At 45.9% G+C, this 58,318-nt stretch overlaps 3 protein-coding genes across 5 annotated transcripts; 2 read left to right on the plus strand and 1 right to left on the minus strand.

Annotated features, from left to right (window-relative positions):
- Window positions 1-4,466: 4,466 nt before the first annotated feature.
- LOC122372187 (alpha-(1,3)-fucosyltransferase C-like) lies at window positions 4,467-31,463 on the plus strand. Of its 2 annotated transcripts, none has more exons than XM_043349091.1 (6): window positions 4,467-5,221; window positions 24,584-24,751; window positions 26,008-26,130; window positions 28,419-28,630; window positions 28,961-29,153; window positions 29,549-31,463. In XM_043349091.1, the coding sequence occupies exons 2-6, from the start codon at window positions 24,596-24,598 to the stop codon at window positions 30,050-30,052; spliced, it is 1,188 nt and encodes a 395-aa protein (XP_043205026.1). In that variant the 5' UTR covers window positions 4,467-5,221; window positions 24,584-24,595; the 3' UTR covers window positions 30,053-31,463. The 2 variants fall into 2 exon arrangements, with proteins under 2 accessions (XP_043205026.1, XP_043205025.1); XM_043349090.1 differs by lacking the exon at window positions 4,467-5,221 and adding an exon at window positions 22,857-23,069.
- Window positions 31,464-41,036: 9,573 nt separating this feature from the next.
- On the plus strand, window positions 41,037-42,359 carry LOC122372185 (cubilin-like). The gene is made up of 2 exons (XM_043349088.1): window positions 41,037-41,284; window positions 41,560-42,359. The coding sequence occupies exons 1-2, from the start codon at window positions 41,218-41,220 to the stop codon at window positions 42,336-42,338; spliced, it is 846 nt and encodes a 281-aa protein (XP_043205023.1). The 5' UTR covers window positions 41,037-41,217; the 3' UTR covers window positions 42,339-42,359.
- A 4,705-nt stretch (window positions 42,360-47,064) lies between these two features.
- LOC122372189 (nucleoporin NUP145-like) lies at window positions 47,065-52,379 on the minus strand. Of its 2 annotated transcripts, none has more exons than XM_043349092.1 (2): window positions 52,244-52,379; window positions 47,065-48,402 (listed from the first exon to the last, which is right to left on the minus strand). In XM_043349092.1, the coding sequence occupies exon 2, from the start codon at window positions 48,398-48,400 to the stop codon at window positions 47,897-47,899; it is 504 nt and encodes a 167-aa protein (XP_043205027.1). In that variant the 5' UTR covers window positions 48,401-48,402; window positions 52,244-52,379; the 3' UTR covers window positions 47,065-47,896. The 2 variants fall into 2 exon arrangements, with proteins under 2 accessions (XP_043205027.1, XP_043205028.1); XM_043349093.1 differs by lacking the exon at window positions 52,244-52,379 and adding an exon at window positions 49,754-49,866.
- Window positions 52,380-58,318: the final 5,939 nt, after the last annotated feature.

The following is a 58,318-nucleotide window of genomic DNA, read 5'->3' on the forward strand; positions in this document are numbered from 1 at the left end:
GTGCTTAATCACATGCTTGATGAGGGTGCTTAACGAGGGTTAGGTACAACTCCCGATCTGTTTTTGACTCGAGTATGAATTGGCGGCGCGAAGCGCCGCGAAAATTGGCAAAATCACTTGGCAAAACAGCTCTAAAACATGACTTTTGCAGCCTGTGTAACAAGTTTGATGCCAGAGCACCTAAGATCTGATCACCAAGTCAAGTGGCCTTGCATATAAAAAACTGAGGCCCTTTCAACCGTATAGCTTATATCCTAGAAGTTTGAGTTTGTTTTAAACTGCTCAGCACTCAGCAGTGCGTAAGGAATCGAAATCCGGCGAGTTTTTGGAAATTGGAGAAACTTTTTATGGATATCCCCAATCTGTAGCGTCCAGGACCGCTTTCTGGATCCGCCACTGGTCAAGAAACATTCAGTCAAAAGAAAAAGGCTCATACCACAATTCAGTTTTACCGTGCTGTGGGTTTTAGGAGCATATCTGTTGTCAATGGCAGGGTTGTACTCGACTCGAAAGAATTTGCCGACTCGACTCATCATTCAACTTCAGAGAGCCCTGACTCAACTCTGACTCAAACAAGGAGCTGATTTTTTCCCTTGACTCGACTCATGACTCAAGCGGCTCAATGAAAATATGAGTTGACTCAAACTTGACTCAACTTTTTGTTAAGTCAGGTGTGTTGGCTCAAAATTGACTCAGATAAAAAGTTGTTGAGCGGGGGGGGGGGGTGAAAAAAAAAAATCCGGCAGCAGGGCCAGGCCTAAGTTGTTAAGCGGGGGAGAATGGAAAGCTTACATATATTGTTTCAAAAAAGATGAGTCAGCTGACTCATGTTCCTTAATGATTTTACTCAACTCAATGTCAAAAGTTATTTTACTGACTCAACTGACTCAACTCAACACCTTAATATTTTTGTCTGACTCAACTCTGACTCAACTCAACAGCTCAACATTTTATCCGACTCGACTCAAACCTGACTCATTTGAGTCAGAGTTGAGTCAAATTTCTGACTCGACTCATGAGTCAAGCACAACCCTGGTCAATGGTACAGAAAGAGTCGATCAATCGACTCTGCAGCACTGCACAGCAATGTAAAGGTAACGGCGCAAGCAATTCGTGTAATTCGGATTTTATATGTGTGATCTTACGAAGGGACAATGGAGAAGTAAGCAGGAAATACAAAAATTGGCCTAGGCATTGTTGGAGGGACCCATTTGTTTGGAGCAGTCGATCGCTTTTTACGAATCTTTTTATCTCAGCCTCTGAAATAATTGGACGCCCTCACGACGGTGAAGATGACTGAAACTCAGAGACCCAGGCGCAGGTTTAACCACCGATCCACATCTACCCAGTAGCGGCGGAACACTTTCATTTAAGGGGGGAGCACTGCCAACTTTTGGTCCCATTCTTTCCATGCAACGCCCATGGGGCTCATGTTAACCCTCGCCCGTATGGGGGGGGGGGTCGACCGGACGAACCGAACCCTTCGTTTTTTTTGCGAATGCTCGCGTAAACAGCGGCAAATCGCGACGAAACTTTCAGTACCCTCGCGTTAATCAATTTTACACCTACCCTGAAAATTTCATGACCCTTGTCCAAATGACCTTTGACCTGTGACCTACTTTTCGAGACCATGTTTGGCCGGAATCGCGATTCGGCGCATGTCGACTCGCATTAGCCGCGCGTTTGCAGTCTTTTCGTGGTTTTAAGCGTTCAACATGGGATATAATGTGGCTCCCATGCATTAGGGTGGATTTCAAGGTCACCGGAAGGTCAAGTCAGGTCATTGACTTTTGATGACCTCGGTTCACTTTTTCGAGTTTTACATGGTTCTAGACTAGATGCATTTAGGCTAGGTCGGGTCGGGTCAGGTCAGGTCAAGTGAAGTCAACCAGTAGGGGTCCTGCCAGGTATTCATAGTATGTGTCAACCACCTCTGACAGCTTCGTAACCTATTAGGAAGGCACCAAAACTACTTCGTAAATGTCCATATGGTTGCCAAATTCCAATTCAGCTCCAAAAACTAGCCTAGAAACATGTAAAACTCGAAAAAGTGAACCGAGGTCATCAAAGGTCAATGACCTGACCTGACCTTCAGGTGACCTTCACACCCACCTTACTGCATTGGGAGCAACATCATATCACATGTTTGAACGCTTGAAACCACGAAAAGACTGCAACCGCGCGGCTAATGCGAGCGGATATACTCGTACGCCGAATCGCGATTCCGAGTTCCGACCAAGCATGGTCTCGAAAAGTAGGTCACAGGTCAAAGGTCATTTGAGTCAGGGTCATGAAATTTTCAGGGTAGGTGTGAAATTGAATAACGCGAGGGTATTCAAAGTTTCGTTGCGATCGGACGCTTTTTACGCGAGTTATTCGCGAAAAACTGAGGGGGGGGGGGTCCGTTCGACCCCCTCCCCCCTATACGGGCGAGGGTGTTTACAAGTCCATGATCATCCCCCAACCTGGAAATTCATGTGTATGGTGGAAAATGGGGAAATTGGATGTTAGTGTCTTGCTGTTTGTGTGTGTTTTGTCAAGAATTAAAAATTAATCAAGGGGGGCTCTAAGCTTCCCAAGGGGGGCTCAGTTCAGCACAGGGGGGGGGGCTCAAGCCCCCCCAAAGAGATATAAAGTTACGCCCCTGGGGCCCATTTTGACTTTGAGGACAATCCCTACGGCAGGTCTATGTAGGCCTGAACACACGGACTCTCGAAGATTTCTGGAAACCTTTTCTGACCTCTTAAAGGCCAGCTGAGCTCTTGAGGCAACACAGCGTTCTTGCAGACTCAAAACCGGCATCTGAGGGGTCACGTGTGCCTCAGGGCAGGGCAGCGGGGTCGGGGGCGGAGTCGGTCGGTGTCGACAGCTTTGACCGGAGTCGGAGTCGATTTTGAAAGCCTGGGTCGAAGTCAAGTCGAAGACAAAGAAAATCCATCACAGAAAATTTGCATGCAAGAATATGCATTTTTAGAAAGGTAAGCCGATTGCCTGGATCATTTTCAACTTCTGAATGAGGATCGGAAGCATGTCTGTCCAGTACACAGGGGTCCGTCTATGGGAGGGGTGTCCTTTTAGACCCACTGTGCCCTCCCCATTGAAATATTCGGCCCTGCTAAAACTGAACTAACGGGTGAAGCAAGTCGTTCCTACTAAAACAAATATTGTTATATCTTTTACATTTCATAACTATAGGAAAAACTCTATCACCACTGCATTCCTCGCGCTATGTCGCGTCGAATGGCGTATAACACGTGTGAGTAAGGACCGTTTAAAGGCATGATTTAATAACAAATTGGATTTTGCTCTCTACCCCCCTTCCGAAAATCTCTGGCGACACATATGCATTGGGGAGAGGGAGCCGGACAGCAGGCATGCCGTGACAAAAGCAATATTGAGGGGAACGCCGGGGAAGCCGGAAGACCGAGACAACTGCGGACGGGCCGGCGTCATTTGCGACGAAACTTACGTCAAAGTGGTGAAATGCAAACACAATAAGCAGGCAATCTGTCCCCGTGTTAGAATTGACGGGTTGAGCCAATACTTCGTTGATGTCGGTTTAACTGTTGCCTGCGAGTTACGATCTCAAGTGAAAGACATTTCTGTAGGTATTTTTTACCTGTTCGACTGCCGCGCGTCGGTGCGTGAGGTTTTACTGTCCACCCTGCTCGTAGGTAGGTATAGGATGCTTAGAGCATATTCTGCTTTGGGTATGCGATTTCTTTTTATATGTGTGGCTTTGACGGGCTTTGCAGGCATTATTCTCTTCAAGATAGTGTCAAAGAACATGACATCCCAGTCCTGGAAACCTGCTCGGATCCATCCCATGTCTAGCGATCTTGGCAATGCCTCGAATTAGGTACTACCGTCCTCTTTCCCGCTCATCGTTATTGCTAGATTGGTTGAGCTTCGAACCAACAGCTTTATCTCATCTTATAGGTATATAACCTATCCCCTAAGACATCACAATTATGCATAGGCACGCCTCACTTAGGGTATACTTCATACCTAAATGAAATATGAATACCCCATGGACGGCTTAATTAGGTCGTCCTATCTTCTCTCTCTCTCTCTCTCTCTCTCTCTCTCTCTCTCTCTCTCTCTCTCTCTCTCTCTCTCTCTCTCTCTCTCTCTCTCTCTCTCTCTCTCTCTCTCTCTCTCTCTCTCTCTCTCTCTCTCTCTCTCTCTCTCTCTCTCTCTCTCTCTCTCTCTCTCTCTCTCTCTCTCTCTCTCTCTCTCTCTCTCTCTCTCTCTCTCTCTCTCTCTCTCTCTCTCTCTCTCTCTCTCTCTCTCTCTCTCTCTCTCTCCGCCCAATAAGCCCTCCCCTGCCCTCACTGACCCACTCTGAACTAGTTCCGCTCTCCACGGCCGACCGACCCTTGGTCACACACGGCGCGCTCACCGACCCGCACACACACATACACACACAGACACACACTCGAGGCAGCCATCGCCGCCGGCGCACCGTTCCGATAACGGTGACGACGGGCGGCAGCGGCGGCGGCGGCAGCGGCGGGCGGCGGAGGTAGTGGCGGCGGTGGCGGTGGCGGCAACAGTGCCGGTACATTTGCCGTTGCCGGTGAACAGCGGCAAATCAGAGGTGTTGAAGGCTGGGTGGCTGTGGTGAGCGGTGTGTGCGGCGAAAATTTAGTCAGACCTCGCTGATAATACGAAGCCGATGAAGCCAGGTGTGAGTTTGTGACTGTGACAGGCAGATGTGACAGGAGACGATCTCGTGATCTGTCGAGACCAACGCACCGTGATAGATTCGTGAGCACAGTACGGAAGCGTATGACCCGTGATATGATATATTCGCGGGACTGAACTTTGAACACCAGCTAATCAGAATGTGTGTTCAGCTAATCAAGTGAAACGGTATTCTAGTTAGACAGCTCTGCTACAGAAGCGCTCGTGATTTTTAGTGTCAAGGTGCTTGTGTTTGAGCTTTAAAGTAGTTCAAATGTGACCTAGCCTTTGTTGTGTGGGATCTGGGTGGTGCGTTAATCCACCTCGCTTCCTTTCCTTGGACGAAGTACCAGACCCATTCGGGCAGCGTAACGGACAACAAGCTGCCTCGTTGTGTGTCTGAGAACCCACGAGTGGAGTGAGCGTCATATGCGGGCGATGCGGGCTGTGCTGCCGTCTGCTCTCATGTAACGGTGTCGGGATCCGGCCAGCCAGGAAGCACTTTGGAAGCTGAGGGTTCCGCTGCGTTCGGCAGGTAAGTCATATGACAGAGACTATTGTGAGTGACGAGGAATAAAGCCAACCGCAGGGATGCTTTAAGTCCTCAGCAGGTTATCGAATAGGGTGCTTATGTACCGATAAAAAAAGGAGATTTAAGAACGAGTGTCCGCGAAAGGTGAACCATTCAGAAAACAGAAAACACCATACCTAGCCAAAGCAAATATCTACCAAAAACATTTGAAAACGACAAAGCGAACTGAAATGTGGGTAGCGTTAAGAAAAAGCTGAATACCCGACGAACAGTACAAAAGGAATGGAATTTTTGTAATTTTTTTGTAACACCAGTGCTGTTTTCGAACAGCACTGGTGTTACAAAAATGTTGATATTCGAATGATATCCATCGTCTCTGCACGTTCTGTCAGGCATCCTTCTCACAGAAACGCTTGGTACTGCCACGCCACGGAAGATAGGTATAGTCTACGACGAATATATAGTCTGTCGTAGACTATAATATTCCGTGGTACTGCCTTAGAAGTTAGAACTATGCGCACGACGGAAACATATTCAGATGCGTGTGTTGTATACGAGTGCGTCGTTTTATTAGACAAAGCAGTAGGTACTCGTACTAAACTGCACTAACTAGTACCTTATCTACATGAATTTATAATGCATCTGACTACATGTAACTATTTGTAACGTCCACCAACGGAAGATATCCATGAATGCATGATCACTGCACGGCCCACCGATCTAGGCCTATCTTTTTTTCCGGTTTATACCTTATCTGTGATGATTACGAGCGAGCGAGCGCAGCGAGCGAGTTTCCAAGTCTTTTCAATATGTTATGAGGTTATCGGTGGAGCCAACAAATAACTAAATGTACTTACTTTTATTATTATTACTTACTTTTATTTGTTGGCTCCACCGATAACCTCATAACATATTGAAAAGACACCGATTGTATGTCCCTAAATAATCAGCATCTTTTCAATATAACGGAAAAATCTCAGTATGAGCGGCCCGGCCCGGCCCGGCCCGGCCTGTAACGCTTTTGAGAGGCTTATATCTCACCAACCGCTGGACCGAATGGCCTGCGGTCTTTTTTGCTGGGTAGCCCCATCCCTTCTACCCCGTAATTGACTACTTTTGATACATCTCAGTGACCGCCATGGCACGTGCCACGTGAAAAGTCAAGGGTGTTCAAGCAGTTTTGCAAAAGTAGTGATTTTGAGAGGCCCATATCTCAGCAGCCGCTTGGGCGATTGTCTTGCGGTCATTTTTATAGGGTAGCTGCATCCCTTCTACCAAAGTTCGGATACTCTTCATCTATGTGAATGACCCCCACTGCACGTGCAAAATACAACAATAAGAGGTGCCAAATTTGTTCCCATTTCAGTAACTCGGTAATTACTGGGCGATTTCGCTGAAACTTGGCATACAGGTAGGCACCCACCAGGCAATGCATTCCCATGTGTTGCGGTTAGGGTGCTACTGCACGTGCGCACGTGCAGGGGGCGTTTCCAGATCTCGAGAACGGCTGGGCCGATTGCGCTGAAATTTGGTACACAGTTGGGGACCGGTTAGTAGGGTGCCGTGCAAAAGTCATTTTGGACCCCGTTTGCATGTGCGCACGTTCAGAATGCCACTTTCAGATCTCAGGAACGGCTGGGCCGATTGCGTTCAAATTTGGTACACCGCTAGCGACCGGTTAGAAGGGTGCTTTGCACAAGCCCGTTGGAAGTACCCTCTCGCCCTTCTGCACGTGCAGGGCTCACTATCTCGCTCGCTCGTTCTTCGCCCAAAAGGCGTTTTACTGGTATTATGTACATTTAACCCTCGCCGACCGAGGGGGGGGGGGGGCGGGTGCCGCCCCCATACGGTTTTTTCGCGATAGCTCCGAACACGCTGGAGATAGAGAGCTGAAACTTGGCATACCTGACCTTTGATTCAAGCCGGATCTTTTGACACCAACCGCATTTTTGGGTCAGGTCAGGTCACTGACCTATGACGTCATAAGTGAGCCTCTGCACGGTCTTCAGGTGTCGCAACTTCGCAACGCCCTCACTGCCAGTGGAGATGTCATATGGAAATGAAACTTGCAGGATCTAGTATCCATTATGAGTCTAACAGCTTGCATATCTCGGATTTTTCCTAAAGGTCATATGAGGTCAGGTCATTTTCGTGACCTCACCATTATAAGTCAATGGGGAAAAATGAAAACTGCTTTTCTGGCGCCGGGAACGGTCTCCAACTATCTCAGGCACACAGAATCGTGATTTAATGCACTCTTTGTAAGGTTAGATGCGTCACTTTTGCAATGTTGGCCTTACATGACTTCATTTATGACGTCATCAAGGTCATATTAGTTTTTCGTCAATAACTCCCGATCAAATTAGGCTAGCGAGTCTGGAAAGCCACCAATGGACTCAGGAAGACCTGCCGAATCGAATGATATGCGACATGACCTCTTTCGACCAACTTCGTGACCTGGGGGTGCTGACCTGACCGTGACCTGAGGTCAACACCCTAAGTTGATCTGACCCAAACAATAAGTATATCATTCGACGCGCCTGAGCAAGGTGAACACGATGCTGCCAAAATTGCGGCTCTGCGGCCGTTTTTTGCGAAGTAATTAACCAAAAACCGAACCGTACCTTGGAGCACTTGACCTGACCTCAGAGGTCACCGGTTGACCTAGGACCTTAAAATCGGGTACCAATCTCTGCGTCTAGTAACGGCGCACACGCTCGTTTTTTCCGCGACGCGCTAGCTCTACCAGGGGCGAAACGGCGAGGGGGGTCGTACCCGCCCCCCCCCCCCCCCCCCGGCCGGCGCGTATGTAGAAAACCAATAGGTCCGGCGAGGGTTAACTTGTTTGCCTGAAGAGAGTTGGAGCGGTGAACCTGAAGATCCATTGAGTTTCGCTTTGAATAAATCACGTTTTCCAGCCCCACAAATACCTTCGAAAGATGAAAATATGACCGTGCTACTGACATAGAAGCAATCGTTTTAAATGGGCTTCCTTGAAGATTGAACCCGAAATACATCCGAGTATCCCTGGAATAAGAAATGATGCCATATGCTATTCATTATGCATTGTACAAAGTATTTCCAACCTTTTATCGCATTTTATCTCTCGCCGAAACATTACGATCCATACGATTATTTATACGTTACATATCCATATGTACATATCCATACGTTTTTTTTTCGCGACAGCGCCAAGCACGCCAGCGATAGAGAGAGCTGAAATTCAGCATACCTGACACTTGATTCAAACCAGTTTTTTTACACCAACCGCATTTTCAGGTCAGGTCAGGTCACTGACCTAGCACGTCTAAGCTAAGTAAGTCTCTGTGCGGTCCTGAAATGTCACAACCTCGCAACGCCCTCGGTGCCAGCGGAGCTTTCGCAGGGAGATGCAACTTCCAGGCCCTGTTATATCCTCGGGAGGCCTAACAATTCGTATATATGTTACAGGCAATGTGTGGAATCAGGCATTCTATAGAATGCCTAGGCATTCTATAGAATGCCTGACCGACCAGGCATTCTATAGAATCCCTAGGTATTCTATAGAATCCCTGACTGCTTAGGCATTCTATAGAATGCCTGGCTTAAGCTCCCAGGCATTCTATAGAATGCCTAAGCATTTTGATTGTCCGAAACACACTTCGAAAATTAGGGGTCAGTGGCAGTAATGCTATTTGTTTACCTAATTTTCATTGTTGGCCTAGGCCGGTCGTCACCTCACACCATTTCAGGGCAATGAGCTGAGAGGAAGCGAGGGAGGTATTGGGCTATGCCGACCACCAAATGGTGCGCCGCAAGCAGCAGCTGATCCAATTCCGTTGGCACGGGAGAGCCACGGCGCAAGGCACGCGGGAGAGTCACAGGCCAACCAGTCGCTTAAACTGTTACCCTCGGAGGATTATGCTGCTACAGATACGAAGCTGCATTAGAAGAGTGTTGGCTGGGAGGGTGGACCGTAGGCTTGAATCGAAAGTGATTGCGAATGACGATGGTTTTGTTCTGATGTTAGAAATGAAGGTGAAAAATACACCAAAGGTCACATTTTATGTCGTCATAAGCACTTCGTGTAACGACTCTCAATATACATACATGGACAGCTCAACCTACACCGTAATGTCAGGGAATAACCTGAATAAATGGCTCATTATTCCACGTCTGGGCGGTGGCCCGGCCGTAACAAGAGCCGGATTAGGTGTTGTTCGATCTCCCCTTCCAGCTTGACTTCTGGGCCATGCGGTATTCGAAAGGTCGTCAAAGACTCAAAATTATGAAATTTTACTTCAGTTCTTCTTTGGCAATGTTCGAAAGGGTGCCATTTCTAAAACAAATAGCTAAGCCATTTTTTAGGTCAGCCCAATTTTTGTCCATTTGTAGCCGTTTTCTTCAGTTTGACCTTAAATCAATTCCTTAGAAGGCAAACACCTCCAAAAATGGACGATTTGTCAATTTTTTTTCTGTGTAATTTTTTTTTACCAAAGGCGTTTCCGATATTGACATTACCACCATCGTCTTTCTAGCGTTAAGATAAATACTCTGTACTCTCAGAATGAAATCCTGATACAATTTGACCTAATAAGGTCAGATTGAATACCTGACCGGAAAATTTGACTGAATGAACATTTGACTGAATGAACATAAATAGCTGAACGCAAGGTAGCCTGGCAGAAAATAATAATGTTACATGTCGGTCTGTGCTCATAATCTTATACAACATAGTAACATACACTTATATGTTGGAAAGATTCGTGTATTTCCTAGGCATTCTATAGAATGCCTGAAAATCAGGCATTCTTAAGAATGCCTAGGGATTCTGTAGAATCCCTGGTGGGTCAGGCATTCTATAGAATACCTAGGGATTCTATAGAATGCCTGGTCGGTCAGGCATTCTATAGAAAGCCTAGGCATTCTATAGAATGCCTGATTCCACACATTGCCTGTAACATATATATCTCGGATTCATTCTAAAGGTCACATAAGGTCAGGTCGGTCACGTGACCTCACCATCATAAGTCAATGGGGAAATATGGAAACTGCTATTTTTGTAACACGGCGGTTTCTCGTGCCCAGGGCGGGGCGCGTCGTAATTGTTGTCAGCCCTTGCCAGAAGAGATGCTCTGCCGGTCCAGGTGTATTGTCTCACGAGCACCACACAGCGAGATGGTCAGCTACGGTGTCGGTCGAGACCGATGCAGAAACACGTCCGGCGTGGTCAGAGGCTGGGGGTCTTCCCCTCTCACCCTCTGCAGGGTGGTCAGAGCTCCACTGCGCTCGACCCAGTTCCTACCACATACCCAGGCTTCTCAAAAAAGTTAGACGATTTTATAACTAATATATTTAAGGGTGTATAAGTGTAACAAAAAATGATGGGGTATTACCTGAAAGCCTCATCAAAAACATTTCGTTTGAGGGGATTTCGACCCTCGGCAGTCCCCTTTCTGGGCCGCGCCGAGGTCATGTTCGAGATGACTCTCTTTTCGCTCGATGCACAGTTGAGCCCGGCGCAGCGCGACCTCTGCTGCAGCACAACACACGGAAAGCTGCAGACGGCGCACCGCTGACTTCATTGAATCCTTATGATCTTCGGAACTTTTTGAGTGGTTTCGGTACACCTGGGACTTGAGGTGGTCGTATAGGAAAAAGTCCGGTGGGGTTACGTTTGGGGAATTCGCCGACCACGGGCGTGTCTCGAACCTCGAAATCACGCGCTGCCCGAAGCGCTCCCACAGCCCCTCCCGGTTTTCTTTAGCGGTATTGGCGTGGCACCGTCTTGCTGGAACCATTGGATCCTAAGCGTTTCCGATCGTGATATCTCAATAACAAAGCAAGCTATTGCAAGCTGTAAACGGCATGGGATACAGGCTACCATTGTTACAAAGATCATTTTCAGGTCAGGTCAAAAATGACGTCACAGGGGTTTAACATAGTCAAAATAGCGGGCGGTGATAAGAGGTTGAGAGTTCCTCACAAACAGCTTTTGATGTTATCAAGCTAAGCGAAAACTAACAGTATCATCATATTCCTCTCGTCGATCCGCATCGAAACATATACGTGTTGACCTGACTAAAGGTCAAGCTTAAGGGCTGACCTCAGGTTACGTGATCTCAATGTCATCATGCATATCACTCGATGCGCCTTGAGGAGCCGAACACAATGAGACCATTCGCGCCGCTGCATCTCTTTTCTGTAAGGAGTTATTAGAAAAAAAAAACGTTTGGTGTCCGTTGATGACGTCACATGACCTTACAGTTGTCCAAGAGCAAACAAGACATCAAAGGCAAGATGGATGTCATTTTTGGTATGATTGGTCATTACGACGCGTTTCAGTGAAAAATAAGGCAGTTACTTTCCCCCCCCCCCGTTAACTTATAATGTGGAAGTCAAGAAATCATAATGGGGAAGCCATCGATATCAAATTTCGAAGATATGTAGGTATACAAATTGTAGAAAACAGTGGTCTTATTACATCCTGAAGCTTTCAAAGGACTCGGTCATCTACTGTAGCTCTAACACGGCAATTAAGTTGCAAAAAAGTGATTTGAGGTCAGAAGATTCAAAGTGGCCTTGTGTCCCGACCTTGAAATGTAGGAGGTTGAAAGTTGTACACCCTGTGCAAAATTGATGTGGCAATAGTCATACCATACCAAATTTCGTGGCGCTATGGGCCGCGGCTTTCCCGCTAATTACGAAAAACCTCAGGGAGGGGCGGGGCGGACAACTGCCGGGGGAACTTGTGGCATAATTGACAAAATATGGCCTTTTCAACATGGACTCAGGCGTGAGAGGTGACGGGTATGACAAAAAGTTGGTGAGCGGGTTAATTAGGGGCAACGCGGTGAGGGGGTTACACCAATTCCCCCTCAGTGCGTGCGTAGAAAACCAATAGGTCCGGGGCGGTTTATGACTATTGTCAGTTGTCACTACCTTATTTCCACAGCGACCATGACAATCAACATGTTGTAAGCACCTAAGTCCAATCTTGATGTAGCCGACATATCCTTATATTGCCCTTATCATGCACCATACACAACCCCAATTGTTGACTAATAATCACAGTACGTACAGCCTAACCGCTTAAAAGCAATGTGCCGTTTTACCAATCTCAACAGATGGCTTAATCTGTCGATTTTTAAATACAGAGTGATCCAGGAGTAAACGGCAACAGATTAACTTGTAGCTGCAAGGATGACGGCACATGTAGGCTACATTCCAAGTTTAATTGATAGTCTGGCAAATCGTTTCTAAGAGACAGAAGCAAAGCATTAACCATGACTGAAACCGCACGTTACAGGCTGAAACAGACTGTTTCCGCATTCAGGAAATCGCATGCGAAAGCCTATTCAAATACATTAAAATTCTTCCCGCATCAACCGCATCCAAGAGGTGCGTGCGATTGATGCGAGCGTGCTTCCATGTATTTGAATAGGCTCTCGCATGCGATTTCCTGACTGCGGAAAGAGTCTGTTTCAGTCTTTATGCTTGAAACAGACTCTTTCCGCAGTCAGGAAATCGCATGCGAGAGCCTATTCAAATACATGGAAGCACGCTCGCATCAATCGCACGCACCTCCCGCAAGCGATTGATGCGGGAAGAAGTATGATGTATTTGAATAGGCTCTCGCATGCGATTTCCTGAACCCGGAAAGAGTCTGTTTCAGCCTTTACGGTGGACTGTACGTACAAAGGCAAGCTATTCACATTTCGTCCATTGTAGTAAGAAGCTACATTTTCGCACGACCAAATAATGTTGTATTAGTTTGTATGTACAGCGGCTATACTCCTTACATTCTACATGTTCACTGTTGACACAGGATAAGATAATTAAACCAATTACTTAAGACATTAGAAATAAGAAAAAAGCATTGAACAGCTAACGGTTAATCAAGACATTTTTATATTCCTTATTCAATAAAGCACTTCAATACAAATTATGGACTGTATTTTTGGGGGGAATGCTTAAAAAACATCCATTATTCACACCTATAAAAGCTACCTAACCTAAATGATAGCTGAAACTTAGTTCTGCTTCAGCAAAGAAACGGGGCGCTTTATGTACATGCATAAATATTTATTTAGGTACTGAGTCTGAATGCTCCTTCAAAACGCAACCATCTGTGTAAACGACAATGCGCAGCCGACATCATCCATGCCTAGTCCTGTTTTAGGTATTAAGTATAATGATTTTGAAAATTCTGCTTAAAGAAATTCATTTTCTTTGGTAAACATGAAATTAATCAAATTATTAATTAATTAAATAATTGAATTAAATAAAAACGAAATGAATAAAATCTAATCACTTTCAATGTCAAGGTGTCCACGAGTGACGACTGATATGAAAAGCTTGTGCTCCAGACTCGATTAAGCAGCATTTGCTCAATTTGGCAAGTGACCAGCCACGTATGTAGCAACCGGCGCATGTCTCCCGTCAGCATGTCGACCCGTCAGAGGAATCCGCATCCAGCTCTGCTCTTAGAACGGGATCTGGCCGGCGCCCAATCGCGCCGGCCTCCATCTGTGCAAATCACTCCATCCCCCTCCCCCCGAGACAAATCAGGGGGGAGGTCTCTCTCTCGCATTGGTGGATACATCTATATTGTCTGAGCCACTACGGGGAGGGTTGTTTCCTTTTTCCGAAAAACGTTCCGAATGTCGCTTTCTTTGTGCGTTGCTAGACAATTTCAGTCAATTTTTTTAGGTATAAGTTGTTTACTTCGTTTTCTTTGCAAGGAAAACGACCAAATGCTGTCAACACTCAACTTAGAAGCTCCCAAAGGGACAAAACTCCCCAATGTCCCTTCTCTGGATCCGCCACATGGAGTCTCGTTATATGCGGCTACCGCGCCTGGAACAGACCCAACAAACTGACCACTGTCCGGCGGTTGCCATAGCAACCATGGCGATGTCCGGCGCCTCATCGAACACGATGGCCGCGTTGTTGCGTCAGCTGCTTAGTGGGTTAGAACGGGGTACTTGTATGCCCACATTACCCTGGTCAGAACAGCCGTCGTGGTGGGAACTTCAGCACATATTTACGTCCCTATTAGGTATCGCCTCAGCATGGTTGGGGGGGGGGGGAGGTCAGGATAGTTTTGATTGCGTATTCTGCAATACCTACACACTGTGCGCTGCAACAAGCTTATTGTACCTACCAGCGATCACATGTGCGTTAAAGATGTGCGTTCTTGGGTCATGCATCACCACTCACCACGCAGAGAGGTTATCTGGGTAATCTTCGCTGAAGGTGCACAGTACACACACAGCAGACCGCTGTGGGCCTGCGCTAAAATACCATGAACGGGTAGGTATTTATGGCCAATTTTATTTACTCATTGGTCGGAACAGGCCGGCCAGTTAATTGTGCTTTTATACTTCTTTGTATGTTTATTAGTTCGTAAGATTGCCCATTAGCCATTGGGTAGGTGACTATAACGAAAGTGTTAACATTTAACCGCATTGTATAAACATTTAACTGTGTTTATGCAAATTATTCAACGGTGTCAATAGAAAACGTATCCTGTAGAACCGAGCCCTTGCCGATGACCCGCGGCGCACTGGTGCGGCCGACTGCTGACCTACCGGGCTGCTGGCTGGGTCATTGCCAGCTGACTCAGGATACCGTCGACTATTGCTGGCTGGCCATTGGCATCACGATCGAACGACCATTGGCTCCTGTCTCACCAACAGGAGACAGGTCCTGTCTCCGTGACTGGGCTGCGGTGCCAGTCACGCAATTCGGTGGCATCTATATGATGATATCGACGGTCATGATAACGTTATGGAAATGTCTCCATAACGACATAAAGTAGGGGAGATCCGTGTAAGACGCCCAGGGTCGGTAAGAGGCCCCATCGCTTTTTTACCAAACCAATAATGTTATTTATTTTTTAATGTTCTGGTAAAGCAGAAGCCCTCTTGAAACAACAACTCACGAAACCTGAGGTATCAGGTGCGTCGCAGCGACTTTTGGTAAGCCTGTTTCTGTTTTTGCCCCTTTACTTGCTAGATATATGCATCTTTATCACCCTTATATATCTGAAAAAACAATGGCTATCAAATGCAGTCTTATCTCATCGAACTTGTCACAATGTTAGCTTCAGAATAGACCATGTTCTGGTGCGCTGCAAATGTCTCATAAACCATAAATATTGTGGACGTTAAAACACTGCATTTTTTTAAGAGGCCCTCCCTTCGAGGATGATAAAACGCCCCCCGATAAAAAACGCCCCCGATGCTAAAACGCCTGCACCTGCGGCAGGCGTGGCATTCTTTTTTCAAGGAGTTTGTTTTTGTTTCTTTTTTATGTTTCTTTTCTTAGAGGTAATAGGTACAATTTTCGTTGGTGATCAGCGTTTGGTTGTGCTAGTTTTCGCAATGTTCGAGCGCTTTGGAAGTGTTATTGGTTTCGATAACACCGTATTTGCTTAGCTTTTCGAAATAAAAGGCCTTGCAGCTGTGTTCGCGAAGCGTCTTTTACAAGTCGACTTGACTTGTAAAACGCCCGAGGGGGGGGGGGGCGTCTTACCATACCCATAGTGTAAGAGGCCCTTTTGCAACTTTTTCCAAAATGTTAAAGTTTACGGTTTGTGTCCCCCCTAGATTCATTTTGAATGCAAATATGTATGGGAAAATGATGCATGCTCACAGCGCATGCACACGTTAGCTCTTAAATATTATCAGTTGTCTAAAAATAGCAACTGAGCTTAAGGGGGGGCTCCTGCACCACTCTCCCCTATATAAAAATAACAACGGATATCTCAGGCAGCTTTTGCCAAATTGTCAGGGAACTCAGATTTGTTTTTCAATAGAAAAACACAATTCTAAAGAATAGTGTTTTTACTATTGACAACAAACCTTCGGTTATCATGTAGGGATGTCGAATGCGAAATGTTTTTTCCTCATTTACTGGCAGTGAAGGATAGACACCAGATAGCCCATGGTGATACGAAACTGAATATAATACTCTACGTAAGATTGTGCCTAGCGCTGATTCGCGACTTAACCACACAAGTCGCTTTTATGATTGGACGCAAATTAAAACAGCGTGGCCGAATGAGTTTCTTTTAAAATTTCTTTTTTTGCCAATCGTGATATTTGTTTAGATATCCTCAGGGATAGACGGCGCCAAGTATGAATGCCACACTCACCTCTAGCTAGTATCTACAAATACGTAGGTATGTCCATACATAACGTGATTTACTTCGAAGTTATATTTTTTCGACACTGATAAACATATGTACTTTCCCTCCTGTCCCGTATGAAACGTAGAGTAATCAGGGTAAAGTGCGTAGCGCTTAAACGCTACGCTCGAGGAAAGATGCTGATATCGGTCACGATATTTTCCTTTATAGTCAAGTGCTGAATGTAGCGTGACAACATGTGATGGCGCACCTGCGACAAATGCCGTTCGACCGGGTTCGGCGTGCCGGGTAATGAGACAATTAATTGGTCTCGGCAGAAGAAGGGACGACTCCTATATTGAACTGTACATGACTGTGTGTGTGTTCATATAGGGAATGTTTCTGCGTATTGCATTAGTAGGTACTAAACACTGGTGAATTCAGGAAAGTGGCTTCAGGCACTGCACTGCTTCCCACAAGGGCACGTAATAAAAAAAACTCGTCGTATGACGATTCCTTATGCATTGTATAATAGTTGTAGGTTTGTTTTATAATAGTTTTAGGTTGTATAATAGTTTTAGGTACACATTTGGTGCGCATTGGGTATAGATTTGGTCAAATTATATGATAGGTTTATATCTAATATATTTGGTCAAATACGGTTCAGTGTGTTTCTTAAAAGTTATCAGTTTGGGTGGCACATATGCTATTTAAATGCTTATATACTTCTTTTTCAAATTATCAGGCATTATTTAAAGTATTTTAGATTGAAACACTGAAATAAATTCATCATATGAAGATATTTATTGTAAAATATATTTGGTGTAGATCTGGTCAAATTAGGTCAGGTAGCCCGTCGTGAAAACGGCTAATGTAGACTTAAACTTAGCCGAAACTGTTCTTTAATGAGGTTAGTGCTTGTGCGAGGAACATGTTCATAAATAGTAGAAAATGTAAAAACATGACCTTATTTCCTCGATAATTGCCAAAACTAATGCTGTACAAATATATACTTTATTTGAAAGAATGTAATATTTCGACCACAGGTCTTTTTCAAACAGTTTTTAATTAGAAAAGATACCATTTCCATTTGCCGCATTTCAAACTGCCTTTCAACAAAAATTTATAGTTGAATCGTGCCCACTAGCTCACTCGCACCACTCATGAAATATTTGGCTAGCAAAAATAGCATCACATAGGGCACCTATTTTTCAAAATACATAGTTTCAGCCGTACGAGATAAGTAAGTATTAACATACCGACTGACCATAACACAAAACATCCTACAGGCCTTCGCCATTATTTCTCACAATTTCGTCCAAAGTCACCCAGCCGTCTACAAGGCATAACAGATGCAGCATGCCAGCAACTATCATATGCTGTCCAGGCTTTTACACATTTACGTGTCTATCCGTCCAGTATTCACATAACACCGTAACACCAGAATGGAATACAAAGAAAGCAAAGATGGGCATAATTGGCATACTCGCATTAACATACCTATAGCGTTCAATGCCATAACATATAGCGTTCGATGCCCATAATCAATAACACACATAGTCCACCCTCCCCCCCCTCCCACACACACACACAAACACTATCTAGCTTTGAACGCGTGAACATACGCAGTACCTAGTGCACAGTAAACATATACAGTACACATTTACACATACATCGGCGTTGTTCCTAGCATTGTTTACCTTACAAAATAGGCCAAGACGATACATTACTGTTGAGTTCCGGACGGTTCTTTCTTATCAGCAGCGATTCAGCTATTTTACGGTCTGGATGGTCTTTAGACTTGTACAATATTTTAATTTTGAGCGGAGCAGACGTCTCATCTACGATACTGTCACCGTGTTTCTCCGTAAAGTGATCACCCAACGGAGTGTCAGGGGTCCTGTTGGTCATGTCGCGCACGTGTTCATTGAACCTGAGGCGCAATGGCCGTTTTTATATATCGGCCGTTTTTATATACCGTTTTTTTTTTATATCGGAGAGACAAAACGGCCATTGCGCCTCAGGTTCAATGAACACGTGCGCGACATGACCAACAGGACCCCTGACACTCCGTTGGGTGATCACTTTACGGAGAAACACGGTGACAGTATCGCAGATGAGACGTCTGCTCCGCTCAAAATTAAAATATTGTACAAGTCTAAAGATCATCCAGACCGTAAAACAGGGGCGGCGGATTCGGGGGGCAGGGGGGGCAGCTGCCCCCCCTGGCAAACTCGTGGGGGGGCAAAAGTATCTTTTTGCCCCCCCATAATTTGTGACAAAGTTTAGACAAGAAACCACATAGCTGATTATTCTGTTCGATCATCTGAAGATGTAACCAGATGCCCATATACTTTATCATACGTTGCCTTTCTTAAATGGCAAACGTTCGCGTTCAACTGAAGTTTCCTCTCTTCAACCTAGTTTTGGAGGCATTATAAGCGTCAACGTGACGCAGCGGCAGCCCAGGCCTTCAGTGACCGCTTACAGGGGCGACGGATACAGGGTGGCAGAGGAGGCACCGTCCCCTAAGAAACTTTTGGAGGAGGGGTAAACGTATATTCTTGCCCCTCCATAATTTGTGCCCTAAACATGAGGAAAATTTTCATAGCCTATTGCATATTTTCTATTGCATGTGGTAATTTTCATAACCATATTGCAGCTTTGCGCTCCTACAGTTTGTCCAACGGTGCCTTTTGAATATGTGTAAATGCTAACCATTTCCGCTTTATATCATTTTTTTGTCTTTTCAGATTCGATTTAAATATATTTTAAGTGTGCGAGAGACGCAACTCATACCTTCAGTGGTCGTTTGCCGCTATTTTGTACCTACATAAATGCCAAATCGCAAGCGAGCGGAGACGGAAGGGCTAGCCATTCGCTTGCGGGTAGTTAGGACTGATGAGCGCGCATAATAAGCCACTCCCCTGATTTTTTCGAGCGCAACAGTTTCCAGCGCATAAAATGGTAAACGCCGAGGTCGTACACATTGACCACATTGACCAATGCACGGTATGGTATGACACCCAAAGGCCAGTCATCAGAGATCTGCTTTGGGCATTCGGAGGCTTGTGTGGGGCCAGTGTAAAAACTGGATGTTCACAGTTCAATATCCGCTTTATTTCAGTTTTCACCATTAAAAAAGTAAAAATTAATGTTGGAAACTTTTGAGGGTTAGGGCACTAATCATTAGTGGGCCCCCCTCTGTCGTAAGGCTGGCTATAGAATAAAGAGCATCAAACACGAACAGTAGCGGCGGAACACCTTCAATTAAGGGGGGGGGGGGCACTGCCGACTTTTGGTCCCATTCTTTCCATGCAACGCCCATAGGGCTAACGTTAAAATGCCAAAATCAAAAGGAGGGTGCACGGTGCCCCGGTGCCCTCCCCGTTCCGCCGCCCATGAACACGAAAGCAAAATCTAAGGCATTTTGGGAAAAAATGAGTATGCCCCGCAGCGTCCGATAACTACCACCTTCCAGTGGGTCAAGCCAACGGGGCCCAAGTCTATAATGGCACTTAACGATAGCACTAACCTTGTCTCACTTTTCCTTGAAGTCTGTTCCGAATGGTTTCGGCCACAGACTTGCTGCACTGAGGTCGTTTGATATGTGCAACTGTAATTAAAGCCACCTGAGGCGCCCTGACACCAGGCTGAAGCTGGGTTGGAAATGCTTCGTCTTTGCAGATATCACTGGCCGCTGATTCTCGAGTGCCTGAACCGGTAGATGTCATGGCAAAATTTGGTGTGATAATTTGGACCTTACCGCAGTCAGCGCACCCTAAAGCCCTAATAAAGAAACGCCCCACCCAGAGCTTCTGGATTCTCGTTCCAGTCCACCGTTCCTTCACCCCAGCCCGCCGCCGCGCTCCCTCACCTCAGCCCTCCGTTCCCAGCTTGACGAGCATTTGGGCCTTAGTTAAGCCTTGCTGTAGGCTTACTGTATAAACCCATCGAGACAGCCCGTCTCGGTGAGCTTAGTTGGCGAACTACTGCCTTGGGGAGGGTTTCTGGCGGATCGCTGTCCCAATAGGTTTAGATGCGACCGACTGTCTCTGAATGTTTGAGCGGTCTCCTCCCGCTGTGAGCTAGTTTCAGTTGATATCTGTCTCAGAAATACTTTTTAAAGAAAGTTAAACGAAAATCCAACGTAAAATGAACAGAGGAAATGGTAACGAGTTACCTCATTGAAGAGCAGCGTTCGCCTACTTCAAAAGGTTTGGCACCGTTCTTCAACATCTGATATGCGATCGGGTTATGGCACAATTTTTTCCCATTGGAGCTTTTTTCTAATACAGCAATACGAAATGCGTTACATCGTCCACTGGCGGATCCAGGGAGCGGGCATTTAAAGCAAATATTTACTCCCCTCCCCCTGCCCCTGCATCGCCCGAAATAGACAAAACGTATGTACCTTATGTTTCCTAATAATTACATTTTTATCAGGATTTTTTTTTTTTATACTGTTCAGCAGTAATCGAAATCGAAATCCGAGGAGTTTTTGGATTTTGGACACTTTGGGGGGGTATGTCCCCTACAGCGTCGAAAACGCCTTTCTGGATCCGCCTATGACATCATCTCGACTGGGATCTTGCCCCCCCTCGCCAAAATCGAATCCGCCGCCACTGCCGTAAAATAGCTGAATCGCTGCTGATAAGAAAGAACCGTCCGGAACTCAACAGTAATGTATCGTCTTGGCCTATTTTGTAAGGTAAACAATGCTAGGAACAACGCCGATGTATGTGTAAATGTGTACTGTATATGTTTACTGTGCACTAGGTACTGCGTATGTTCACGCGTTCAAAGCTAGATAGTGTTTGTGTGTGTGTGTGTGGGAGGGGGGGGGAGGGTGGACTATGTGTGTTATTGATTATGGGCATCGAACGCTATATGTTATGGCATTGAACGCTATAGGTATGTTAATGCGAGTATGCCAATTATGCCCATCTTTGCTTTCTTTGTATTCCATTCTGGTGTTACGGTGTTATGTGAATACTGGACGGATAGACACGTAAATGTGTAAAAGCCTGGACAGCATATGATAGTTGCTGGCATGCTGCATCTGTTATGCCTTGTAGACGGCTGGGTGACTTTGGACGAAATTGTGAGAAATAATGGCGAAGGCCTGTAGGATGTTTTGTGTTATGGTCAGTCGGTATGTTAACCCTAGAACGCCTAGGGGGGGGGGGTTGTATCAACCCCCCCTGAGGTTTTTTCGAAGTGCACGCTAAACGGCTTGTCGTAGCGGGCTGAAATTTTAAATACCCTCTGGGGCAACCTTTGCGCATCTTTTGCCGAAAAAAAATTGATCGGGTCATGTCAGGTCACGGAGTTATGACGTCATAAGAGGTACAGCCTCCGGCCGACAGTTACCAAACGTGTGCGCCGAATCCCTAGGTTTTCTGCCGGTGATACCCACATTGTTTGATGGATCATGATGAAACTTCCCATGCATGTTGGGGCAAGCATTGGCTATTGTGTGGTGCAAGAAAATTGACCGGGTCAGGTCAGGTCACGGAGTTATGACGTCACAAGAGGAACAGCGTCCGGTACTATTTTTGAAAAGCGCCCGAACCACTATTTTGCTAATTCTTGTCACCTCAATGGGAATATGCAGCAATATTAGCTTCTATAGGGAGCAAATGGACCTCCCAAATCCAAAAATACATTCAGATTTCAAAAATTTAAATTTTGATTTTTCGAATTTCTGCCGCCGACTGTGACCTTGCCGACTTCCGGCGCTCCCAACGCGCCATTTTTAGAGCTAGGGAAACGAAATACATACCAAACGATAGAGAATTGATCAAGGAACACGATAGTGAAGGTTTCAAGTCGATATCTCCCACCGTTTTGCCGCAATCGCCACGGAAAGTTGAAAAAGTTTGATTTTTTCGGAAAATTTGACCTTTGACCGGTCATAAGTAGGTCAAATGTTGACCTAGGACCAAAAAATATACCACCAATCGCGAGATCTCGTTGAGAGCAATCCGTTGTTTTTTCCGCTAAGCTCTACAACCTTCCGTTTCGAAACGCCAGGGGGGGTCGTAACAACCCCCGTCGTTCGTGTTATGAGAAATGGCCTGGTCGTGCGAGGGTTAATACTTACTTATCTCGTACGGCTGAAATTATGTATTTTGAAAAATAGGTGCCCTATGTGATGCTATTTTTGCTAGCCAAATATTTCATGAGTATTATAGGATTAAATTGGACTTACTCCACAAGAGAATCGTTTTCGGTCGGAGCTTTCGACATGTATTACATGTCCTCTTCAGCGAAGGTCGGTAATCGGGGCGAAAATAAAACGTTCGGGTCGAATCGAATCGCACAAGATGTCGGTGAACGATTGTCGAAAACGATTCTCTTGTGGAGTAAGTCCAATTTAATCCTATAATATCTATTTGCTCTCCACACTAACATGTCTCTAAGTCTATTTCATGAGTGGTGCGAGTGAGCTAGTGGGCACGTTTCAACTATAAATTTTTGTTGAAAGGCAGTTGGAAATGCGGCAAATGGAAATGGTATCTTTTCTAATTTGAAACTGTTTGAAAAAGACCTGTGGTCGAAATATTACATTCTTTCAAATAAAGTACATATTTGTACAGCATTAGTTTTGGCAATTATCGAGGAAATAAGGTCATGTTTTTACATTTTCTACTATTTAGCCGAAACTGAGTGAAGCCGGCGTTTCGTAGTTTCGTAAAATGAATATTCAATCAACAGACATCATTCAAACAACAGGTGTGCCTGTGGGCGACTATTGAAATCTTTATGAGGCAGGACATGATTTCGTGTGGGTGTGTTGAGCAGGAGCTTCTCTCCGTTTAGTCGCCACTAATAGCTTTCTCACAACACAAAAACTTCATTCGGTGGCCGTGATGAAAACCATTAGCGGGTCTGACAGCTCCTACCCGGAAAATATCTATTAGCGCCGTACGTTAACGCCCGTTGAATAACGGCAGAGCCTTCGATTCATTAACTTAACAACACTATGCCACCCATGATGGTGGCAAAACAAAACACCATATTCAAGCGTTTTAGTTGATTAGGTTACATAAAATTGCACTTGACCACACAATTTTGTTAATAATGCTATTAGTTAACCCTCGCCCATGTAGGGGGGGGGTTGGTGCAACCCCCCCCCCCCTGAGGTTTTTCGGAAACAGTGCAAAAACGGCGGCGCGCAGCGCCGCCAAATTTTGGGTACCTTATGGGGCAAACCTTGCGCATCTTTTGATAAAAAAAATTTGACCGGGTCATGTCAGGTCACGGAGTTATGACGTCACAAAGGGAACAGCCTCCGGCCGGATTTTCACAAACTGAGTGCCAACGCCCGAGGTTTCCTGACGGTGGTACGGACATCGGTTGATGGATCGTGATGAAACTTCCCATGCATGTTGGGGCAAGTATTGGCTATCATATGGTATAAGAAACTTGACCGGGTCAGGTCAGGTCACGGAGCTATGACGTCACAAGAGGAACAGCGTCCGGTACTATTTTTGAAAAGCGCCCGAACCACTATTTTGCTAATTCTTGTCACCTCAATGGGAATATGCAGCAATATTAGCTTCTATAGGGAGCAAATGGACATCCCAAATCCAAAAATACAATCAGATTTCAAAAATTTAAATTTTGATTTTTCGAATTTCTGCCGCCGACTGTGACCTTGCCGACTTCCGGCGCTCCCAACGCGCCATTTTTAGAGCTAGGGAAACGAAATACATACCAAACGATAGAGAATTGATCAAGGAACACGATAGTGAAGGTTTCAAGTCGATATCTCCCACCGTTTTGCCGCAAACGCCGCGGAAAATTTGAAAAAGTCTATTTTTCCGAAAATTTGACCTTTGACCGGTCAAAAATAGGTCAAATGTTGACCTAGGACCAAAAAATTTACCACCAATCGCGAGATCTCGGCGAGAGCAATCCGTTGGTCTTTTCCGCTAAGCTCTACGACGCTCCGTTTTCAAACGCCAAGGGGGGGGTCGCACCAACCCCCCCCCCTGCATGGGCGAAGGTGGCAGATCGCCGTTTACGGGCGAGGGTTAATAGCGAAAAATACGAAGTGATAGAGTTTAACTTATAAACATCAAGAGATAATTTTTAGACTGTAGGTATGTAGCTGCATTTTGATGTAACCTTTGCCAAATATCATAACTTCCTTTGTCTTTCACGCACGTTTACCCCAGCACCCGTCACCCGGTCGCTATCCCGAATCGGTTTCAATGACCTGACGTAGTGCTACCCTTTTCCAGGAAAACTTACCAATGTACCGCCTGAGGTGGGCGCAGAAACAGGGGCGTCGCCACCCTTTTCTGGTGGTGATTGTGAGCTGTATAGTGGCCGCCATCTTTCTTGTCGAGGACGTCAAATGGCAAATGCGCTCGGCGACAGTGAGCGTTTGGAACCGATACCATGAAAAGGTGAGTTCAGACCGCCTCGCGGCCAGACAACGGAATTTCTTACTATTCTGGGGCTTAGCTGGACAATCTGGATGCGCATCCTGACCCGTGCTCTGTTATTTTACGGCATAAACATATCTTTACCGTTTTCAGTTTTGAATCTTTTCTTCCAGACATTTTTTGTTTTGCGTTTCGAAAAAAGTTTTGTTTATAATGTTATCTTTAAACACAATTCACATGACCCACGAACAGGGTCATGGCAAATGCCTGCAAATGCTTCAAAATCTGTGGAGACCAATATAGCTACAAATATAGGTAGGGCTCATCAGGTCAGAAAAACCGGTACAAGGTCATGGTCAAATTTCAATTTTCTTTTTGCACCTGTCCAACTCACAGTTTTGGACTGATTTCCTTCAAACTTTCAGGATGTGCTAAGTTCACCGAGTTGTATAACATATAGTTCGGGTTTTTCGAGGTCACTGACCTGAGGTCAGTTAGAGGTCATTACGTCGTAATGTTAAGCCTATGGGAAAATACTAAATTCGGAAAATACTGGAGATATCCGCTTCGTTCTATCACTTTTGTGCTTTGAAACCACAGTACTTAACAGCAGGTCACTTGGTGCTTCTTTGTTTGGTGTACTTATCTATGGGTCAGGTCAAATGAGGTCAACTGAGGTCAAATTACGTTTTTGCCAATAACTTGGCACATAATGACGCTAGAGCTTAAAAATGGTATCATTGTGTTCCTGCTGATCAGCCGAATCGAATGATATGCGATATGATGCAATTTGGTTAACTTGAACTTAATTTATTAATTTAAGTTTACTTATAGTTTAAGAAAAACTTTAAGTACATTTAAGCAAGCTAAAAAGTATATCATTCGACGCGCCTTGACGTTCTGAGCTCACTGGTGCTTTTCTTTTTGCTCGATCTGAATTAGATCAAAAGTTATAAGCGAAAAACTTTTGACCTGTTTTTAGCGAAATGTTTACATTTATACCCCCCCAAAACCCCCTAAATATTGACCTAGAGCAACCAAATTTGCACAGGGGCGAGAACTCCAGGGGGCCCACCTACCTACTAAATTTTGTGTTTCTAGGTGCCATAGGAGCCAATCGCGAGGGGGGGGGGGTCGCATCGACCCCCCCCCCCCCCCCTGCCAGGCCGTGTTATGAAAAATGCCCTGCCAGGGCGAGGGTTAAAATGTCCTGCCCCGTTTCATTGACCTGTCCCATTTCAGTGACCTACTGAGTTCAATAACCTGTCCTGTTTCAGTTCAAGCCGGCGCCGGATGTGAACATCACAGAGAGTGACCGAGTGATCCTGTTCTGGACCCCCTTCTTCGGCAACCTTGAGTTCAACATCGGCTACGGCAGGAGGCCTTTTAGCCCGTGTCCGGTGAGTACCTACTGAGTGCAGAGATGTCAATCGGATACCAACTTTTTGGCACGCACACCGATACGAAACTGATAGCAACTTGGCATTTAGTATTTCAATTCTGATGACTTTGCTATTTTGTTGGTAATGTGAATGTTCACTAATGATAAGATAATCAAAAATTTGTAAAAAATTGTATTTCTATTATTTTCCGAAGTTCGTGTGTTTTGGGTACTCTTCCATGTTTGTAGTTGGTATTTGGTTTGATATCGGTTTCTAAATTATCTGCGACTGACATCGGCAATGTAGTACCTCGCCTGTACGGCGTCAGGTGATGCTCGGTCACACAAACAACTGAGGTTGAAACTGTATGAATGTGGGAAAGGCAGTAGCTAGTTATCTATCAGTTTAAAATTCATGAGTCATTATGGTCTCACGTGATGCAATAGGCTTTATTCTTTCCCCTCTCTATCGTGTTTTCTCTTCTCTCTCTCTCCCTCTCTCACTCTCTCTCTCTCTTTCTCTCTCTTGCTCTCTCTCTCTCTCTCTCTCTCTCTCTCTCTCTCTCTCTCTCTCTCTCTCTCTCTCTCTCTCTATATCTCTCTCTCTCTCTCTCTCTCTCTCTCTCTCTCTCTCTCTCTCTCTCTCTCTCTCTCTCTCTCTCTCTCTCTCTCTCTCTCTCTCTCTCTCTCTCTCTCTCTCTCTCTCTCTCTCTCTATCTATCTATCTCAAACTTACTCACTCACTCACTCACTCACTCACTCACTCACTCACTCACTCACTCACTCACTCACTCACCCATCCTCTGCTTTTGTCGATCCGAATCATAAGCCAAATCATACGCACCACATGTGAGGTACGCGTGGCGTCGATTGCACCCCCTCTGTACCCCCCCCCCCCCCAGCTTGCTCACCCCTCGGGCGGTCACCTGAGCTTGTGTAAACCATTTGATCGGTCGGTTATCGGCTCGGCGCAGCGGCGGATCCAGCGCACCCCACGGATGGAGTTTCTGGTGCTCGCTTTTATCCGCAATGGTGGATCCAGGGGAAGGGGACTTGGTAAATTCCCCCGCAGTGCCCGAAATCGACAGAAGTTTACGGTTTTTCGACAATAAAAAGAATACTTAACAAGTTTTGTTAGTAAAAGTGTGTTTTAAACTGCAAAGCAATGCGTATGGAATCGAAATACGATGAGTTTTTAGAACTTGGAGAAACTTTTTTGGGGGTCGTCCCAGACCACCTTTCTGGATCCGTCAGTGTTCATCCGCCTTTGCACACGAGTATTCGGTGTTTGCTTTTTATCGCCAGTGCACGCATACAGCTGAAATGTCCACTGCAATCGACTGGTGCGTTCTCCACTAAATTTCCCCAGCGTCGATTATCTGACAATAATCACAAACCTATTTTCAAAATTTCCTTAGGTTAAGCAGCACCTTTTAGGATTTAGACTGGCCAATGACCGTGCTTAATTATGATAGAACTGGTACCTAATAGTCAAGTCCAGAAAAAATAATATTTTTCTTTACTAAGCAGCATTAAATGTTCTATTGATACGTAAACAATCAAAGTATTTAAACAGAATTGTTCGCAAACTAATTTTTCAACCAATCGAAGGGAAATCCTCGGCGATGAACGCTTTATTAGAGATTTGACCAAGCATAATAGTATGAGGGCTGTTTTGGACGCCCCCCCCCCCACCACACCACACACACACACACCGACACCAATCTCGAAAGGAGAACTATGTATCCCCCGTATATGGCGGACGATTTGCCGCTCGCACACCTTGTAACCGCCTGGACCAGAAAACCCATCGACCGGCGGTTAGTGCTGCGGATCTGGTGAACAGCGGGTCTCAACTCCATGCTTGACTGCAATGTGCATAGGTCGTCTCATAGCAACGACGTGCCTGCAACGCATGACGTCAGCTTATATCAGAAGTATTTTTATCAATAGCGGGTTTTAAATACCTAATAGATGGAGCAGTAAGCTGATGCAACGGGACATTAGCCGTCAGCATTTGCTTCCCCAGCCTCGTCCTATCCAGGTAATTGCTTCATATCTCTTCATTCATTCCCGAATGAAGAGATATGAAGAGTATGAAGAGATAATCCTCATGTGCATTCATTCCTGCATGCACATTTGCTCCTTCAGAACTAAATTCACTTTACCACTCCCACCTCCCAACAAGTCTCCAAAAAGTCATGGCACTATCTACAAAAATCTTGAGCACACCCATCTGTCCCAAGATGACGTCAGACGCCTACCGCTTAGGTCTCCAATGACGTCATCCCTCGCACCTTCCCACAGGCCTCCAACTGCATCACCACCAACCAGCGTCGCTACCTACAGCGTGCCGACGTGGTGGTCTTTCACCCGGTCGAGTTTAGTGACTTCGACCTGCCGGCGTTCCGGCGTCCAGACCAGCTCTGGGTGTTCTACATGCTGGAGAGCCCGCCGAACACGGGCGGACAGTTCAAGGAGGCGACCAAGGGCCTCTTTAACCTCACCATGACGTACAGGTGCGGTCAGAAGGTCCCCTTATATGTGCTCTAGGGTCAGACCAGGGTTCGATTCTAGGTCCACTTCAGATTTAGGTGACGATTCACGTTTGGATTGGGTCAGACTGAAATTACATCCTGTAATGCTACACAAAGTCATTGACTCCAGACTGTGTGAAGCAGGTGTCAGCGTTACTCATCATCGGCATCACTCGAATTTGGAAAACGTGACTAAATCGTAATTTTGACCAACTTTTTATCAGACCTGATAATGTTTGGTCTGGTATGGCTTGTGTCACCAGAGCCTGGACTGACCTGCGCTTACAGTGGATGTTTTTTTTTTCTGCTCAGACGGGACTCTGATATACACCAGCCATACTTCAAGACGGTGCCTCTATCCGAAGCCGAGCGCCAGAGGTCATCCGGGGTCACCATGGCACCCACACTCTCAGCCACGTGGGCATCACTGACCCAGGTCAGACAGAGACTACCCTGGGTGGTTTCACACTGCAAGACTCCCGGCAAACGCGAACAGTTTGTTGAGGTGAGTAGTTACGCAGAAGGCTCAAAATGACATTTGAAAAGGTTCAAAATGACATTTCAACCTTTTGGCATTTGTCGTTCTAGTCTTCTCTGTGGTTCGTATGCTTGGTGACGTCTTAGAAGATTGAATTCATATTATTGATGTGTTAAGCATACGCTTATTTTACAGGCTTATTTTATGAGGTGCGGCTAAGCCGAAAATCATTAGCTGCGTGCCCGCTAAATGTGCCCAGCTAATAAAGTCGGCTTATTTTCTACAACCGGACATCAACAACTGAATAACGAATGCATTCCGCCTTCGTTAGCCCACATTGCCGTTGTATGCGTGAAGCGAGTGACCGATGCTTTTTTCATACGCCTTCTTTCTTCGTTGACACGTGTGGTCGTGTGCCTCAGGAACTGCGACGATACATCGCCGTGGACATCTACGGACGTTGTGGTCCTCTGCGCTGCTCGGCCCCGGGCGGGGTGCTGTCTCCACCCGACCCCCGAACCTGCTACCGCTACGTGGCCGACAACTACCGCTTCTACCTCTCCTTAGAGAACTCGCGATGTCGAGACTACATCACTGAGAAGTTCTTTCTGGCGCTCAACAGCAGTCTAATCCCGATCGTCTACGGAGCTTCTCGGGCTGACTATGAGGCCGTGGCACCTCCACACTCCTTCCTTCATGTCGATGACTACGCTAACCCTCGTGAGCTGGCGGGTCACGTGAAGTACCTGCTGACCCATGAGGCAGCTCTGGCTGAGTACACGGCCTGGAGGTCAGAGTATAAGATCGAAGGCGCTCACCGCGACGGATGGTGCAAACTCTGCGAGATGTTGAACAAGCGAGAAGTACAGAGGAAAGAGTATGCGGATATTAAAGAGTGGTGGAGTGGACCGGATGTCTGTCACTAGCCGTTAGCTAGAGCTAGCCGCGTAGCTAGTTTGCAAGTCAGTCGCCAGCTATCATTGATGCTATCAATGGCGCTATCAATGATTATCAATGACGCTAGCCAGCATTGTTGAACAGTGTCACAACCAGAATCGCTAGCCGATTGCTAGAGCTAGCTCAGCTAGCCAGTGTCGGACAGCGCACCAAAGCTGTGAAGCAGATATATGGGTAAAAAATCGAGCTCGAGGTCTGGTGACCATATGGCAATGGGTCAATGATCACAGACCCACTGGCTGAAAGAAACGGTCGCTAATTAGGAGCAAAGACAGCACGCTAAGACCTCGGATTGAGATGGATTGGTTCGCGTTTATTAGGATGTTGTTTGGTGTCGTTGTTTTTTTACTCAGGTGACAAGAGTGCCTCTCGATAAATTTCGCCAACCATGGAGTGTGGATGAAAAATGAAAGGTTATTACAAAAAAGACATTTTTTGCTTGGTTTTCTCGGATAAATTGTTAGCATTCGTCGCGTGAGCGTAATATTTCACAAAGTGAAAAGTCCTATGGTTGCGATATTGCTTCAAGACTGACTGTTTTTAGCAATTCTCTATTAACCTATGGTTTTAAGGGTTTAAGGCCCTCAAAATAGTTACATACATACTTCCAAAATAGCTTAATTGCCACCAACACTTACCTATTTATCCCTGCCATCAAGCAACATCTTGTTGCTGCCTTTTCCCATGTAAGGTATAACAATTTATAGTTTTTGATACTCGCAGTTGTGGCCCATGGATGGTCTTGTGTCATCAAATAAATGTCAAGGTGCCGGACTGGTGCCCAATATTTTGGTCGCATATACCTTGCCCCACGGCCGCATGCTGCGCCGTTGTCATTGTTTTTGTCATCGTATAGGGTAGTGTCTGTGTGTATATAACTTGTGTTATGTTGTGTTGATGATTCGTGCCTCGATTCGGTGCATAAGTTTTAGGGGAACGTTTGTGAAGGCACCATTTTGCCAAGCGATTTGTACGATTCAAATGCTGTATGCTCCGCATTAACTAGTCGCATGACCATTATTGAGGGTTAATGTTCCTCAGGCAGTTTCAGGATTCGGAATTTCTCGGTGATTTGTGTAACATTAGTCAGCTGTGTAGTTACTGCGCATTGTTCACCCTTTCGTGAAACTCTAAAGTGCTCTTAATATTTTAATTATTTATTGTACCGATAACATTGCCGCACAACAGGATGGAATGAAAGCCTAGAAACAATGGAATGCCATACATATAGAACACCCAGAATGATAGACGTTGTGGCAGAAATGGTAAATTCTTCCCCCGAAATGTGTGGCTCATCTGTCATTGTTTTGCTTTTAATTGTTTTGTGCAGAACCATTGGCGGGCGTGGAAGTGAATATACGCTGCATTCTGACCAAATAAGACGGTTGTGACTTGAATGGGGTTATTGAGAGCGAGTGCATCCTCCGTAACTGATAGATAGATAGATTCTTTATTCACCACAAATCCATAAAACATGGGGTTTCATTGTCTCACGTCACTTCACTTCACTTCACGCGACCTACGAGTTGCTATTCTGCCCTCGCAGTAGGCATTTCAGCTGAGTTGACGCCTAAAGCTGCGTACGCTGACATCGAGCGGGAGACGGTCGTAGTCCCGCACTCCTTAACGAGTGGTATCGAGTGTTATCATTATTATGCTGCTTTCTTGTGTTATAATCCATTAAAGGGACTATCCCACCTTTAACATGGGGTTTGAGTTGAGATAGCCAAGTGTGCGGCAAGGTTCAGAAACCACTATCTATCTAGGTTGCAACCCCCGCGGCCTCTTGGTGTTGAAGAAATTCGTTCCCTTCATTTGAAAATGGGCCTTGTACAAGGCCCTATCTTCAACATGGAGCGACCGTTATGTGTGACGTCACCTCGTTTAGTCATTCTGATTTAAATGGGTTTGTTCGTTGAAAAATCGCTTTAAACTTGGTCTGAACTTTGTTGTGGTGCCTACAGAGTAAAAAGAATCAGCTTTATGACAGTAATGTGGCCTGGGGAAGGAGGTAATTTTGGGCTGTGACGTCACATATATTTGAAAGTTTGTGTTTGGAATATGGGAAGCCTAAGATGTTTAATGAAAAATAAATGCCAGAACCGTGTTCCTGGTCATCCAATCTATAAAGTCGGGCACAATTTAACTGGTTTTAACAACATTTTAGAAGGTGGGATAGTCCCTTTAAAAGTAATTAAATTGTGTCACATTTCATATTACCAAATAATTCGACCTTGAGTTTAACCCGCGCCCCGTAGGACTATCGGCGGACCCTGCCACCCGTAAGAGGAGGGGGGGGGGTCGTTTAGCCCCCTAAGATCTCGAAAGATTACCGGCCGATTTTCAAAATTACTACGTTGTGACCTAATTTCATTGACCTCGGTCCAACCGATGACGTCACAGGACAGGCTCAAAGGTCGCACTTTCACCGTTTACAGGCATTCCAAGAAATGTGTTGGAAAATCGAGTAAAAGGCGTGTCACTGAAAATCATCGATGGAGAATTATTCGTCAAACACATATTTTGCTATTTGAGGTCACTGATATCAGGTCAGGTCACAGAGATCAGGTCACTGGGGGTCACAATCAAGTGTGGTGTGATACATGTTTTATGGCTCATTTTATACGATAACGACAACCTACGATTATGTTGGTTAGGCAGCCTTTAGGGCCAGTTTAAATTAAGTTCTGGTGAAGGTCAGGTCAAATTAGGTCAAATTTCGAATTTCCTTCTAATAAATTTCGAATTTGTTAGTTTTGCATAAAATGGGTATTGATTCGATACAGCTCGTCACGGGGAGTCTAATAGTGGTCTTTGTTTCGCGCTACGTCGTATATATGTAATTGCTAAAAATGGAGTTTGAAAATTTGACGTCATCAATGTTGAACAGTTTTTTCGCTATACCTTGGCCAAAAAGAGTTATCGATCTCAAATTTGGTATTTAGATAGAAAACGGTAGGGACTAATATATAGTTATTCCGTTTTATCGAAATCGGAAAAACTTGGATTTTTTGTTTGCTATATAAAAAAAAACTTCGAAAATCAGAGATGACAGTTTTAAAGCCGTGCTAATTCTACACCTTTTATGTCAGGAATATTTTCCTGTACCTACCTATCTTCAAAGCTGCAGGCCTGACAGCTCTTCCCGCTAAACCTTTTTGGGGGGCCGAAAATGGCAGAACATGACGTCATTCTGACGTCATTTGTGGCCAACCTATCAAAGCCCTTGGAATACTTTTTTGGTCACAGTGTAAAAATGATACCCAGAAGAGTCCTAAAAGTTTTAAGTTTGGTGATGATACCTGCAGTCGTTTAATTACGAGCGAGCGAGCGCAGCGAGCGAAGCGAAGTCTTTTCAATATAACGGAAAAATCTCAGTATGAGCGGCCCGGCCCGGCCCGGCCCGGCCCGCCCTGTAACGCTTTTGAGAGGCTTATATCTCAGCAACCGCTGGACCGATTGGCCTGCGGTCTTTTTTGCTGGGTATGCCCCATCCCTTCTACCCCGTAATTGACTACTTTTTATACATCTCAGTGACCGCCGTGGCACGTGCCACGTGAAAAGTCAAGTGTGTTCAAGCAGTTTTGCAAAAGTAATGATTTTGAGAGGCCCATATCTCAGCAGCGGCTTGAGCGATTGTCTTGCGGTCATTTAGGGTAGCTGCATCCCTTCTACCAAAGGTCGGATACTCTTCATCTATGTGAGTGACCCCCACTGCACGTGCAAAATACAACAATAAGAGGTGCCAAATTTGTTCCCATTTCAGTAACTCGGTAATTACTGGGGCGATTTCGCTGAAACTTGGCATACAGGTAGGCACCCACCAGGCAATGCATTCCCATGTGTTGCGGTTAGGGTGCTACTGCACGTGCTCACGTGCAGGGGGCGTTTCCAGATCTCGAGAACGGCTGGGCCGATTGCGCTCAAATTTGGTACACGGTTGGGGACCGGTTAGTAGGGTGCCGTGCAAAAGTCATTTTGGACCCCGTTTGCACGTGCGCACGTGCAGAATGCCGCTTCCAGATCTCAGGAACGGCTGGGCCGATTGCGTTCAAATTTGCTACACCGCTAGCGACCGGTTAGAAGGGTGCTTTGCATGCAAGCCCGTTGGAAGCAAGATTACTTTACTACTCTTACTTTGGAAGTACCCTCTCGCCCTTCTGCACGTGCAGGGCTCAATATCTCGCTCGCTCGTTCTTCGCCCAAAAGGCGTTTTACTGGTAGATATATCTACGAAAAAAAGACAGGGGGGGGGGGCGTTTCAGCCTTCCTGAGTTTCCCCTCCCCATGGGGCGCGGGATAAGAGAGGGAGCAGACGCCAGCCTGGGTTTAGCTATTCGCATAGAATTGAAAAGAATTGCAAGAATAATGGAACCAATGTACCTAAGACATTCCAGGATTACGCTCTAAAGTCTAAATGGCTAAATGCGTGGCGTGAAACAGCTAAAACAGCTTGCCGTCTTGCCATAAGCAAGGCAGACAAAACGGTTTTCTACATATGGCATGTTCCCGATTGGCCAGCACCTCCATCCATCGACCTCCGGGTGATCGATATATTAGCGCAATGGCCTGAATTGGTTCATTGTTGCCATTGTCGCCAATGGTTTACAAAGGAAGCGTTGCCAAGGCGACGGGAATAAACAAACCGCTCGTGGCGATAAGCTTGGCGATAACGATAGGTGAGTACCTATATATCTACATCCAAGGCTCTATATCTATAGAAATTTTGGGTAAACACGCAAAGGCAGTGTGATACGATCGTGATATCATCGACAAAGATGTTTTTACATGTTTTTAGAGTTTGTTTTCGACCGTCTAAACCAACCCATTAGACCATGTTGCGACACAGTGAAAGAAACGTTAAAAACAGCGGTAAAGATGATAATAAAGTGCTTCGGCCGTTTTCAGGTCAGATTAGTGGTCAGACTCAGGTCATCAAAGGTCATAAAGTTCATGTTTCGGATTTAGACGTTCTTTTACAAATTACCTTATATTTAATTCGTGCCGTAAAACACTAAAATGCGTATTACTCCACGGTTTTCATCTCGAGGGGTCATGGTCAAACCGTTTACCTTCATTCCGTCAGTCAAGTCTTGGATAAACTAGCGGAAGCGTTGTTTTATAAAGACCTATCAAATGCTTCTCGCAACGTTGTTCCTACTCCTAGGATATCGTGCACTTGCAGTCGTCGGCTTTTTCGTCAATAACACGAAAATTGGGCCCAAATGGAGCTAGCGAATCACGGTCAGGGCGCCAATAAACTCAGACTGATTTTTCGCATTGAATTGCATCCTATGTGACCTCCCTTGACCACGTTCCTGATATAGACCTGAGGTCGACACTAGAGATGTCAATCGGATACCAACTTCTTGGTATACCGATACCAAACCGATACCAACTTGGTATTTGGTATTTCAATCCTAATGTGTTTGGTATTTTGTTGGTATCATGAACCCTTACTAATGTATAAGAAACTAAGAAATTGGTAAACAGTTGGTATTTCCCTCATCTTTCAAAGATGGTTCGGTTTCGGTATTTCCCCACGGTTTTGGTTGGTATTTGGTTTGGTATCGGTATTCCGGTATTCTGTAATTGACATCACTAGTCGACACCATAGATGATTTTTGTAACATAAGAATATATTCGACGCGGATAAGGCTGAGCATAAGAAACACGATGGTGCCAGAAGTATCTAATATTTCTACCAAAGTATTTTTACGAAGTTCTTTACCAATAGCAGGGTGCCCGCCTTTGGTTCTTAAACCTGATCTCATAGGTCACCAGCTGACAATTGACATATCACCTGGGATAGCTGCGTCTCGCAACAGCGCGCCCCCTCGTTTTCCTTTAATTTATTACCCCCGACGCTCAACTCACCAATTAGATGCAAAAAAAGTACAGCAGGATCATTCACAGCTCCCGGAAGGATCTTACGTGGAAAAGGCGCTCAAATGATCGCAGGAGCAAGGAGGTTTGTTTGTTTGTTTTGCTGTTTTGTTGGGTTAGGCCCTTTCGGTCTGACGAGACTATTGCAAAGCTGGAAGGATGATAGAAATTAGGTGTGGAGATATTGGTCTGAGCGGGCACTCTGGTGTGTCGTCAGGGCTGAGCCCGTCCAGAGGACAGGCCACCCAGCCCCTTGACACTCACTGCACCCGGCTGCGGGCGTGCTCCTAAGGGAGCTACCTGCATCTGCATGGAATAAAGCTGCCCGTCCAGCCCGGAGGATGGGGTTGAGGCGTGGAGGAGAAGGATTTAACTATCCTGAGGATGGAAACGACGAAACGGTTGAGGAGGAATAATGAAGGGGGTATACGCTCCCTAATGAACTGGCCACGCCGGGTGTTCTTAGATGGAGCTAGGTGACAGCCCGCCCAGGGTATCGGGATCAAGTATTAGGACGGGATGGTTCTGAAGACAGAGATGACAGACTGCATCAGCCACGACGGATTCACTAATACTTCATTTTTATGTCATATTCATCAGCACAAACATAACATAACACACCGTGATCATTTTTACACTGCACCGACACGTCTGACGGTATAGCTTCGCCGTCAGTTGGGTGGTGATAAGCAGGTGGCGCTGGACACAACTGGCCACAGATGTCGCCACCACAGCGGTATACACCTGAGCTGAATTTCGTTCACGAATGTCAATGTATGTAGTCCACTACAGATAACAGAATGATGTTCCATTCTTCAGAATCCATCAGTTGACCGGAGCGCTAAGCTGTGCCGTTTATCACGCAATTAAGCGTGTCGATTGTGAGCATTGGGACAAAGCTATAATTTGTGAACTCAGCCCGTGTGATGCGGCACAGCCTACCACTCCAGGCAAATAATTGCCCATGTGAAAAGTGGAACATCATTCTGTAGTCGACTATTATACGTACTTACATACCTACATAGTACATAGTGCATGTATATACAACGAATACTTTCCTTTCATCCTTTTTTCCATGCCTTCCTCTGTAAGTTTCTCGTTCTTCTTCGTCTTCCTTTCCGCTCTTGGTCTTTTTTTGCCCCTTTCTCCTTCTCATTTGCCCCTCTTCATTTATCACTCTGCTTTTCTGTTTTCTCCCAGCTCTCTCTCTCTCTCTCTCTCTCTCTCTCTCTCTCTCTCTCTCTCTCTCTCTCTCTCTCTCTCTCTCTCTCTCTCTCTCTCTCTCTTCGCCTTTTCCTCTCGTCCCTCATTATTTGGTTTGTCGCTCATCGAGAACATGCATGAGAACAGAGGGTAAAGAGCCAACTCATTTTAGCGACTGCTCGTCCTTTCTTTAGCTTTAGTTTCAGCTCGATCACTGTTGACTGAAGGAGGACAATCTGGGGGCATCCTCCCCCTATAAGACCAAGGAATGGCAGCGCCTTTACGTTGTAAACGTTTGTCTATTTGAAATACGATACTGGATACATGGGTTAGAAATTATAATAATGTCTACGTTTCCGTTGTCCCCCTTCTCGTAATGCCGCCCTGAGCAATTGTGTTCATGTCTATATTTCTTTCACATTGCCTGCAATAAATTTGGTTATACTTACCTCCAGTAAAGTAGCTTCCTAAAATGTTGGGCGTTAGGATAGGTGTTACGTTATAGGTCGAGTTTGTTAAGGTTATATGTAGGGCTGGGTTGGTGTGGTCACTTGGTTGGGTTCTAGCGTGTTATATCATATGTAGTATGTACATATTTGTAATAAGGTGGCGAAGTACTAAAATGAGCAGCATGATTGAATATCGTTGAAGAATAACCGTATGCTATCTTTTAACAATCCAAAATGAGCCTAAAATGAATGAATATTGAATATATTTCGGAAACATTCCTTCTTCAGTTCAAAAGCTAACAAAAGCAAAGTTAACTTCAGTGGTATAGTTTAACTTTTGAACAGAAGAAGGAACGTTGCCGAAATATATTCCATATTCGTTCATTTTAGGCTAATTTTGGATTGTTAAAAGGTAGTGAGCATACGGTTATTCTTCTACGATAGTACATATTTGTTGAAAAAGTGTTATTTCATCTCCTCGGGCGGAAAGATTATGAATCCTTTTTCCGTCACAGACTTGTCGTTTCCGTTTTGAAGAGAAACATAATTACTTGATTTATATGTAGGTAATGATTATCTGACCTAGCTGCGGCATTTTACACTGATCACTTCGTAGTTCAAATATTTGCATTTTCCGTGACGGTTCCTACTTTTCATAAACTAATAAGTTCCTGGGGCCATTGAGCGTCTTATCAAAGTAGCAATGCCCATATTTGGATTGACGTCGATTGACGTGTTGTGGGCGTGCCTTCTTTATGGTCGACGCGACGATAACGTTTAGCTGTAGTTTTTGCTCAGAAACATATGTTAGTAACAGGAAATGGAAATTATCTTATCTATAAATACCCAAGACAAAGGTCCTATTAGGAAGGGATTTTACTCTTGTTCCCCACGGCTAATTGGCCTATCTATTTGCCTAATTAAAGTCATATCTGCCATGCTTCCATGATTTAACTTGCGCTCCCCTCCTGACTTGTATACAGTTCAATGATAAATGCTACCACTGACAACACCTTTCTACGCTTCCCCGTAAATCCCAGCCACTGAAACACTTCATTGATCATTGTGCCAATAAACCGTCCAAAGATGTACCATTCATCAGGACTCTGTCGCTGTTTTCCCGTGATTCCCTCACCACAACACGACTCAAACGATCACGACTAGCAAATTAAAAATATTTTACCCGAGCTTGTCTCACTATCGACCTACCAGCTGGGCTCCGAACTGCCCTTGATTGACCTCTGGGGCGGTGTTGGAAGTTCGGCGAACCTCCCAGCAGGGCGCGGGGCACCTCTGTTCTGTCTGCCCGGTGAATCAGGCTAGATCCGTGACAGGGGGCAGAGGTCATCGGAGCCGTGCTCCAAAGAGCTGCACGAGCGCTGGGGTCACGGAGGGGTCAGCCCACCCCCGCTTCTTCGTGATGCCTTACAAGAAGCGACAGGGAGGTGATGGAAGTGGGAAAGGCAGGAAAGCCCCGTTCTTCATTGTGGATGAAACTTCCAAGAACACGCAGGCGAGTTTGCGTAACGCAACGATAGCAAAAGATTAACGCATTGTCGGTCGCGTCGTCACTTTGTTGCACTGGTTCAGTTCCGGTCGTAGGTATGTCAATTTCTTTTTTGCTTGCTTGAGTTTGCACTTTTGGACTAGATTCTAATATGTGAATTCAGGGCCATAGAGTGAAATGATAAAGGGATATTGAGAGGAGAGACTCCTGTCCAACTGATGCTGTTCGCTGTGCTAACTGCTATGAATTTCGTATTGATCCTTCTTTCTTGTTAGCTTTTTACGTTGTCTTTGTGCTCCGGCCTTCGAAGTCATTCCTTTCAGTCTTCACTTCACATATGAGATTCGTCGAATATTCATTGAGACAGCGTTGATTATCAAATAATTACTTACCGGGGACCATAACCGTTTGTGGTTACATGGATGCAGCGCCAAGAGGTAAGGGAAGACGGAGCATAACGTTAGAAGAAAATGAATATGACGGGGCTGGATCACGAGAAAGAAGGCCCGGAACGGAAGGATGGTGGATGATGAAAACAGACGGGAATGAGTTACCTACACGTGAAATATTGAAATGAAAAGGAAGACATTAGACAAATGTCCATTGACATCAAGAAAGTTTATGTTGAGACGCGTGTTTCAGAGAAACACATTATCGCTAGCTAGCGATGTCATTAGACAGTCATAAATGTCGCTTGAATTTAGCTGTTTCAAATTAACTAACCTTACATTCAGTAAGCACTAAATGAATTTAAAACTTCGAATAGGGCCGTGATTGGACGGTCGACAGCCCCGCCATTGACGTCACGCCAGTGTGAAGCTCATCGACCAGTGATGCATCGGAACATCCTGCATGACTCCTCCGTTCTTCTGCGTGTTTTGATTTCATACGTATAAACCAGAACCAGACTGTATCGCCCACTTGTCATGTGAATATACACTAAGGATGCGGTTAATTACTTGCCGTTTCCCTCTTGGTTTCCCGGTTTCAGTCGAGTTTTCAAATGGAACCACAGCATGCTTACACGGAACACCTGTTGAATATGTTCGGAAATATTTGCTGTTTCTGGTCATTGTGACGGAGCAAGTATGTAGTATTCGTGACGAGCCAGAAACAAGTACGAAGTGCATGATCCGGTTCACGAACGGGCATTTCCTTAGCGCAATCACATTCTACTTCAAGTTTATTTTTATGGTCGGATACATTCTACCGACAACTTATCAAACGAATGCCTGCGGTACCTAGTACCTATCTCCCCTCTCCCGACACACACAATCTTTTTGCTAAAAGTGGCGAACTCCAAGCATGAATTAATCCAATCCACAACCGGTAGATACGAAAGAAAACATTTTGAACCTGGCATTGCATACGCCCCGGAAAATAATGCATGTAACTCGAACGTTTGCATTCATATAAGCAGATGTGTTCCTTTTCCTTCTTGAATCCTATGGACATGAAGCACACCTGCACAGTGCACAGCCTCGCATGGTTGACATTCACAGTTCATTCAACAAATAACTTATCATATTCTGGGCTCCCGATTCGCTCATATGGTCGCTGCGTTTGACTTTGCCGAATGGGCTGACTGTAGCCTGCTCTCTGCCGAGTGGTTCGGGGCACGACTGCTAAAGAACGCCCACCATTTGTGACATCTTATATTGGCTCCTAAGCCGTAGCAAAGTCTATAGAGTGCCTCAGTGACTTCCCCATGCCTTCCCCAATCGTCTGACTCAGACCGTCGTCAATCGGTTTCGATTCGTTTCAAATCGCCGCTCCGAGGTATGACTTCAGTCACAGTTGAAAGGAATTGGTCGGTTGTCGTGAATTGTTTGTGACGGGTTAGTTGCGCCACAGTAGCAAACGTGGTGGAAAACAGGATTGAGGCAATTAATAATGCCGATGTCCCACACTTGCAGTCCGAAGAAGTGTAAAAACAATGTCATTTTCTTATTTTGTTGCCACGAATTTTACCACCTGCAACGTTGCTTCATTGTCAATTTATATCTAAGCACAGCAGACAGGTGTCGCCGAACGATATAAGAGCCTGAAACGGAGCCGTTCAAGCAGCAGTGACAGAAAAATTGCCGTCATGTTCGGCCTGAAGTTGTTGTTTTGTCTTCTGGTACAGGGCCTTGCCCCATCCTCTTCGGTGAAAGGTACGATAGCAGGACTTCATTGGTTGTCAGTTGTTACATTACTGCCTCAATATATCATGTCAATTGATAATCTAACTCAACTTTCACGATTCAGAAGCTGTCTTTCTCGTAGGCTAGATTCAACTGTGAATAAAAACACAACGGGATTTCAAGGCAAATTCCGAACAAAACTCAGCTTTTATGTTATGCTGCTTGAAGCTGTTGCTCCCTTAGTTGCACTGATCATTTGGCGCCCATCGTGACATTGTCGGTCGCCATGTTCCGTTCCGTTCCAGCTGGTCCCGTGGAGGTAACTCTCGACTCGCACCCACTAGAGGTCCGCGGCTCGTACAACCGTCCCGTGCTGGGGTGCAGTAGCGATGTCCAGACACTGGAGCCGGGCGCCTACATCATCCACTCGCCCAACTTCGACCGGCACAACCCGCAAAACTACACCAACGACTACACCTGCACCTACCAGCTACGATTAAAATACCACGGGATTCTCCGTTTCGACTGTTTCGACTTTCAGCTTGAAGACAGCGATGGGTGCTCCAAAGATCGCCTGAAGGTGACCTACGGAAGCCAGGCGCTGATTTCCTGCGGAAGAAACACACCGCGCACCCTGTACGGCGAATCCCTCGACATTGACTTCACCACCGACTCCAGTGGCACCGACACGGGTTTCCTCTGCACCGTCATGTCCAAGGTATCGACGTCCAGTAGTGGTCTGTTCTGCGGAAGGGGTTTCCTCGAACCGGGAACCTACTCCCTCGTCAGCCTGTTCTATCCAGACAACTACGGGACGAGCCTGTATTGCCGCTGGGATCTGAGCGCGAACCTTCTCACTTATTCTATGGAGTTCAGCTGTAGGGATTTTGATATGGTGTCCTGGGATGGATCTTGTGAGTGGGATTATTTGGAGGTCAACGGGAAAAAGTACTGCAACGGTAACCCACCGCCAGGGGAAGATAGCCCGCTGCCGGTGGGACAGCACGTGGAAGTGGTGTATGAGACCCCCGATTTGCCCGACAAGACCCGCAAAGGTTTCAACTGCACTGTGGTTGTTAAATAAACATCATCCATTGAACCGTAACGCGAAGAAGTGTTGAAAACGCAACGCTGTCTGGCTTTTCCCACAGTATGCATGCACATTGCACAATCGGTGGGTTTGCCTTCGGTGATATACTGAATTCTGTTTTTTTTTTTCGATTTCCGATTGAGGCTGGTGAATATCGTGCGCGTGACTTGGCGATTCGGACATTCGGTTTGTCTACGAACGTCGAACGCCATCTAAGTTCTAACTGGCTGGTTTGATAAAGGGAGAATATGACCCAAAAAATAATTTATGAAACCTTTTTTGTATGTCATGTGAAACACATTTGGGAGGTAAAAATTCAATAAACTACATAAATTATCGATCGATAAAATAATGTTGAACTTCGTAATTCCTATTAACTAAAATTATGTAATGCCTCATTAGTAGGTAACGGCAATTTCGCGCGTATTGAAAAACAAGGCTGTATAAATTTGATTTATTTATAATCATCAAACCAAACTTAAATTTGTGTACATAAATTGCAATCTTTCACAAGGTGGCGTTAGCCTCCAAATTTGCAAAAGAATTTAACCCTCACCCGCATGGGAGGGGGGGGGGGGTCGAACGGACCCCATCCCGCAGTTTTTCGCAAATAACTCGCGTAAAAAGCAGCCGATCGCGACGAAACTTCCAGAACTTTCGAGTTATTTGTTTTACACCAACCCTAGAAATTTCATGACCCTGACCGACCTGTGAGTTGTGACTTAAACTTTGGCGTCTTTCAGAAGAGCCCAGGAAGGGGCCAGGGGTCGAGGCCAGCCAATGCCAAAACACCGAACTGTAGCTCCGCCCGGACTCACTTAGCAACCTTAACGCTAATGGTCATTTCACGATGGAACCGTGCAAATTATATTAGCGGGAAGTTGCGCCCTAGTCACCTCCGGGTGCGTATTATTTAGGCCAGGGTTCATAATGTCCAGGGCACAATGTGTCCAGTGCTCGAATTGGCCAGTGCCTTGAATTGGCCAGTGTTCACATTGTCCAGGGATTACATGGTCCAAAAGTGGCCAACTGGCTGCAGATAGGGTAAATTCAAAGAGGCCAGGGTTCATAATGTCCAGGGCACGATGTGTCTAGTGTTCAAAATGGCCAGGGTTCATAATGTCCAGGGCACGATGTGTCCAGTGTTCGAAATGGCCAGGGTTCATAATGTCCAGGGCACGATGTGTCCAGTGTTCAAAATGGCCAGTGCCTTGAATGGGCCCGAGTTCATAGTGTCCAGGGATTACATAGTCAACCCAACCCAACCAAACCTAACCTAACCTAACCTAACCTAACCTAACCTAACCTAACCTAACCTAACCTAACCTAACCTAACCTAACCTAACCTAACCTAACCTAAGGTAATGATGTTTGCCTACCAGGGATAAGGAAATAGTTTCTCGCATGAATAGATTGCAAGCAATAGTAAATCAAATATTTTTAGGTTAAGTGGTTATGCATCAGGCTTCAGGCCTTCGGCCTGAAGCCAGATACATAACCACTTAACCTAAAAATATTTGATTTACTATTGCCTGTAATCTCTCCTAAGGCATTGCCTTCGGCACTGCACTGCTTTGCATTGAGCTGATTCCGTGTTTTTTACATAATGACGTCACTTTCAGTGACTAGGTAATCCCTGGACATTATGAACTCTGGCCCATTCAAGGCACTGGCCATTTTGAACACTGGACACATCGTGCCCTGGACATTATGAACCCTGGCCATTTCGAATACTGGACACATCGTGCCCTGGACATTATGAACCCTGGCCATTTTGAACACTGGACACATCGTGCCCTGGACATTATGAACTCTGGCCTCTTTGAATATACCCTATCTGCAGCCAGTTGGCCACATTTGGACCATGCAATCCCTGGACATTATGAACTCTGGCCCATTCAAGGCACTGGCCATTTTGACACTGGGCATAGCGTACCCTGGACATTATGAACCCTGGCCAGAATGAATGCTCCCCGTCACCTCCCACCTCCGCCAGCGCCAGGTCGTACCTCAACACGGAACAGGCCGTGCCACCTAGGTGCGCCGGGGAGAACTACAGATCGCATAGTGCCACCAGATGTCGCGCAAACACGACAGGCGCAGATAAATAGATTTTAGATCGTGGGTGATATATTGTAACAGCGTTGATTTCTACCATGCATGTATTTTAGCAACTAACAGCATGGGCGCAGGCACTGGAACCACAACGGCTACCACAACTGCACGTAAGTATGTATTTCTCGAGACCATGTTTGGGCCAGAGTCGCGATTCAACGCATGTCGGCTCGCATTAGCCGCGCATTTGCGGTCTTTTCGTGGTTTCAAGCTTTCAAACATGTGATATGATGCTGGTGCTATGAATAAGGCTGGGTGTCAAGGTCACCTGAAGGTCATGTTAACCCGCGCCCTGCTGGGGGGGGGGTGTTTGAACACCCCCCCCCCCCTTGTGGTTTTTCGCGAATATCTCAAAAACGGCGGCGCGGAGCGCCGCCGTTTTTGGTACACCTTATCATACATCAATTCTACACATTTTGTGAAAATTTCAGACCAAGGTCATTCAAGGTCAGGTCACCAGGTCACTTGAAGTGACATCACCTCATAAAAAGTTTCAATGTCTGTCATAGCTACACCGAGTGACCGATCGCTTTGAAACTTTCAGCGATTGCTAAGAGCAATAGCATGTACAAAATGTATATCTCAGAATTTTGATATCGATGACCTAAGGTCAGGTCAATTTTGCGACCTCCCCATTATAAGTCAATGGGAGAAAATTGAAATGCGCCTCCTTTGGACGAAAGACATTATAAACACTCCCAAACACTGAATTACAAGTGGTTTAGACACACTGAACATGAAAACGGTGTCCGTGACCCCTGTTTATGCCCTGAGGTCATCTTAGGTCACGAATGGTATCTAACAGTTTTTCGCAAATAACTTTTGATAGAGGCATGCTAGAGCGATGAAAACGCCTTAGATGTGTTCAGCTCGACAATACGGATCGACTGATATGCAACATGACCTTTTCCGGTCAGGTCATGACCTTGACCTGAGGTCAAATTTTCAAGTTGACCTTTCAAGGTCAAGTTATAGTTCATTCGATGCGTCTTGACGAGAGGAACACGATGCCGGTAAAAGTAAGCTCGTACAATGCTTGGGTCAAAAGTTATTGCAGAAAAACTGTTTCCGAAAAAATCGTCTATTTTTGCAGTTTTTGCCCCCTGCAGGCAAAACCGTTGACGCTAGGTCAAATCTGAGAGTATTACTCAGAAAGGGCGTTAATAGGGCTATCGAATGCGCTTTTCCGCGGCGCTGTAGCTCTATTGGTTCCCGAGTTATGCGTTGGCTTCTTGGAAATTTTCGACATTCGACCTGGAAATCGGCGAAATTTTGCCTTCAATGACCTCTGGTGACCTGACCTTTGACCTGACCAAAAAATTGACCGAAGTGATTTCCTCATTATTTTTGACGCTCTTTCGAACGCCGCCTTCCGCGTATCGCTACGTGGTCCAGGAGCCGAGTTAGAAGGGGGGGGTGTTCAAACACCCCCCCCCCCCCAGCAGGGCGTGGAAATCCAGGACCCCCAGCCGGGCGCGGGTTAATGACCTCAGTTCACTTTTTAGTGTTTTATACGTTTCTAGGCTAGTTTTTTTTTAGCTGAATTCGAATTCAGCAACCATATGAACATTTACGAAGTAGTTTTGGTGCCTTCGTAGCATGTTACGAAGCTGTCAGAGACGGTTGACACCTGCTACGAATACCCGACAGGACCCCTACTGGTTGACCTTTTATTTCCTGACCTGACCCGAGCTCGCCTAAATTCATGAAGACATCATCGGTGATCAAAACTAACATGATATTCGTGATCAGCACCCGCCCGAAACCCCCATAGAAGCCACAATTCACGCGACATTCCAACAGGTCCCGATTCTCCCGAATTTTGGGTCATTGAGTATTGACCTGACCTGGAAGGTCAACCGATGGCCTAGGACCTTAAAATTGAGTATCATCGGCTTCCTCTCGGCTCGGGCAACACGCTCGTTCTTTTCTCCGCGAAGCTCTAGCTCGATCAGGGTCCAAACGCGAGGGGGGTCGCATCCCCCACACTTGTGCCGTCGAAGGACGCAAAATGGCCTGTGCCGGCGTGGGTTAAGCTGACGGGGCATCCTGGTAAGAGCTTCGTGCTGACACTGACAGCCCAACCGAACATATGTGCAGTTTTTTTTTTTTTGCATCAGCCGTGCACTCTGACCAGCCGCCAGCTATTGAAGTTTTCGCTTAGAAAGTTTCACTTAAACCGGAGGCTCTTCACCAGAGCGCGGATGATTGGGTTCCAAAGCCACACACTACTCAGATTAATTTTTTTCACCGTGGTTAAAGCAGTCATTCTGCATTACTCAACATCCATATGAGACGACTGGTCTTTGGAGAAAAGAGGTCACGGTTTTTTAAACACCGAGTGAGCACCGGGCCTGCGGTTTAGTGACAGCGCAGTACAAAGTGCGGTTTGGGTATACGGCAGGAGAGGTGAGGTGATCAACCTTTGCATTTGTGGCTATCACTTCTCTCAGTCTGCAATTCTTATACGGCTTTGGTTCTGCACAGCATGTCTAATGAAAATTCGCGAATGAGGTAGTATGTCGATTGAACCTGGGCTTCATCATACCTTATCCCTCAAACCATGATTGCATCTGCTTCGTTCATGCTTTATAAACTCAGGAAAAACAGCCAACTCATGTATTTAACAAGTCAGAAATCATAAAAAACAAATCAGGAAAGGCACGATCAAATAATCAGCAAAAAAGCTGAAACAAAGTGGGATGCAATACGTTTTGATATTAGTTCTGAAGCCGGTGTGAAAAAGACGGCTATAACGACGGCATTTCAACCTATTAACAACCAGGCTCCTTGACCATATTTTGAATCTGAAAGCTGAACTGATTTCTGGAACACGCAAACAGTTCTCAGATTCCTGAGAAAAGGCACAACGGCGTTGACATGATAGATATGGAAGACTGCAAGGTGAAATGATGATACATTCCAGGCATGCGTGCAGCATACTTGCTGACATGCGCACTTCTATCCGTAATAATCTCATCACGTTTCCAGACACCCGCGTTGTTAAATGTACGGCGTAGTTACATACCAACAACCACTAATCACTAGTTTTATCACTTTTTCTTCGCACGACCGTAAACTTCTCCGAGTACGGCCATTTTTGTTGATAACGTCATACGCTATACGTTGAGTTATCGCTCATCATTGACGTCGATTTCGAACACCGTTGTCGGATATCGCTCGCATCAAATTTGTTCAGAAACGCCGCGCATCATGCGAACGTTTTACTGTTGGCCTTGGATGTGCGCTATGCAAATCTAACTGCACATTTCCACAACCGGCTCTATACAGTCAGTAACATCGCAACTTAATCAACTGTGCAATCCATCGTTCTTTCCCTCTAAGCCCATCATTGCAACATGTTGTCATTCAATTCCGTGTTGCACACAACGTGACAGCCTTTCCCACTCTTCACTCACTCCACCTGCACTTAATCTCTAACCATTGAGATTAGCGGCGAACGAGCGATTGATCTGATTGCTGAGCCTGTTAAAGAAGCCGTTGGCGTCGATGCTGTTGAACCCGTTGCTGCCCGCAGTGCTGAAACCAGACGTGCCGCTTCCGAACCTGTTTCCTCCAAACCTCGAGCCGACGCCGTTGTTACCGAAGAATTGCGTCTGTGGTCTAAACTGCGGCACCCGAGGGAACGCGATGGGCCTGAAGTTGAAGTTGAAAGACGGCACCCGCGGCACCTGGAACGGCCGGAAGGAGCCGCGGTTGCCGACGCCGCTGTTGAAGCTGCCTCCGCTGTTGAACGTCTGTCCCGTGCCGGTGGTGAAGGAGGTGGTGCTTGCTGGGCGGTTGTTGAAGCGCGTGCTGGTCGTGAAGGCGGTACCTCCGCCGCCCGGACCGCCTGCCGAGGCTGAGGACGATTGGAAGGTGGCGCAGGAGCCGAGGCCGACCGTCGCCAGCAGGAGAGTCAGGTGCAGAATGGAGCCCATGGCTGTGAACAGAGAACATCGGGTCAGCGACCGTGGTGAATGAGTGGCTCGTATTCGTAACGACAGGCAACTAATCGGCAACTCATTGTGCTGGGAGTGGGAGCGGTGGATCGTTAAATCGGAGAATGGTGGGAAACAACACCGCATCATCTCCTCTCTCTCTCTCTCTCTCTCTCTCTCTCTCTCTCTCTCTCTCTCTCTCTCTCTCTCTCTCTCTCTCTCTCTCTCTCTCTCTCTCTCTCTCTCTCTCTCTCTCTCTCTCTCTCTCTCTCTTCAACAAAAGTTGAAATTTACGTCACTTACGACCACGGACCAACCCAACATAGCTTTAAAACGATCTTGAGCTTTCTGTTTCTGTTGTGTTTGTATTCTTCATTTCGGTCGTTAGGACTTTATTTACAGCCCCTAAATACATCTCAACGATACGAGAACAAGTAAGACCTTCTCCAAACTAAAGAAATTCTTAGGAATTAGTGTATTATGACGTACACTATGATCGTTTCACTGCGTCGGACAAACTCTAATCCCTGCTGTTGGATCCGATGGACGCGCCTGTCTCTGAGATTGGGCTTTCCACAGCGTGCTAACCTTGATCAAAAGGCACGCTGTCGACAACGAAAGCCGGACGCAGAATTCGTGACGATGAGCTTCACGCAACGTTCCCGTGGTTTTCCTCGCGTTATTTTTTTCCAATTTTTGACATAGCTGTGCGCTAGTGGAATGGCCGTTATCTATCGTTCTTCTAAGCTGATGGGCCAAAGTGAAGGCCAAAATGGGAGGAGCTCTCTGTGGGCGTTCCATTCAAGACTATCACCCCACTAAACCGGTTTTTGTGGCAAACCTGGACGCCCGGACAGCACGAGAGGGCAGATCACGCGGCTAGGTAGCCTTCTGAACACGCCAGGCTGACCACAAGTCGCCTGCTTTTTGCCTCAGAGGCGAAAATCCTATGGGATGGTGTGCGCTGGTGGACGCCGGCACTTTTGGAGTTTCTCTGGAAAGCCCGTCCTCTGGGCTTTTACCGACGCATGGCGCTATGACAGGTGTGCTGTGTTGGAAACGGCACTGCCGACGGGAGAACAGTGGTATTGGGCGGAGAACAATGCTCAAATGAACGTGACGACGCAAACTCGGGACTCAGTGCGAACGGCCGGAACAAACAGCACGGCCCATCAGCCGGCCAGACCGGATCTAGGCTTTTCGACCGATCCGCTGCGGTTTGTGTGGTGGGACAATACGTAATGCAGCTCCCATCACTACGGAAAACGCGAGAATCAATAGATGGCCCGGGGCCGTGTATATACGAAGCTGCGATTTGACCCCTCCCCATCCAGGGTACATGGAAATACTTACCCAATCCGCCTCCGTCAAAGCATATCACATCTTCAAAATCTGAACGTTCCACAGGAAATGTAGACCCGATCCGCTGTACTACCCTCTCTTATCTTGCGCTCCCTCAGCTCGCAGTCTTACCACCGCCTGACTGCCCAGGGCCATGTGACGAAAAGCTCAGTGTCATGTCTCACTACCAATGCCGACTTGGATGTCTGATATGTGGCTTAGACGTAGCTGATGATTAGGCGAGTTCCCTCAGAAGCACCTCGAGGTAGCAGCAGTTACAATGTAATATGCTCATAATGGTGACTATTGTGTAAAGCTGCGACTTTATGCACCGAAACAATGCATGTAGATTCTACATGTAGTGCATGCATTGTCATATTTGATGTTAGTTATTCATCCATCCCGATATTTGTATTACTATCTGTTTGACTGCACCTATTTGACAGCATGCTGTGGGGAGACAGTCATGAGCGACCCGGATTAGTTATGGATAGGGATTAGTTTCAATTGAAGAGATGCGCCGTAACGGTCACGTTGACCGGACCACTTGTAATCCCCGCGGATAAACTGTACCGGTGTGAGAGTAATCTAAATCCCCTGTAGATATCTATCAGTGGTTATATAATAAATGCATCACGATTTACGCGAATCAGTCTTGTCCTTGAACGTGAGTTTCTTTTAACAGTTATCTTACGACAGAGGTAAATTCGGCGACATGCGCTTTTCCTGTGCTCTTCCTGAAGTGGACAATGGACGTAACGCACGACACAAGTCGTATAAGGAGTTAACCATCAGTTTGTTCACTGACCTACCGATTTAACAAGGTCAAGCTGTTTGGTTGACAGAAATGACGCTTTCCTGTCTTCCGTATAAGGGAATGAGCGTGTCTTTTGTCAATAGCTGAAACAAGCATCCACATCCGCTATTGGTAGCTTAAATCGTGATAGAAGAGAAGCCAGATTTTCCCTTTATAGGCATACCTCCCGGCGTATTGCAATGTCAAAACGGCATTTCATGTGCTCAACGATGCCTTTACATAATATTTTGGGAGTACAATTAAACACCCCTATGCAAAAATCTGGCAAATAAAGCGTATCATCTATTGCCAGATTCTGGTGGTATTGTTTTTCTTTAGAGTTAAGCCTGTATTTAAATTTCACCACAATTTTTTTCTAGGCAACATCGCAAACAGGTCCGTAAACATTAGAAGAGAGTGTTACATCAATTGCACTTTTGAGACACTGACACTTCTTAGAAGATGCCGAAAAGCGTTCACTTGCAAGCGTTCACCGAAACGCTTGCAAACTATACGTAAATGGGTACGGCAGAAGCTGGTCGCCAGACCACGACTATCCTTGGCCTGAATGTCAGAAACCATGGTGACCGGCCTATCCGAACACTTCGTGATTCCTGTAGACACTATAACTCTACAGCACTGTTGCACTGCTGGCGTCTTACATTCCAAACAGCGCTCTGACACAAGTGAATAAAAATACATCGTTTATGGCGTTAAATGGACGGAAACAGCGTGAAATGAGACGTCATGTCTTCCGAAGTCACGACATCGACTGAATTGTGGTAGGAACAAAAAAGCGGGAAATGCCATTGTGCATGCCTCACGACCAATACAATGCCTACACGTGAGTGAAACATGGCTGTTTCAAGTGAACACCTCTGGAAATAACCTTCATGTAGGGCGAATTTACGTCATCAATACTACGCAAGATGTTGTGAAGAGATGGTCATCACGGAATGTCCCGTGGCTGACAGAACGATAAGGAAAATATTTAGGTTTCAATGTCGGCTTTATTATGGTTAGATCGGTACTGCAATTCACAGAATGGCACTACGACTAATAAACCTTTTTGACGCCTTGTGGGTACACAAAAGCGTCCCAATTAACGTTAAAGTAGTCAAGAAAAGGAGCAATGGAAAGTGGATAACAGCAGGGATGATAAAAAAAATGGTCTGCACTTGATGCAAAACTACGGTGTCCATATTGATGTGGAGATAATCACATAGTAGGTCCAATAAGCTGCTTAGTGCTTATCCAAGAGCCGCAAACTTTCAGTCCTACTCCTAAATGATCTTGCCCTTGCCAAGGTGACCACGAGACGTTGCAGCGCACAAAGCTCTGTTGTTGGTAAGCCTATGGTAATTTTGAGTTATAAGGTTAAGCCTGTTATTCCCGATTAGTAGGTACTCTTGTTTGCGATTACCCTATTGAAAATATGCCGTATTGAAAATACCAGCCCATCGTGCAACATCACTTAAGTCCCCGCCCAGACACTTTTTCTTGTTTGATGCTGTGTGCACCGACCAAGCTCACGAAGCCGCACAGGTCACCCTCATAAACATTCAGCGACCCAATCTCCAAACCTTACGCCATACCCGTCAGAACTTCGCACACCATGACACTACGCCCCAGTGACGTTCACTGCACTCAACGTCATTACCTTTCACTTTCGACAAGAACAGTTACCCTCGCCCTCGGTCACTCACCTATGCTTCCCACTCCTCTGATTTGATCTTCCCTTCTCTCTCTCTCCTCTCTTACTAATCCGCACCTCTCCCTCTAACACGGGTCCAGACCAAACACTGAGCCGGCTGTGGGGATCCGGCTCACTTATGTAGGAGTGCAGAGGGCGCCGGCGACAGGCCGGGGCTGTGGAACGGCCGTCCAGGCACCGGGGCTGTGGAACGACGACCCGTGCGGTGGAGGTCCCAACTCCAATGGTAGCCGGAAAATGAAAAATAAAAATGTCGTTGCTACATTTTTAATATGATCATATCACCGTTCTCGATAGAAAACTTAAGATGTGACGTTGCTAAAATATCCCCTTTTATTCGCTTTTTTTGGCACAGGATGGCTCTTGTGACGCCGATTTTGGTGCCGTATCACCTGAGCTGACACCCATAAGCTCCGCATATTTTAAAATTGTGGCCACGGATCACTTGTTCAGGTCACCAAGTTGAGGCTCAGTGGTTTATGAAAAAAACTGCGCGCTAACGAGATCGAATGACTTCCATCTCCCTAAGATATTGATGAACATCTGCTGTACGTATTTATTGCGCACAAAGCCAATATACGAATCACGCTGTTTGACCTCAAATGACCACGTGTTCTGCCAGTGCCCTATTAGATGTAGTAATGGTTGCAAAGCAAAAACAAATGCTCATTAGGTATAGGGATAGAAATACAGACACGAGAGATAACTAATTGGAATTTGAAACAATTGCATCGATGCAGTACACAATGATGTCATACAGACTAACGACGATACAGAATTGATGACAGCATATTTACTGGCCACAACAGCCACGTCAGCGGTCACACCCCTAAGATGAATTGGTGCACTAAATGTCAGCCACTTAGATTGGCATATCGCACCGCATTGTCACGCACCAGGGGCCTCGTGAGGGCCGGGGTGGCTTCTCCTCATGGGACCTGCAGCATTTCAGGATTCAAGAGGGCTTGGTGTGCTTCCGTGTCCATTCGCAAAGAGAGAGAGGAATGCTGCTCAGTGCTTAGAGCGGAGCTGACCCTTGACCTTTACCAGGTTACCTGGCCTAACTTCTTTCTTGGTCGAAGTTTCCGCTACCCGGGATGCTTACTCAAACCCACAAATTGTTAGGACCAAAATTCTTCCTAAGACAGCAGCAGCGAGGACTTTTCAAAACAGCATGTCAGACTTCTATCAGCATCCTGAATCGAGGAGGGCTCTGCAGCAGCACCCCTTGAGACCGTTGGCCGTTCTTCGGTACTGCTCAAACCACTCCGACCGGACGGCAAACCGATCTGTCGGCTGGCCGCTCCTCTACGACGCTCACCATTTTTTTTTTTTTTTTACGACGGCACTGGCGCTTCCGTCCGTCGTGACGCAGTTCCGCGGGCCGCCGGATGTGACGCCCTCAGCCCGCGTGACGCGAAATCGTGACAGCTCATGGACATCGGACACACCTCGAATCACACACAAACGGTACTGGTAGCAGGAGTCGTGTCCACAACTGTACTTACATCGTCCATCCTTAACTTCGTCATGACTCATTCCACAGCTCTGAATTCTCTAATTCATGAATTCGCTTGGTCATAGCGAGCAGTTATTGAAATTATCGAATTGTTAACGCTTAACCCTATTAGTGGCAGGGGGGGGGGGGTTGTTTTTATCCACCCCTCAGGTTTTTCGGGAATATCTCCGAAACCGCAGAAGCTACGATGCTGAAATTTTCTGACTTTTCCTAAAACTAAATTGGGCACATTCCCTGAAAATTTCAAGTTCATAACTTTACCAGGGGCGGCTCCAGAGCACTGGGAATTGGGGGGTCCTATTCGTGAAGCGAGTCATTTGGGCGAAGATCACGATGCTGCACCAGTTTTACGAACAGTGAATGAAAGGTATCATGTGATAACATATACAAAGTTATTGTGCATCCTCTTTTGACACGTTTTTGCTATACCTAATAGGCGGATCCAGGCGTCCAAAAAGGGGGGTTATTTTTTACCTCCCAACATAGGTGCCCTGACACCGCCTATGCATGACCAATACAATTTTAGTCGCTCTCTCATAAGAAAATTGTAACATAACAAGACCATTGCCACCCTTTTTAGAAACAGTACCAACAAAAACCTTATTTACTATACTTTTTGTGTACCCCCAATCTCAATGATCTGTATCCGCCTATGATTTTTGAAAATGCATATTTTCAGGATCCATGTGAATTCCTGGTTCATTCTCTATCGATCGGCAAAAGTTGCGTTAAGATTGGTTCAGAAACCTGGCCGTGAGAAACAGTCTAAAATGTATCTGCAATTTGCCCGTTTTTACCCCCCTCTACCCCCCCCCCCTAATGACATTTTTTTTTTTAGAAATGTAGATCTCGTTGAGCGAAATCGAATGCCGTTTGAATTTTGAAAATCGGCCCGTTAGATCTCGAGATATCAAGGGGGGGGGGGTCGTAAACAGCCCCCCCCCCCTGCCACTAATAGGGGTAGCCAGGAGCCTGCCACTAATAGGGTTAACAGCATTGATGGGCATAATGAACGAGCCGGAGGGAACAGTTCGTTTCAAGTGTAAAAGTCAATGGGTGATTTTATGCAGCATTGTTTGGTCCTGGTATTCATCAATGCACTATGTAACAAACAACCATGGTTCAGTTATTTCGCATCACATTTTCTATCGCGAAATGTCTATCGAAATGTTTGAGATCAACCAGACGAGCAACGCAGGATCAGTCCAGCTCCCAGTCATCTGTTATACCTATCGACCTGTTATGATGTCACTTATCGAGTTCCAGACCTGAGACCAGCGCCTCCACGGCAGACGCAGCGGTTTTACTGCGTCGATTTCGCTGTAACGGTGCAGTGTTCGATGAAAAGTACCTCCCGGCGCCCCGCTGCTCCCACTCCTCCTCTCTCCCTCTTTCCTTCTCATTCACCCACGCCCAGATCAGCCTACTCCCCTCCTCTCTCTCCTCTCTCTCTCTCTCCTCTCTCTCTCTCTCTCTCTCTCTCTCTCTCTCTCTCTCTCTCTCTCTCATCCCCTACTCTTCCCCATCCACCCGCGCCCAAGTCGTGACTGCAATAGAGCACGCTCAGGAAGGGACGAACGCTACACCGCCACGGGGATTCCAGACGCTCGGGTCTATGAAGCCGAACTGCCCGTCCCATGGGGAGGGAGGGGCGACCATTGTCACGACCAAGACTCCTCGTGCTGGAGCGTGAGGCGTGATGTAGCCTTGAAACCAGAGCAGGGGGGGGGGGGCGTGGCAGAAACGAATGATCCGGCGAATGAACTACGCGTCGTGGAGGAAACACTAGCGGGTTGGGTTCATCGACGCCGGCGCTAAGTGATGTGTTTACGCCGGTAGTTTCGGTGAGCGCGAGCTTGGACTGCGGGTGGTACAGGTGTCAAAGGGTGCACTGATGCGCTCGCCACCCGGATGTGGTATATCAAGGTTGAGCAATCCGTGTTGTTATAGGTAATACCGTTAGCTATGTCGTGTTGGAAGGGAAGCGAAGGCAACAGACGGGCACAAATAAAGACTTACAGAATAAATATAGGTAATGTCTGTCTAAAAAAATGAGTAGGAATTATTTAGTGAATTCCCGGCTTGAGTGGTTTCTTATTGATATAAAAAGGAAATATCCGAATGTCCGAGATTGGAGATAAGTATTTCAAATTGGAGATTCAAACAAAATATCATAAAAACATAGCCTCTGCCTACCTTTGCCATGAAAATTTCATCGACGCGCCTGTGGATGCCTCTTATAGCATATATGTCGGTAACACCTAAAGCCATAACCGCCAAAGGCATGACTATATATTACTGACCGGGCCGACGAAATTATTTGGAAACGAGGTTTGCAAAATTGACGGAGGCCCGAGTGCGGAGCACGAGGGCCGGAGTCTAATTTTGCAAGCCGAGTTTCCAAATAATTTCGTACGGCTGAGGTCAGTAAGATTTTTCCTACATGCCGCATACCTGCTAAGTAGTTTCGACAGGTTTTGGTCGTTTTGGTGACATTTTTATACAATTGTTTGTCCATAATTTCCGAACATGGTGATTGCGCTACTGCTGTGGATAAAGCTTGAAAGGAAATTTATAGAAGAAAATGCATCAAAATACCTCACTTCAAAAAGAATCGCGTCTGAAAATATCAACTCAGAATGGCACAACAATTGGATATCCAAGGAACATCATGCATGAATAATTTGCCACGACATAAGAACAAGAAGAAGGTAGAAGGTATAATATTCCTAGTGATTAAACGTGAATTTTCCAGTGCTCTTGCAAGAATCTTTTCTTTATTTATGTGATCGTACTTTGTTGATGACCTATGGCTAAACTTTCGTGAAATACATTATATTTTCCATATTTTACATGTTTGTTTTGAGGAAAGGACTACAACCGTCAAATAATAACGCAATAACTTACGCCCAAGGTATCAGTGGACATATCAAATGAAGATAAGAAACAAGCGATAACGGATTTCGATTAATAGAAGCATATCTTGCCATAATTTCGGCTTTGTAACCAATACAAAGTATTTCAAACCCCTTGATAAGCAGAGCAGATATTTTTTACAAAAAATGTTGGTTTTCTAATCTTACGCGGCAAATATCATGCAATAATGATATCAATTATACATTTCCTATCAATTATACCTCTGGGCTAATGCGATAAACTGTAGTTTAGAGGTCATTGCCCTGGGCAGTAAACCCGGGCAGTAAACTTTTGTTTCCTGCCCGGCCCTATCAAATAACATGGCATTTTGACACCGACAGTTTCTTGGTCATAGTTTTACTGCCCGGCTCGTGCTGTGCTTAAGACATACCCCGGCATGTAGGAAAAGACAAACAGGTAAATTGAGAAGATATACAGTTGTCATACATCATCGTTGTTGATCTATATTCAGCAAAGGTCATCTCCGTCGGAGCTGTCACACCACCGCCGCTTTTTCCCGCTATAGGTACGTAGGAATCCGACTTCCTATGAGATGCCCGAACCGGTTCGCTCTGGAAACGGACCGCAATGACTTGCAACTGCTGATGCCTTTTGACTACTGCCGTAATGAATATGAGAGTGACATGTCCAAATTAGACAATTTAGCAACGAACGATTTTCAAATGATACGGCAGCCTTATACACCGAGCTGAAAAAGTAATATTTCGGAAACTGCTAAAGTTAAAGCCTCTTCTAACCAATCCATTTTTTTAGTTTTACGCTTAGATGCGAAATATCGATTCTTAGCCGGGAATGTAAAGTTCGCCACGAATCAAGTGTTGTTAAGTTCCTACGCTGTCGATGAACGCGGCTCACATCTCGCCGCAGTGTTCCCGAAGGCAGCGTGTGTAGGTACACACGTTTATCGTGTTTTCGTGCGACACTCCCCGGCACGTGACCCAGCCCGGCGCCACCTCCTGAAGGTCAGCTCTTGATGACACCTGGCGTGCGCGAGCCCCCATCTCGAGAACGTCTGATTGGCGAAGAGGATCGACAACGCCCCTGTCTAGTGTTTGTAATGAAGCCCATCCAACACCCTGGCGCTTCTCGGTTCGCGCTGGAGAAGAGAATCTGGGATCGGTGAAGCTATGTCGTCCTGTTTCACCGCTCTCATTTCTCTCACAGTTCTTTCACTGTCTGTCGTCCTTTACATCATCAAATATGAATGTCGAGTTACTTATTATATGTATGCAAGCTCCGGCGGAAGAAAGCTTCCATCTCCTTAAATAGCTTCCACGATTCAGCAGCGGAGGACTTCGGGCGCACGACCTTACTGGAGTGCAACTATACGATGGCACACTCTCGTTCGGTGACCGGCTCCCACGAGCCATGGAGCTGCCCAGATGCGCCGGGCGTCCTGCCGCGTATAAAGAGGGCTCGACTGTTTGACGCCTCAGGACTCCGTGGGGACGGACTCATCGCGGGGCCCCTACACTATCAGGTAAGCGAAGGTGTACCATTAATTTCAAGGGACCTTTTGGAGCTTGGTATGTATTTTGTTTCTGTCTACATTGTTTCAATTAAAATAATATGCATCTTTTACATAGACGGACAGCATCTAAGACGTCTTTA

This window comes from Amphibalanus amphitrite, unplaced genomic scaffold (assembly GCF_019059575.1).
Source record: "Amphibalanus amphitrite isolate SeventyFive unplaced genomic scaffold, NRLGWU_Aamphi_draft 001327F_arrow, whole genome shotgun sequence".
In the NCBI taxonomy this organism is placed as follows: Eukaryota; Metazoa; Arthropoda; class Thecostraca; order Balanomorpha; family Balanidae; genus Amphibalanus; species Amphibalanus amphitrite.

Coding starts and splice junctions, on each gene's coding strand:
- LOC122372187 (XM_043349091.1), top strand. CDS start 24,596: ATGTACCGCCTGAGGTGGGCGCAGAAACAGGGGCGTCGCCACCCTTTT. Junction 24,752..26,007: donor GGAACCGATACCATGAAAAG/GTGAGTTCAGAC, acceptor GTCCTGTTTCAG/TTCAAGCCGGCGCCGGATGT. Junction 29,154..29,548: donor AACGCGAACAGTTTGTTGAG/GTGAGTAGTTAC, acceptor CGTGTGCCTCAG/GAACTGCGACGATACATCGC.
- LOC122372189 (XM_043349092.1), bottom strand. CDS start 48,400: ATGGGCTCCATTCTGCACCTGACTCTCCTGCTGGCGACGGTCGGCCTC.
- LOC122372185 (XM_043349088.1), top strand. CDS start 41,218: ATGTTCGGCCTGAAGTTGTTGTTTTGTCTTCTGGTACAGGGCCTTGCC. Junction 41,285..41,559: donor CCCATCCTCTTCGGTGAAAG/GTACGATAGCAG, acceptor GTTCCGTTCCAG/CTGGTCCCGTGGAGGTAACT.